At 33.9% G+C, this 72,089-nt stretch overlaps 1 protein-coding gene across 5 annotated transcripts; it reads right to left on the bottom strand.

Annotated features, from left to right (window-relative positions):
* Positions 1-35,157: 35,157 nt before the first annotated feature.
* Positions 35,158-62,450, bottom strand: Lyplal1 (lysophospholipase like 1). 5 transcript variants are annotated; one of them, XM_005335867.5, is made up of 5 exons: positions 62,292-62,450; positions 58,291-58,390; positions 44,011-44,180; positions 36,834-36,949; positions 35,158-36,010 (listed from the first exon to the last, which is right to left on the bottom strand). In XM_005335867.5, exons 1-5 carry the CDS (start codon positions 62,383-62,385, stop codon positions 35,771-35,773), a joined length of 720 nt encoding a protein of 239 aa, XP_005335924.1. In that variant the 5' UTR covers positions 62,386-62,450; the 3' UTR covers positions 35,158-35,770. The 5 variants fall into 5 exon arrangements, with proteins under 5 accessions (XP_005335924.1, XP_040133507.2, XP_040133506.1 ...); XM_040277573.2 differs by lacking the exon at positions 62,292-62,450 and adding an exon at positions 62,171-62,282; XM_040277572.2 differs by lacking the exon at positions 62,292-62,450 and adding an exon at positions 61,960-62,156.
* Positions 62,451-72,089: the final 9,639 nt, after the last annotated feature.

Genomic DNA, 72,089 nt, shown 5'->3' with positions numbered 1-72,089 from the left:
TCCTCACTTTAGTCAACACCCTTTTGAAAGATAGCCAGTCTACTGACTTTATAGCTAGAGAGCAGTTTCCAAATTTTGTTTCAGAAAATCTGTCAATTCCTGAAGTTCATCTTTCCTCAAGATCTGCTCTCTGTTTACCCATAGATTATCTTACAAGTACAGCTCTTCTTTCTTAGTGAGTAATAAATTCAGATTTGTGTTTGTTTCATATAGTGAGTGATAGTGTCTTTCACTGATAGCTTTCAGTCACTTTATTAAGTGGAGAAGTCCATTGGACCAAATGCCTGGGAAGTTGTGGGTTTATAATTCTAGAAGGCAAGAATTTCTAACCATCCAGCCTTGTTTCTTCAAATTTGAGGTTCAACATCTAGTTTAATGTTATATTATTTACATTTTGGTTTCACCATAGATTCCTCATGATACTATCTTTCCTATAGGTAATTAAAAACAGCTATTTTACATAGCCATATCCCAAATAAAATGGATATATGATAAAATTTTATTTCTGATTCATGTCATTGCCTTTTGTAGGTCAGATGGCTTTGATTTGTGCCATCTCCTCCACATGGTAACTCACATTCAGGATCCTTCTAGCTAGTAATATCTCCTCTTTTAGCCTTGTCAATGGGGGAAACATTATGGAAGAACTCATTCAGGATTTCAAGGACCAAATGTACAAGTGACATACATCATTTGTAACTACATTCCATTAAGAAAAATAATGTGATCTTTCTGTATACATAAGGATAGGCAAAGGAAGTGGAAAATATTTAGGCAGGCTCAAGCATACCAGACTACTACTCAATTTTCTAAATTCCTAGTAGTCAACTCAGAGTGTTCTCTTTGTATGTAATAAATACTTCTTGAATTAATTGAAAACAATTTCACAGAAAAACAACGAAACGTGAGAATTTACCTCTGAAACACTCAGTTTGAGGAAATTGGATTTCATCAGTTGAGATTAAAGCAAAAAGTTATTTTCACTTACATTTTTCTCTTGATATAACAATTCTGATTACATTTTCACAATGTTTTCAAATAATTCTACAGGGAAAGACATAATTAGCCTATATATCAGTAGACCTAAGGGTCTACACAGGTCCCAATTTAGAGATTTAGACATTTGTGGCCCATAACTGTGCCATCATGCAGTGCAATTTTACCTCAATGCTGTTTGCATAAGATCTTGTAAAATTGTTTTTAGGAGTATTTCACAGAGTCAGGTCAGTTTAACTTCAAAGGTAAACTCTTGAGAAGTACAAGCATTTTCCCAGGATTGGTTAAAAGTGTATTCAATAGGCAGGTACTTGGGGCTGGAGCATTAGCTCAGTGGCAGAGCGCTTGCCTAGCATGTGTGAGGCACTGGGTTCGATCCTTAGCACCATATAAGAATAAACAAGTAAAGGCATTCTGTCCATCTACAACTACAAAAAAAATTAAAAATAAAGATACTTGTAAATTATATTCTAGTCAACTATTTATATGGCAAAACTCACTAATTTACTTATATTGCCATTATTAGATGAGAAAGATGTTCAAGGGAAAAATTGATTTTGAAATGTTCCAATAGTTGTTCTTTCCCAACTTCAGTATAAAAATTACACAGACACACAACTGTAGCATAGTATGCTACGAAATCAATTAATATTTCTTTGTATGTCTTATAAACAGTACCTCAAGATTTGAGACTGCATTTACCATTTGGAATCATTATTCTACAAGGATTAATGGTAATGGAAATATGACCCTTAATTGGCCCCCGAAGCTCAAACTATTTCATCTTAATAAAATTTTTCATATCTATTGATAACTGTTCTAACAAACAGGGAAAAGTCCAGTGATCACATAAAAAGGAACAACTGAACAGAGTTACTGGATCAAATGCCTAGAGGGAAAATGCTCTAATTTAACTTTATTTCAGGCCTAAGTAGGGAGAGAGTTAAAATGTTGTGATGTATTCTGGTAGCAGACTTGAGGGCCTGCCAAGGTTTCCATTATAATCCTTATTTGTCAGGAGTTTATATTCTGTCGCATTTACTTTGGATATGAATTGGAAAATAATATCTAAATCTCACTTTGAAGATTAGACTTTATTACATTTAAACTATTATGTATGCCAACACAAAACACACACACACACACAATCAAAAACACACTTCTATGATAAAATCCTTTCCCTGTGGATATTTCCTTCACAAAAGGAATTTCATTGTCATTTTGTCCAGATCATGAACTGTCTTCACATTTCTGGCCTCCCCCATTTAATTCTGAAATCCTATTTGTTCATTTCATCTGTTTATTAACTCAACAAGTATAAATCAAGCATCTACTATGTGCCAGGAAAAATTTGGATGCTAGATATACAATAAGAGATAGCAGGTAGCAAAGTTCAACTACATACTTGAGATTGGCTCAGAGAGCCTAGATTCAAATTCCAGCCCTCCCATTTGTTTCATAATTCCCTAATCTGTGCATTGGAAATAATAATGTGTTTGAATCATCGAAAACTCTAAATGAGTTAGATATTATTATGTGATAGTCTCCCTGGCTGGGTCAAACCAAAGTGGTTAAAACAGATAAAAAATAATAATTAAAATAATTTATCTTGATTGTTCTTGATTATTTATCTTTGGCAAATCTCATCCATGGATATTTCACACATTTTTTAATATTTTCTCAAGGTCATTCATTGTATATTCAATGTCTGCTGTATTTTTCTCTCAAAATCTTCTTTAATTAATTTTTGGCTGAATTTACATAGCCAAAATATATTAATCTAAATAATAGCAATCAGATTATACTTTCCTTTTTATACTCCACGGGTCTTATTTTATTTAAGCTTAGTTTTAAAAATAGCTAATAATAATTTTAAATCAAATAAGGATTATATTATATATTGTTATTTCTCTGTGTAGTCACAGATGAAACAGGGCCCTACTTTAATTTATTGTTTAACATTTGATTTTCTCTGATAGTCTGTTCAAAATCTGTCAAAGCTTAGGACATAGCCTCAGACGCTAAATAAATGTTCTACATCTCATTATTAGCTACCAATTTGCTTATGGAAGCCAATTCTCCCTTAACATGGCATACGAAATTAAAACAATAACAACAACAACAACAACAACAAAAACATTCTTTAGGCAAAGGAAATACCTTTTTTCTTTTGGTACTAAGGATTAACCCCAGGGGTGCTTAACCACCAAGCCACATCCTTAGCTCTTTTGTATATTTAATTTAGAGACAGAATCTCACTAAGTTGCTGAGGGCCTCACTAATTTGCTGAGGCTTGTTTTGAATGCTTCCTTTCTCAGCCTCTGGAGCTGCTGGGATTATAGGAGTGTGCTACCATGCCCAGCAGAAAGAGCACTCTTGAAGGAAATACTGCCCTGAAGAATTTATCACAAAACATTGGAAATTTAGGTTTGTAAAGTTTTTAGAAATCATCTTGCCCATATCTGTCATTTTGAGATTGAGGAAGTGATTTGCCAAAAGCTATGCAATTAATAACAACCTTATCTATAGATTTCCCATTTATTCACTCATAATTTTATTGATTCAGTAAGTATAGTAGGCAGCTTGTATGTTTTGGGGGTTGGGATAGGTGCTGGGGAAAGTGGCAGATGATACAGTTCTGCCCTAATGGAACATAAATCAGGAGGTGGCATCTGGGCAAGTGGAGAAAATATTAAACAAAGACTTGTAATATAGGTTCTGCCAAAGAGGAGACCTTAGGTTCTATGAAAAAATTAATTCATAGGGAATCATTCCAAGAAAGCTTCTAAAATGAAATCTAACCTAAATAAAATCTGGGGGCGGGCAGGGGGTGGTGGTGGGGGTGGGTGGAGAACAGGCTTAGGGAGGAAGATAGGAACAGTAGAAACTTCATGATGAAAACTGGATCCAGCCATGAGATAAATAATGTAACTCTTTATACAAAACAGAGTCATCATTACTATGCTGAGATCATACCATATGCTATAATTACTAATACCACCTGTGTCATGAGTCTTCGTAGCACTTTATCCAATAAAATGTGTTGACAAAATTGTTCATAACTGTTGAAAAGTCTCCTCACCACTTATTTCTCCCACACATAGGGTCTGAATCTTAGTTAAAAGCCTCAGAGCTTGGTAAATATGTCGTTTAAAAAAAAAAGATATTTTTTTTTCTGTGATAGTAAAAAGAAAACAAAATACTTAAATAATGAAATTCAAAACTTGTAGTATTCTGTCTTATGTTCAGATGGTGATTTATTTAGCAAAATAATTCAGAATTTTCTCAACCTTCAAAGGGAATTTGCAAGGAGTATGAATGTTTGTGCTGACCTGCCTTTTTATGTTGTCTTACCCATTAATTGCCTATGATTATAATATTCACTTGAAAATGACTGGTTAATAACATTACATCCTATTGAGCATTTTCTAAGGACCTGTGCAGTTTTAGGGGATAAAACCAGAACACCAAAAAAAAAAAAAAAATGATTTCCCTTCTATTCACTGATTTTGAAATTCATGAATGTTTCAAGTACATTGTTCAGGTATATTCAGTGCAGTATTTTGGAACTTTACATCTCTTGTAGAAGACTATTGGCATCTTGAGATATGTGAAAAATGTTGTCAGTAGGATAATATGAAGGAATAGACTGTTTTGGTGAAAGGAGATAAAATGATTCTCTTATTTATTAACAGGATGTCTTGTTCCTGGGTGTTCAATATAGGTCTTGAATAAATGAATGTCTGAAATTCACATGAGGTCATGCAAAATTTTATACAAAATGAAGGCTTCCTTACTTGCATGGAGGTAATAGTGAATGGTATAATTACCAGTACCATGACATGGAGCTTAGTTATCACACTATCCAATAAAATGTCTTGAACAAAATTCTGACAACTGTTGAAAATTTTGTCTCACCCTTTCCTCCACCACACAGGAAACCACATCTTCTCACATCTAACACCCCTAGATAGTAAGAGCAGTCCCCTGCCTGAAAAAATCCTGTGCTCCTAAAATGGATAGAATCCAGATACACGTGTTAGTGGATGACTTCAATCATCCCACATGGGATCCATATAATGCACATTTTCCTTTTTTATTTTTAATGTCCACATGTTTGTTTGGCTCAAAATCAAGTTTCATTACTTGTTCCTGTTATTCCACTGTATAACAATTTTATTTATAGGGCATTCATATAAGGACTAATTTCTTTGATAGAATGGCTGCTAATGCTTATTTAAGCTCACTCTAATGAAAACAATATTGTTGGAACGCCAAACAAATGTTAGAGCTCTGCATTTGGTCCCTTCCCCAGTAATGTAACTTCACAATGTCAACCTATTCTCTTGGCTTCTTTCACAAGTGTGCTGAAGCTAGAGAGGAACTTTATTAAATGCTGGGAATTCATATATAAAGAAAACATGGTGCACTTAATCTCTATATTGGCATTGAGAAGTCGTCCTGATGCCAAGACTGTACTTGAATTCAGGGGCTCACATAAGTAATGAATGTGTCTTAGAAAACCATGTAGGAAGTAAGCAATTTTCTTTTTGAATACACTATATTTGTATACCATATAGTAATGGAAATCTTGATTTCTTTATATTTTTTAAGTCATGGTACACACTCCAAGACTGAACATAAAATAGATTGTCTGAAATATTGAAAGCACATTGATGTCAAGTCAGATCTGGACTATTTTCCCACACCAATCCATAGGTAATTAGATTATGTTCTGTAAACAAAGGCTTGGTTTGACAACCTCACTTTCGCATTTAGTAGGGTCTGGTAGCAATCAAAGATGCCTCAGTATTAACATTAGAAAGTTTATGTTCCAAGTGAAAAAAAGTTTTCTGTTTCAATAATGTCACCTTTATGTTTCAGATGTTTACATTTTTGCTTATAGATGTAGTCATGAGCAGATACATCGATTAGTGTGAGACTTAATGGTATGGCTATTTCAGCCTCTGCAAAGTGTCTTGTCAACCATAAAAAACCATATGTTCTGCAGTCAAGCACCCATAATATTTTAATTAACTTAATATTTTCTTCAGAACATCTTAGTTGATGTGAATTATGATGTACATGAGTGAGAGATTTTGTTACAGTATGTAACATATGCTGAAAGAAAGTGTGAGAAATTAACTTTAAATCATTTTAAGGGACTGTGATTTTTGTTACATTAATATATTCATAAAATGTAAGGGTAAGGAGATGAGTAATCTTAAACATTTAAAGATAAAACTCAATTTACCTCCAAAGTAGAGAATTCATATGCATTATCTATTGTCCACAATAATCACTTGTCTTAGAGACTGCTCAATGTGTCCTCAGTAAATGTTCCTAAATGATAAAAAATACTAGTTCAGTCATTAAATGTATGTTTTACAAAGAAGTGAAATAAAAGATATTTCAGAAATTAGAATTCTATAGGAAGGAGACCACCAATGCTTCAAGTGTTTCATAGCAAACAAAAGTTGGTGGAGTTTTGGAAAATTACTAACATGGAGCAATAACTATTCCAGTTTGACTTGCAAAACTTCATTATTATTGTATATCACATTCAACACTTTTTCTCTAAAAACATAATTGATAATACTTCTGATTAGCATTAGATTATCCTTTGTGCATAAGCAAATGTGGAAAACTCTTTACATAGAATTCTATGACTATTTTTTATTTACTTGGGGGAAAGACTATTATTTTTTGCAGAGACAAACGTATTCCTTTTTAGACAAATTTACTGATTCAGTAGCTTCTGCACAAAAATTATATCTATTAAATAACATCCGCAACAAATGTTGCTTTGTTTTTCAGAGTTTAAACAATTAAGAGCACATTTTATTTGAAGAAAGATAATAATTACAGTATTAATAATGACATATGAGTATATTCTTTATTTCAGGCTATGTGTCAGATACTTACCAAACAGACATATATTAATTCATCTTCAAAACAATCTCACAGGTTTATAGTATAGCCTCCACTTAACATGGAGAACTGAGGCAACCGAACATTTAGTAAACTTCCTCCAATGTGGCAAGATTGGGATGCTTCAGGTTCTACAGCAAGTGACCCAAGAGGCCATTTTCTTTCAACTATTCATTAGTTCCCAACCCACCATCTCTCTTTCAGGATGCCCATCCTGGCCTGTGTTCTCCTGAGAATGGCAGGACTTACATAGGCAGAGATCATTACTCCCTTGGAAGGCATATTTCTCCATTATTGATATCTGACTGCATCTTGCTACCTTGTTTTTTCTTAATTATGATAAAATACATGCAATATAAAATTTACCATCTTAACCACTTTGGAATTTACAGTACAGTATTGTAAAAAATATGTACCTCAGTGTTCAACCAATCTTAAGAACTTTTTCATGCTGCAAAATTGAAACTCCAGGCCCATTAAATAACTCCCAATTACCCATTTTCTTATCTCTGGGCACCTATAATTCTATTTTCTGTTACTATGTTTGACTATTCTAGAATCTCAGTTAAGTGATTATCCTTTTTGTGACTGGTTTATTTCACATTGTATAATATCCTCAAATTTCATGCATTTTGTTGCATGTTTCAGAATTTTATTCCTTTTGGAGGCTAAATAATATTTTTCTATGAATATAGCCTTTTGCTTGCTTAATTAATCTATAGATGGACATTTTGGTTGATTCGCCTTCTAGCTATTATGAATACTGCTGTTATGAAGTTGGATATACAGACATCTCTTTGAGACCTTGTTTTTGATTTTTTCATAGATACCTGAAGGAACTGTGACAGTTTTCCATAATAGCTGAATTATTGTACATCCTCACCAATGGAATTAAAAGATTCCAATTTCTCCACATCCTCATAAACACTGGTTATTTTTATTTCTTTTTTTTCTTCTTCCTTTCCTTTTTAAAAACAGTACTCCCTCCTAACGAGTGTGCAGATATCTTATGGTTTTGTTATACATCTCCCCAAAGACCAATAACACTGAACATCTTTTCATATGTGTGGTGACCATTTATATGTCTTCTTTGAAGATATATCTATTCCAATTGTTTGCCATTTTTAAGTTGGGCTATTTAGTTGTTGTTGAATTGTAGGAATTCTTAATATATTCCATATTTCAACCTCTCGTCAGGTAAATCAACTGCAAATATTTTCTCCCATTCTATAGGTTGCCTTTCCACTTGGTCATGGTGTTCTTTGATTCAATTTTTTTTTTTTTACTTTTGATGTTGTCCAATGTATCTTTTTTATTTTGCTGCCTGTGCTTTTTTTGTGTCACATCTAAGAAATCATTGCCAAATCCAATGTCATGAAACTTTCCCACTGTATTTTCTTTCAACGGCTTTTGACTTAGCTCTTCTGCTTAGGTGTCTTATCCATCTCAGGTTAATTTTTGTACATGGTTTAAGGTAAGAGACTAACTACACATTATAGTTTTTAAAATGTAGGTATGTTTGTATGCATGTGCGTGTATTTGTGTGTTATTTTAAAATGAGCTGTAATAAGGTTATCTGAGCTTGGATATTACTGTTAACTTGTAGAAGAGCTAACATGTCTGAGGTAAAGATTACCATTGTGACTATCTCAAATCTGTGTAATAAGTGCCTCCATAAAAACTCACGGACTTTAGGTGATGTAGGTAGCACAAGCACTCTTTCTGAAATATGTATGACAACTAAGAAATTAAAGCATATAATTTCAAGAGAAGACTTGTCTCCTAAAATCTGACACCTAGTTTTATAGGAACAACTGGCAGAAGCATACATAATTTCAAATATAGACCCATAAAAAACATTCTATACTGTCATGAAACATCAGGATATTCTCAAGGTAGGTGTCACAGAGAACATAGAAAAAATAAGAAATGATCCTTACGTCTAAAGTATCTTAGAATGTAGTAAACATCAAATGTGTGGTATATTGACATAGAAAATGATTACATACACATATTGGTAGTTGTTTGACATAGCCTTTACCCTTGCGAGAACACATACTTAGTTGCCTATCAAAATTGATGTCCATCGTTTAAGGAAAGCACGCCAAGCTTGTTAAGGGATGGTGGATGGTCCACAAGGAAATTGGTTCAGACAAAACATCAGTCTGGCTGGACGTCCCCAGAGAGAGCTGTTGCCATATGTTTAAAAACTGATGATCCTTTTTATTTCTATATTTTCTAATTTTGAGATTGTTGTTAAGAAAATTAGAAAATAAAACCTTAATGAGCATTTTCTATAATTAACTGATGACATTTGTCCTCTTCAAAACATATCTGTGTATAAACACACAGATATGTACATATGCAGTGTGTGTAATATATAGCATTTATTAATGTGCATGTTTGTATGAATATATATTCCAGCTAACTCTTGATAGAGAATAAAAATGTATTTAATCCAGAGAAAGATTAAATGAACATACCCTGAGTTTTGACATCTTCATATTCTTATATGGTTTTAGAACTTAGGATAGTTATTTGTATTGCTTACAACCACAGTGTTTGATGTTTTCAATGTTCTCCTCTAACATGTTTCAAATGATTTTTTCTTCATTCTTGTCATCTGGATCTCATCTCCAAGTATGCAATATACTCACCCACATGGCTTCCCATCTGTACAAAATTGGTAAGGGGTCTTAAGGATGATTGACTTAAAATTCCAAGCATTTCACTATACCGCAAGAGGGATTAACTTAACAGTAGAATTATATTTCCTTAAAAATGGCTTATACAAGTTAGTTATCATTGTTAGTAGTTTTATTAGCTGTTTTCAAATATTTATATAATTACATTTTAATAACTAATTTTTAAAAGGGCCTCTAAAAATCATATATGCATCAGAGCCTTGTCCATTTGAGTGGGTAGCCAGATGGGATTCTGTGAGTCAAGCTTTAGGTTAAAAATGGCATGGTTCTTCTAGAGAATTCAGCTCAACTAGAACTTCAGATAGTGAAAACACTTTTCCACTACCACCCTAAAAAGCTTCTTTGCACCAATGCATGTGGATTTAAACAGAACAACAGTGCATCTCAAGTGAGCACTTAGCTAACATTTTAGGCATTAAGAACAAACTGAGGTCACTTAACTGGGTTAAAGTACACACAAATTGAGGCAGATTATTATATTTGGGGATTGGAGGTTGTCTAATTTTAATCACAATTATAATTTTAATGACAGGTGATTAGTTTCTTACATATTTTACTCGTGGCTTGCTTTTAGACACCATGGGAAACATTATGAGTCAGAAGAATACAAGCCTAGATAAACTAAATTTCTTTTGACCAAGGAATTGGCTTTGCTAACTCAATCAAATAGCAATGTAAATATCCTATGTAGTTATAAAGTGGTTGAATAGTGAAAGTAATGTGGGTTCTTTATTCTTAATACAAAAGGGTCTTCATAGAGGAGATTCCTTGGAAAGCTGGGAATGGAACCACCATTTGACCCCGCTATTCCTCTTCTCTGACTATACCCAAAAGACCTAAAAATAGCATACTACAGGGACACAGCCACATTACTGTTTACAGCAGCACAATTTACAATAGCTAGACAGTGGAACCAACCTAGATGTCCTTCAATGAGGAATGGATAAAAAAAAAAAATGTGGCATATATACACGATGGAATATTAGTTAGCACTAAAAAATAACAAGATCATGGCATTTTCAGGGAAATGGATGGCATTAGAGCATATTATGCTAAGTGAAGTTAGCCAATTCCAAAAAAACAAATGCCGAATGTCTTTTCTGATATAAGGGAGGTGACTCAAAATGGGGTAGGAAGGAAGAGCATGAGAAGAAGATTACCACTAAATAGGGAAGAGAGGTGGGAGGGAATGGGAAGGAGAAGGGGAATTGCATGGAAGATGGAAGGAGACCCTCATTGTTATACAGAATACATGTATGATTATGTGAGGGGGAAGAAAAAAAGAAGAAGTGGGTCACATTAGTTTGGATAGAGAGAAGTGATGGGAGGGGAGGGGAGGGGATAGGGGGAAAGGAAGGACAGCAGAATAAAATAGACTTTATTATTGCTGTGTGTATATATGTGACTGCATGACCAATGTGATTCTGCAACCTTTACACTCAGAAAAATGAGAAATTATACCCCATCTGATTCAAATATATGATATGTCAAGATCATTGTACTGTCATGTGTAACTAATTAAAACAAATTTAAAAAATCAAAAAAAATAAGTCAAGGAGTATTTGCATACAATCTATAATTTTTTCAGTGATTTCAACTTTGATTATGTAAATTCTAGTTGCTGCTGAGCTATCTGATATATTCTATGGTACATTTCCTCCCCTGTATAACTCATATTCTCTGTAGTTAGTGAATACCTTATTTACTTTATTGAAATCATATTATACGTACTCATCAATAGTACAAACCTTCATGTCTCCCTAACTTGTGCACATCTTTTCTCAATATATTGAGTGTATATTGGGAAAAAAATGTTCCTTTGTTTAGAATGTGTGGTTTCTTATTGCATCTTCCTAGAATTAGAATTTCTGGAAAAAAAAGCCTCGATAACAGGAAAGCCTCACTGAATGTATTGTTAACATTTACTGGATTGTTTATTTTGTATCTCCCACTAGGCTGTGAGCTCTATGAGGGCAAAACCATGTCTTGGTTTTTCAGTTCTGTATCCCCTGGACCTGATGTGGTCCTGGGTCCAGAGGATTCAATCAACAAATATTTATGGCAGGAGATGAAATAAATACATAGTTGTTATGGTCCGGATGTGAGGTGTCCCCCAAAAACTCATGTGTGAGACAATGCAACAAGATTCAGAGGAGAAATGATTGGGTTATAAGAGTCTTAACCCAATCAGTGAATTATTTCCTTAACTGAGTAGCAACTGAAGTGATAGGATATGGCTAGAGGGATGGAAATTGGGGTATGGCTTTGGAGTATATATGTGTATCTGACTAGTGGAGACCTCTCTCTCTGCTTCTTGATCATGATGTAAGCTGCTTCCCTCTACCACACTCTTTCACCATGATATTCTGCCTCACCCTGAGCCCCGAGGAATGGAACCAGCCTTCTATGGACTAAAACCTCTGAAACAGTAAACCCTAAGTAAACCTTTTCCTCCTCCAGAATTGTTCTGGTCAGATCCTTTAGTTAACAGCTGCTAAAAAGCTGCTGCTGCTGCTGCTGCTAATAATAATAATAATAATAATAATAATATCATTCCTTAAAGCAATACGCCACTATTTCAGACAATTTTTTCAATTTTTACTTCCATGGCTAAAAGGCCATTTGTGTGGCCTTTACTCTGAAGATAAATTTAAGTCTTACTCTTTTAAATGACAAGTAATAGTTTCAATCTTTGAAAAAAAAATGTTATCCTCTTCAAAAATCTCAGTTTGCATAGTTAGAGGGTTCTGATACTATTTGTGTTGGGGAAAGGGGTTTAAGCCTTATGTGGATAGCTCTGTTTTCTCTTATTCTAAATGGCTAAACGTACATTTATTAGCTGGGAGGCCTAGCGCAAATTACTTAGCCTTTTGTGTTCATTTTACTCCAATATAAAATGGAAATATTAATAATATCTATCTCAAATGATTGTTGTGAATATTAAAAGAATCATGTTTTCATCAGCTTTTTCATCACTGTGACCAGAACAACATTTCAGAGGAGGAAAACTTTACTTGGCTCACATTTTCAGAGATCTCAGTCCATAGAACACCAACTCCATTGTTCTGGGTCCAAAATGAGGCAGAATATCAAGATGGAAGGGTTTGGAGGAAAGCAACTCAGGACATGGCTTTAAGGAAGCAGAGAGAGCTAGCTCTAGAACAAAATATACGCTCCAAAGGCACGCCCCCAGTGACCTAGTACCCCCAGCACACCCACTTAATCCATTCCAGGAGATTAATGCACTGATAATACATTGTCTCACACTTGAGCTTTTGGGGGACACCTCAGATCTAAACCATAACAAGTTACTATTGGTAAACTGCTTATTCTACATACTTGAAGAAAATTTAGTACCAGATAACTAGTTAACATAGAGAAACATTGAACCAGTAGTTATGTGTCCTATTCTTGGGATGCTAGGGAATATACAAGTAGCTGTAGTAAACAAAATATAAATTAAATTTTGTTATGTGGAAAAAGAAATCATATTTTCTTAGGTAATAAAAGTCAGTGATATTCCTTAAGAAGGAAGCATTCTAATGTTGGAGATTGTTGCAGGAATTCTGGTTGCCTACTTCACATCCCTTGCTTTTCAACTTCTTTCCTAGCAGAATCCAATTTGTCCAGGTACCTTTACTCCACAAAGGCACGTGCTTCATGAGAAGGTGATCCTATTTCCAACATATCACAATGGTTTCATTTTGCTTCTCTTAGTAGTGATGAATTTAGAAGGGGACTTATGAGCTGGTTGTGATCAGTAACTTGTGAGAGTGAGTCTCATGGAAACCTTCAGGGAAGGTATCTTACTCCTAAGAAAGAACCAGGAAAAAAAAAAAAGATGTTTTCTCTTCTTCCTCTAGATAGTATTGCATCTGAATGTGATATCTGGAACTCCTGAGGCCATCACTCTATAACAGAGTCATTCTGAGAGCAAAACCAGCCCAACTAAGATGGCAGTGATATGGGAGGGAATAAACTTTGGTTTCCTGGCATGTTTGGGTTATAATCCAAAATGATGCAATTCCAGACTCTATAAATTTGAATGCTGAAAATCCTGAAAGATCAAAATCTATAAACTCTAAAAATCTCAAAACACCAAAATCGTGAAAATATAATTCTGGAAAAAATAATTAAAAATTTTTTAGAGATATTTATTTATATTAAAAAATTCTCTCAGAAACATAAAAAATATGAAAGAATATTTCATAGATCACTTTATACAATAAAATATGCAAAAATGCTATGCATATTTTTGCAAGTACAAACATCTCAGTATTCTAACCATAGTCACCCAGGTGTAACAGTTATGACTAGATGAGTAGATAAGCTATATCCATTTAAAAAGAGGTTTAGGGCTGGGGATGTGACTCAAGCGGTAGCCCGCTCACCTGGCATGCATAGGGTGCTGGGTTGGATCTTCAGCACCACATAAAAATAAAATAAATTTGTTGTGTCCACTGAAAACTAAATAATAAATATTAAAAAATTCTCTCTCTCTCTCTCTCTCTCTCTCTCTCTCTCTTTAAAAAATAAAAAAAAATTAAAAAGGTTTTAAAGCAAAATATACACATGCATATTATCCTGGTGATTGTGTGTACTCAAGTTTATATCTGTGGTCATCTGAAATACTGTGATGAACAATGAAAGTCTTTTATGAGATCAATCAAAAAAACACTGTGGATCACTAACATATTTATAGTCAAAGAGCTGAGATCTTGAGAAATTTTTATCCTTCACAGATGCAGATGTTCAAAAAAGATATCTCTTTCATTTATTGAGGAAGCTTTAGTGTTTTGAGTACACATACAATGTTTTCACACAAGGCACTATTATGAGATAAAATTTGAAAAAAAATATGTAAAACACAATTTGAGTCTCTAAAAGTTTACACACAAAGATATGAAAAATTATGCTCTATATGTGTAATAAGAATTGTAATGCATCCCGCTGTCATGTATTTAAAAAAATAAAATCAATTTATAAAAAGAAAATTATTCAATGATGAAGTACATATCATAGTAAATTGTAAAAATAGTGCTGATAATTTAAAATAATGGAAATAAATTTGATAAAACAAAATGTAAAAACTAAAAACAAAGTAGCATATGAAAGAGTGTTACAGAGAGAGACTATGGGCAATTACATGGAGGTAGTCTCTAATTGATGGTTGCCTTTCACGATCATTGATCATATTTTGAAATCTTACATCATAATAAATAGCTACTTTTTTTCATTTGGGCCATTCATGAGTAGGTTTAGGAAGATAAGAGCAAGCAGTAAATAAAAGATGAGTCATGACTCTTTGTGGGACTAGGAGTAAAACTGCACTCTCAGCTGTAATAGGATGAACATTAAGAATAGAAATAGGATGAGTGGAAAAGATATTTAACACTGGGATATTTGTAAGGGATTAATATTTAAAGGAATGTTTACATATTTATGGAATGAACTGGTGAGAAGACATATCCAGCCGTTATTGAAAATGTTGATTTGGTGTTCAGAAGCAGGATGAGTCTTTGGGTTGTACTCCTGTGTGTCAGGCGTTAGGAGGGAAGTATTTGATGATTTTCATGGTGTAGAGAATTTCACCATGGCCAGTTTAAAACTGCCAATACTTGGATAAGTGTTTAGGTTAATTTGTCTGTAAGAGACAAATTAACCTAAACACTTGCAAAATTCATGAAAATATTATATTTGGGAGCTGGTAAAAGTTGGCTCCAAAACAACTTCAGGAAAGAATAATTATTATGGTTAGAATTGCAAATAACTTTGTGAACTCATCTATATGGATATACATGTATTTGTAAATATGTAAATGCATTTATATTATATGGATTCATGTTTATGTATAAATTTATATATTTATAAATGTGCTGTAAATATATATTTGTAAATATCTGTGTGTATGCACCTATACAGATACTCCCTGGTTCTTTACATTGACTGGGCCTGGTAACACAATATCCCCATAAGATGAGTCTACTTTTTGTCCAGATGTTGGTTTCCTAATTCCACATTACACTAAAAGGAATGAGCAGTTCTCTGGCTGATGTTTGATTCAGGAGTTTGGGCCAGAAAAATGTACAAGATGACTCTGGTACTTTTTTGAGCCATAAAATAAAGCCATGTCTACAGGATAAAGGGGATATGTGAAAAAGCCCCCGAAGCCAACTAAAAGAGGCTCAGATTAGTCAGTTCTGGGATGATTTCAGCATCCCCTGAAATGACAGTAGCCATATTAGAACCCATTGAATAAAATAGGGAAGTATGAGTTGATTCTGATAGAAATAAATAAATGAGAAGAGGGAGATGTTACCATAGTTTTCAAAACAAAGTATTTATTAAGTGCAAATAGCAAAAAGCTAACCTCACTGTAAATGATCTTAAAAGTAAGATCATAATTGATAAAATGGTGGGAATGAGCATCTCTAGTAGTGGTGGAAATTGAAAACATGAACCACGTGGTAGGATATGATGAGAAGCACCCTGCCACTCCATAATATTTCTGTAAGAGACAAATTTACCCAAACACAATTATAAGGCAGTGTCAAGAAAACCCGACTTACCTGTGGAACAAAATTGGCCAAACTAGATTGTTACATCGTGTGTATGCACTAATATGTAACAACAAATCCCACCATTATCTACACTATAATGAGCCAATAAAAATGTTGAAAAAAAAAAAGAAAGTAAACCCAATTTACAAAATTAACTGGCTTGAAAGTTTCATGAATGCAAAGGTCATAAAAGTCAGTGAAAACTGACAAATTTCTTCAGACCAAAGTCAATTAATGAGACATAATTAGTAAATGTAATGTGTGATTTTAGTTTGGATTCTTTTGCTATAAAGGACATCATGAAACAGTTGGTAAAAATTGGATGAGATCTGATGATTAGACAGTCAGTAGTGATGTCTTCGTTTGAATCTCTTGATTATTATGAATGTTTTTATACTTTTAGACTGTAGTTTTTTTGTTGTAAATATACACAAAAGTATCTGGAGATAATGGAGCATTCTGTTAGCATTCTCTCAAGCAGTTCAGGAAAAGAGTGTTTTTGCAACTGTATTTCTTTTCTTATACATTGGAAATTATTTTAAAATACTAATTGGTACTTTATACATCTAGTTTTTATAATACAATCATAAAATACTAAATTAGCTTTACAAGTTAACTACTTTATTGCACATAACACTTTAAATTAATGATATTATTCTTTACATATTATTTTAAATTTTTCCTAATTAATTTGCTTTCCTCACTATAGTTATTCATACACCATCCATCAAAAGTAGAATGTAAATCAACTCACCATCCCTGAATAGCTAAAATTGGTCAAAAACGGTTTAGAAATGAACATTCAATATATATATATATATATACATATATATATGTATATATATATATAATTAACTGTTAACATATAATTAACTGTTCAATATCTATTGGACAGAGATATAACATAAAGCACCATACCATGCATCTCAGAGTTGTGAGCATCAATACTGAACAAGAATTTGAGGCCATCCAATATTCATCTTTTGTTCTGACTACTTGTTATCACAAACAGGTTCCACATCAGCTACCAACTGCATTCAGTCGTCAGTGACTGCCCAGGAGTGCTTCCTTAGTAGGGATAAAGAGCCTGGGCATTTTTCTTGGGGAAAAATGCCTTATCTGATAATCCAAAACTGTGAGAGGCTGGATGGAAGCAAAATATCTGCATTTTGACTACAAAATGTTACTTTCTTAAAAATTAAATCTAACCTCAAGTGAAACTAAGGCAAAAGACAGAGTAAGGACCACATCCCTGGATTCCTACGAAATCAATTCAAAAGGACAGCCAAATAAATCTAGCACTTAAAGAAGCTTGTAAGAAATATAATATCACCCTCTATTATTGCATGTTTATTGTCTTCCAATCACAATATTAGGCACCAAGTAGGAAAATATTCCTATAACCCTTGCCCATTAATTCACAATGTAGAAGTGAACCCAGGAGCCATATGCAAGAGATGGATAAACCATACAGAGAGTAGAACATGGACACTTCTTGTCAAAGACAATTGGACAGGCCATCAGTCATTCAACCTGTTTCTGAAATGTTGAATTTGTCATTTGAAGGGGAAGACAACATCTGAAATAGAGGAAATCATATACTATAGGCAAAGTCATGAAAAGATCTAGCATGTGGGAATTGTTGGTATGTCAGAGCAGTGTGTGTGTGTGAGAGAGAGAGAGAGAGAAAGAGAGAGAGAGAGAGAGAGAGAGAGAGAGAGAGAGAGAAAGAGAGAGAGAGAGAGGCAGAGAGAGAGAGAGAATGGAGAGTGTATGCAATGACTCTGACATGGGAAAAAAAAGAGGCAAGAAGTTAAAATAGGTATGGACGAGAATGTGAAGGGATTTACTGCCAAGTTAAAATTTTTAAAATGTTATTCCAAAGATAGAATAACATGGGAGCCCACAGGTTTATTAGGTGCTAGAAAAGGTCAGTATCTTGATGTACACTGAAGAATGGCTAGATAGAAGAGAGGAGAGACCAGAAGTAGGGCTGTCTATTCAGTGCACAAGGAGGCCAGAACCAAGACATGTTTAGAGGTTTAGAAGATAGTTAGAGGCCTCAATGAGGTTTCATTGAACATCAGAATTATGTGTTAACTGACATGATAAAAACATAAGAGAAGAGGAAGAGTAGAGAATGACACAAAGACATTATCATCTAGAGGGAAAGTAATTTAAAATGGGTCACAAAAAGGATAAACATCTTAAGGGATGATCCAGAAAAGCAATAACTCTCAAGTAGTATGCTAGGCTCTTTAAATTCAATCTCAGTTCAATCTCATTATAAACCCATTTGACACCCGAGGGAACTGAAACTTGGGAGAGTTGAGTTCCCCTTTCTTAAAATCATAAATTGGGTAAGTGTGAATATTTTTCAATGTTTTGAACATATTAAATGCATGATGGCTATTAGGCAAGCAGGTGGGGAAACCTAAAAGGAAGTTAGAAATGTGGATCTGAAGCTAGAATGAGAGCTTGGGGTTAGAGATATAGGTAAGGAGTCCCCAGTTTGAAGCCATAGAAGTGGGAGATCACCCAAAGAGAGAATTAAAAAAAAAAAAAGAACTCACATTATGGGGACCAACAATGAAAAAGTCTTTGAAAGAAACAGAATAGCTTAGAGAGAAAAAAAAAATCAGATTGGAAGGTCCAAATTCTAGAATCAGGGGTTAAACAAAGAGTCAAATGCTAGAAAAATATGGAATGAAACAGGGATTCTGGAATTTGGAGATTAGAACCCTGAGAGAATTGGTGAATAATTTTTAAAAACTCATAAATATACACATCCATACCATGACTATAAAAACGTTGAGGCAGAAGGAGAAACCAATCCAACACATGCCTTTAACAAAACAGTCAAAATGGAGCCCAAACACCATGACTATAAAATGTCTACAAAGGAACAGCAATAGCTCTGAATCTAGAACATTCAAATTTTATGGGAAGATTCAGCTCTACTTTCTGAACACTACCACTGTGGTGGTGTGGTACGGGAATAATAGCATCAGGAAGAACTACATTTCAGTCTTGAGCTTTAGGTTGATGAATATATCAGAGCACCTCTTTGTTTTTCAGTTTTCACTTGTGTAAGATGATAATCTCTGAATTCCTTTCCAACAATAAAAAGTTTTGATTCCATTACAGAAGTAAGATAATGTTAATCAGCTGCCCTAAAGAACAGTTGATATTTCACAGGATAATTAGGAAGCCTGGAAAAAAAATGTCTTTTAGCTACTATTTTAAATTAATATAGTTTTCATTTGCCAATTCAAAGACTCTTTTTGACTTACCTACAGATTTATTGCTCTTGAAGTGAATTTTTTAAAGAGAATCCTTTGCTTCTGCCACCTAGTTTTATGCTGGAAACTTCCATTTTGAACATTTCTCTCTTTCTCCTTATATGATAGAGAAACTGGCTTAATACCTAATGCCCCAAGGGAAAGGCTTCTACCTTTCATGGACATCTCCACTCGATCTTTCAGTTTCAATAATTTCATTGGCAAAAGAAATCATACTAGAAGCTGCCAAAATTAACATGTAACTAATATGTCAAGCCTATCTTTAGTTTCTATTGGACAAGACAATATCTGTGTAGAAAAAAATTGGGATGAGGAATATAGAGGAAGGCAGAAAATGAAAATGGTGAATTTTAAACTAAAATAATACCATGCCCTTAAGAGTACACAATAAAACAACCAACAAAACACTAATTGTAAATTAGCCATAATAAAAAAAGAGTAACAAACTATTTTGAAATGATCCTTAAAACATTTAAAATAAAATGCAAAAGCATCAAATTTTCTCACAACTTCTTAAATGAAAAAAAAAAGCCCCAGAGGCTCTGAACTAAAATTATTGGCAAAAACATAAGTCTCTTATGGGCATTTTGCCCAAACTATGACTTCTTCAAAACAGGATGTCCACTACGCTTCATAGAACTATTAATTCTATTCCCAGTATAGACATCACATATGGTTTCACAATCAATCCAAAACAAAAGGTCTAAATAATAACACAAGGTAATGCACATAACTAGAGGACAGTGCAAAGAAGAAAAATATTTTAATACTTTACATTTTTAAAAAGTCCACTCCATGTTTCAAATGAAATTTCTCAGCTATGTTCTAAGACACTGAGAAATCAGAAAGGAAAGGATAAAGGCTTCATAGGGAAATTAATAGGATTTGCAGAAAAATGGTAGTGAGCATGTTGACCAAATTATATAGTGTTGGGGCCATAAATGGTTTTTCACCTTATTTCTTCTTAATGAGGAAGAATTAGGAAAGTGATTTTAGGTTGGGGAAAGAGGTCAAACAATTATCCAACTGGTCCAGTTTTTTTGCTAGTTCTCTTCTAGGAGGGAGGAGCTTGGTCTGCCTCAATCTTAGTCTCCCTCTCATCACTAGTATTAACACTCTCTGGGTGGGCAGCATGTGATGATTATTACTATGGTCTGAGTGTGCATGTGTCCCTCCAAAATTCCTATGTTGGAATTTAAATCCTGAGGTGATGGTATGAAGAGATGCACCCTTCTGGAAAATAATTGTTATGAGGGCTCTGTTGACCAAAAAGAGGTTGAGACAAGTCTCCTGGTGACTTTTGCCCTCCTTCTTCAAGCATATGAGATGGAACAACAAGGCATGACCTTGAAGCAAAGAGAAAACCTTCAGCAGATAATGAATCTGCTGGTGCCTTGATCTTGGACCTCCAGGTCTCCAGAGGTGTGGGAAGTGAATTTCTGTTTTTTTTTTTTTTTTGGTTTTTTTTTTTTTTTTTATTCTATCTGGTCTATGGTGTTTGCTACTGCAGCAGAAATGGACTAAGACAACTGCACATGTATTTTCACTGAGTGTAAAAGAAAGGAAATGCACAATTCCTATTATCAGAGAAGAGGTAAATCATTAGAGGTTTGGCTGGTTGGCTGGGAAGATCAGAGAGGAAGTGTGCGTTGTACCACTTAGGGAAGAAAAGCAGCAGCTGGGCCCTCCTGTAGTATATCATGCCAGCATAAAGCCATTGGAAGATGGCAGTCAAAGGCCTCAAAGCTTTATTTTGCTTTGTGATGTTTTCTTTACAGTGTGTCCTGCCTGCTTTCAGGGAGATTTCATCCTTTCTCAGGGGATCTCCCCGAACAATTTCCCATGGGAAACTATGGAAAGAACATTGACTTTGATTCAGGCTTATATTGTCCTAGATTGAGTTTTCAATGCTGATGAGGCTGATCTTCTGAAGAGCAAGGAACTGATCCTCCAAAATCTGAACTAATTCTTGTAAGAAGCTGCCATGAAGCTCAAGATGGAAACGTGTGTTTCACTGCATGGAGGTCCCCCCTCCCCAGAGTCCATGATGCTGATTCATCTCTCTCTCTTTCATGGATATTAACTGGATTAATGAGAACGATGATGACTAAGGATCAGGTGACATCTTTCTCCTCCCATGGGGGAATAAAGGTCATACATCTCTCAAATATTTTGAGAAATGTTGGGAAGGGAAGGAATTCCATCTTTCGTGGCTCTGGTGCATACTGGAACCTGAATTACCATCCAACTGTGTCCCAAGGGATAAGAGTATGCTCAAATTTTACTGATGGGGTTTGGGCAGAGTTCACGGGGGTAAGGGAATGGGGGTTGTACCCTCTGTGCTGATTCAATGTTTTGTTGTTTTGACTTCCACTGCTAAAAGCATAAATGGTATTGATGTTTGACATTCCTATACTGTGAATGCTTATAAATATGTGGGAAGAGCCAGATGTAGACAGGCACTAATACAGCTGGGGCCCTACTTCTTCAGTGATTCCTTTGAGTTACAAATCTCTATGACTGATAAGATAAACCATGGAAGACTTTTGCAAAGGGAGGTGGTTTCCATTTGGAGGTGCTCCTCAAGATTGGATTCTGCCTCTTTGCCTCAATTACACTTCTTTTAAAAAATAATTGTTCATTTACGGTTGGATTTTTGCTGAAGCTGCGCACCTTGCCCCAGAGGAACTGTGACTTTCTAGACTGTTGATCCCATTTTGAAGGGATCAATTCAGATTCAATGGCTAATGGTATGTTCAAAGGGTCCAAAGTTTCTCAGTATTCAAATGCAAATAGTAAATTCAAGAATACAGCCAGCCTTGCTTCAGGGGCATCTTGGTGCCCCATGACAAAATGGCAACTTGACCATGCATACAAAAGCTGGTCCCATAATGCATGAGCCTGACTCATCGATGATTTGGCTAAATTGAAATCTTGATGGTATGCCCTGAGTGGCTCAGAACCAACAATTTAGGGCTGAAAATGAACATAGTCACTCCACTGAGTGGACAGAACTAAGGCCATTTTGTAGTTATGTCAAATAATACCCTTGATAAATCTTACTATATTTTTATTAATGTTTGAGTTGTGGCCATGACCTGATTTTTTGTACTGTCACATGAAAAACTATAGACTGGCAGATTTAACAACATTCCTCTTTAGCATTGCAAACCAAATAAACACATAATTAACTGTGAATTGAGCCATTTGGGTCACTCATACAGATAAAACTGATTGGAATCAAGTGCTGACAGAGATTGCACATCCCACATTACCACCACTGCTCACCTGAACTACCAGAGATGGTGACTCATTGACCATCATATTGGACAAAAAATAAAAGACTGTGTTTTTGATGCATAGGCTACTACCACTGCATGCCAGATATTTGACTCCTACTAAAAGTTGACTTTTTTTTTGCAGTAAGGGCAGCCACAAGACATGGAGCATTTCCTGTACCTGTTCCTGACACATTAATCATTGCCTCTGTTCTTTGACTTATAAGGATTATAAAATTGGCCTCATACTAGCAAGGTACATATTGCTATTCCAGACTGATAACCTTATTTTAACCACTGTTGTTTTCCATGAAGCTAATATGTTGTATTTTTTACTTTCTGAGCCACTTAGAGTCTAACAACAGTATATCCCCAAAACACCTCAATAATGAGCTCATATTCAGGTATTCCATAGGCCATTCATGTACCCTGTAACTCACAGGTATCTAGTATTGTTGAGCCCTGGCACATTCCCCTCAAAAATTGATTCAAAAAATGTCTGGCTCTACCTGCCTCACTTCTGGATTATGTACCTTAGTAAGGCAGATTGGCTAATGAAAGCAGCTGTCCCCAGAAAGGAATCATCTCCTTTTAGCTATTATTTGGGTAAAGATCAGAATGAAAGTATTGGGAGATTGTATACAGCTATTTGGAAAATTTAGTATTCCACCTGACTATTCCTGGGAATGATCCCTTTTCTTTCCTCAATGCCAATCCCAGGCTGATCTAGTTGACATAGCTTCTGGAAGCCTGCTGAGCCAAAAGGAGGAAGGTTATTCAAACTTAAGCCTGGTTTACCCATATAAATTTACTTGTTGCAATGACATGGTCATAGATCAAGATGATAATGGCCAACTGATTGAATACATTGCTTGTCATATGTCCCTACAGTGGTCCATGTGGGCCAAGGTGGGGTGGCATAATGGGTCTCTAGATTTTATAAAAATTACCTTGCCCCTTTTGTACCAAATCCTTCTGGATGAAAGGTCTAGATTGGTATGCGAATTAATACCTTAAATTTAAGCCAAAGCACTTTAAATTTGACTGCTGGGTCTGCCAAACCTCAGCAGATGATTAAATATTTGGTCACCATTCTCTTTAACCTGTTTGAGAAGCCTATAGGATATACAGCAAAGGATAGCTCTATCTTCTGTGCCCTCCTTCCCCACATCTATTCCCATAGACATCACTTATTCACACTTACTCATTCTTGGTATGGATAAATGCAATCTAGTTGGTGTGCCTGGGCTGACTTCCTCTGGGTTTCTCTGCAAAAATGAAGGACTAGACTTCATCATCTGACCTAAACTTGGAAATCTGAGGCTATCAGCTGGCTAGGAGGTAAATATATTGTCACCTGTTCCCTTGACTGACATAAGGCTACTTGAGGGGACTAGCAAGTATAATGTATATGAGACCTTTATATGAGTCTGCTGTTTTGGGAAATACCACAAGTAGCTCATGTAGACTTTAGGCAACTGCAGGGAATCTCTCACTAATAAGGCTTCCTTTGGTTACTCAGGAAGGCTTTCTGGAGAAATACATCTAAATAACCCAAGATCTCTACAATAAAAATCATTTAATTAAAAAGTTTGTTTGAAGTCTGTGCCTATCTTTGGTTAAAATGATCAATGATAACATCTTGGCTCCAGAAGCATTCAGCTCCATTTTAATTTACTTGTCCTAGGTGTTATGGATGAAACATTGTCTTAGACTCACTTCATATGAGCCAAGGTGGAGTCTGTAATTGTTCATAGATGGTGGGATGCCTAGATCAATGTTTTGGATTAGGAAGGAAGGTCAATACAGAAACTTTTGGAGAAAGGCAGCTGGCCTTCTAAGGTACATCCTTAATGGTCTGTGGGATTTATTCTGTTGAGGGGGATCAATACTTTGGGGGACAAAGTTGAAGTCAGTGCTATAGGTTGGCCTCATTCTGGTATTTGAAGACCTGTTTGTAGTATTCTTAATTTAATGCTACATGAAGCAAATTGATTTTATTTCAGCTACATGGCAGAATTTAGAAATAAGAGAATCATCACATGCATGGGCCTGCATATTACCCTTATAATAGGGCTACATTAAGGCTATACATCTGCTTTGGAAGAGTTTACATGTGTAGAAGCACATAAACACCTTTCTAAAGGGTACATTAGAAAGTATAATCAAAATATAGATAACAGCATATTTATTCTCTGTTAAAATTACTCAGTCTGTTGAACTGTAGTTTTATTGTTCATATAATCTGAATTTTCTTGAAATATTTATATGCTTGAAAATAAAATGTGTGTGTGTGCCTTGGTAATTCGGTTCTCTTATCATATATAAAGACATTATTTTTCTAGAACATAGACTTAATGTTTAAATATAATATCTGGACATTTTCTTTTACATATCAAAGAACTGAATGTTCTCAATTATAACAAACCTGCTTCACAATTTGTTCTAATTTATTTTGCTATACTTCAATTGAAATACTCAATTGCCTACAGAGAATACAGTTAATGTTTTTTTTTAATCAGTTATGAGCATCTTCTATTCTAAGAAAACAGTGTATAAACATATTGTCTTTAAGAATTACAAAAGTAACAAAGCTTGTTATAAAAATTCAAACATAATAAATGTAGAGCAAAGAGTGAAAGTCTCCTGCCATTCACATCTGAGCCTTGTTTCTTTTTGCAAATTACAGTTACCATAGCATATAAACATAAAAAATTTATGGTGATATTGACTGATGTTTTCTTATTACAATATTTCCTCATCTATGTAGGAACATATCATGGCTATTTCAACTTTCTTGCCTTAGCAATTTTTTATGGCAAAGCAACATAAAAGGATTAGAGTGGGACATGAGGAGAATGACTGAGTGTTCCAAGCCTTAGCAAAGATTTTTCAGGCTTATATACCTGGTTTGAGAAGAAACACATATGGACGATAGGCATCTCAAGATGAATGGATGAGTACTAGATGCTGGAAGATCTCTACTGAATATATTTCCCTCTGAAAAGGGCCCATACCTTGCAGAATTTAGAATGAGGAAAAAAAGCTCCCATTATTGAGACTGGATATCCTATTACCAAAATGAAAAGGGGACTGGAATTAAGAATAGCTATATAAAATATTTTGGTATATCTTCCTTGCATTACTCAGTCAGTGAACAAAGATTTATAACCATTACATTACAAACACATCTCTACTTCTGGCAAACAATACTAATAATACCTTGAATTTGTTTAACTTAACATTTTTTAAAGGCTTTTATATACTATATATGTAAACTATGTAACTTGATCCTTACACAGCAATTTCACAAGTGTACTATGTCAGATGTTAAGGTTTATGCCAAAATACATGAGTTTTAATTGACAGATGAGCATTCATAAAGATTTTAAAAACCTAGTTTTCCCTTAAATTCTACTGTACTGGGTGTATGTGCCTTGAACACTTCATAGGCCTAATACCCTTACCTATGAAACATATTTGTGTTACTCTTATGATAAAAGGAAGCATAAGAATTTTAAACATGAGGGATAGGGTGCACATTCCAGCCAAAACATTTAGTTTCAAGAAGCAAAGTCATTAAAAGCTAAAGATAATTAAAACACTGCATGAACTATATCTTCTCTGATTCCGGATTTAATTTTTTTTGTCTTTCTTTCCAATTGAAAGTTTATAACTATAAGTAAAAGAGGAATGATGGGACTTATCCTTTTGACCAAGATGAGTAAGTCAGAATAACAGTGGCTAGAGTCATTCTTTAATCCAAAGAACAAGAGAGCAGGACCAAATATGTTTTCAGATATTGGACACTACAGCAGATGATCATACCTTAAGAAGAGAAAAAGATGAGGTGAGCACCAAAGAATGTCTAGCTTATTGTCTGAAGAATTTTCAACTGAATATGGGGATAGAGACTTAGCTGGAAGCCAGTGAGGAAAGCAAGCTGGGAATCCATAGAATTTGAGAGTATACAGTTCCTAAAGTAGGCTATGCTGCACAAAGTGTCCTAGAAATCTGCACAGAGTTCCCCTCAACTCCTCAGTAGAGTTCTAATATCAGATGTGGGTAAGGAAACCATTAACCTGGGAGGAGACATAGGTGATCACATGGGGATGGTGAAAGTTTTGTGTTCCCACCAGCTAGACTAATCCTTATAACCTGAGGGTATCAGATACAGAACTCTAAAAATGCATTGCTTGAATAATGGTACAAAATTAGTCCTGCAGTAAACACTGCTCTGTTAGCATCTAAAAAAATCTTTCAAAGAAGACTGATTTTTCAAGTACTTATAATTAATTTAATCACATTCCATGACAAATTTGTGAATATATATAGACATGCAAATATATCCAGCTTACCTAACAAAATAGAACACACTGTCTGCTAACTAATCAGAAGTCACTAGGCATGAAGAAGAAGAAAGAAAACATTACCCTTAAAGAGAAGAAAAAATAATCAATATATAAAACTAAAAAATAACAAGAGATGATATATTAAGAGAATAGGGTATTAAAAGTTGCTATTATAACCCAATCAACAAATGTGCCAAGGACCTGAACAGACACTTCTCAGAGGAGGATATACAAACAATCAACAAATACACGAAAAAATGCTCACCATCTCTAGCAATCAGAGAAGTGCAAATTAAAACTACTCTAAGATACCATCTCACTCCAGTAAGAATGGCAGCCATTATGAAATCAAAACAGTGCTGGTGTAATGGTAGTTATGAGAGTTATGAGAGTATGGTACACTCATACATTGCTGATGGGACTGCAAATTGGTGTAGCCAATTTGGAAAGCAGTATGGAGATTCCTTCGAAAGCTTGGAATGAAACCACCATTTGATCCAGCTATTCCTTTTCTCGGACTATACTCAAAAGACCTAAAAACAGCATACTACAGCAACACAGCCACATCAATGTTTATAGCAGCACAATTCACTATAGCTAGACTGTGGAACCAACCTTGATGCCCTTCATTAGATGAACGGATAAAAAAATGTGGCATTTATACACAATGGAATATTACTCAGCACTAAAAAATAACAAGATCATGGCATTTGCAGGCAAATGGATGGCATTAGAGCAGATTATGCTAAGTGAAGTCAGCCAATCCCTAAAAAACAAATGACAAATGTCTTTTCTGATATAATGGGGGTGACTCAAAATGGAATAGGGAGGAAGAGCATGAGAAGAAGATTACCATTAAATAGGGAAGAGAGGTGGGAGGGAAAGGGAGGGAGAAGGGGAATTGCACAGAAGATGGAAGGAGACCCTCATGGTTATACAAAATACATGTATGATGATGTGAGGGGGCAAAAAGAAGTGTGTCACATTAGATTGGGTAGAGAGAAGTGATGGGAGGGAAAGGGTGGGGAAGGAGGATAGGAAGGGCAGCAGAATAAAATAGACACTAGTATTGCTGTATTTATACACGTGACGTCATGACCAATGTGATTCTGCAACCTGTACACTCAGAAAAATGAGAAATTATACCCCATTTGATTCAAATGTATAATATGTCAAGATCGTTGTACTGTCATGTATAACTAATAAAAAAATTTTAAAAAATAAATAAAAGTTGCTATTATAACCACATTTCATAAATCCAAGAAGGTAGAGAAAAGATTTAGTAAATAAAAGTATAAAAAATAAAAAGAACTACTAAAGGTGCACACTGTCAAATATGAAATAGATGGGATTAATAATAAACACTGCCAAAGAAAAGATTAATGAACCTGACAACACTATAAAAAAATCTAAAATGAAATGCAGGGTGAAAAAGAATAAAAAGGAAAAGAAAAAACAAAACAAAACTAAGCACCAGTATGCTATAAGACAACTTCAAACAGTATCACAAGAAAGGGAAGGAGAGAAGTAAATACTTGTAAATATAATAGCCAAATGCCTCCACATTTCATGAAAACTTATAAATGCACAGATGCAAAAAGCAGAAGCTCAATAAATTCCAAGAATAAGGAGAGTGGAGAAAATCACCCCAAAGCACATCATCATCAAATTGCTTAAATATAATAATAAAGACATTGTAAAAACAGCCAAAGGAAGAGAGACAATGAGATAAAATTTTTAAGGTGCTGATAGAAAAAAAAAAGTCAATTTAGAATTCCATATATCTTTTAAGAGTAAAGGCATAATAAGATTTTTTTCAGACATAGAAAAGTTGATAGATTTATTAGTGGTAGACCTGTGCTATCATAAATGTGAAAGTATTTCAGGTAGAAGGGAAATGACATCAGATAGAAATTTGGAACTATATTAAGGAATGAAGACCATTGAAAAATATAAGGGTTAATATGCATCTTTAAATTGAAAAAAAAAATCTTTAAAAGACAATTTGTTAGCTTTAAACCATATATGAGAGACTATATTACATAAAAAAACAATAAAGAAAGGGCACAATATTAGAAACAATACTTTATTTTTTGGAAGCATTTGACACTAAGCAATGAAAGACGGTGATTTCTGAGAGACAGGAAACAAATAAGATGAGCTTTATGACTATAACCACCCCAGCTTATTGCCTTGGAATTCCCCAGTCCATGGCACAGGAAGGGAAAATCATGCAATGTCTGGTGGACTCCCCGAGTTAAGAAGCAAGGCCAAGAGTCTGGTTTGAGTAAATCAAGTTGGCCAGAGTTTATAGGGTAGAGTACAAGAGTGTGAGGCACAAGGAAAAACCTCCAAAGATCTTGGAATGCTGAACCCTCAAGAAGTCAGCAGAGTGCTGAAAACTACACATATGAGTAAACTCTCTGAAGCTGGGGAGAAGAATCACCCCAAAATGCTAGAAGGACCCTGGTATAATATGGATATGGAATATTCCCCAAAGATCCATATGCTAAAGGCTTAGTCCTCAGCTTGGCTCTATTGGGAAGTGATGGAACTTTTAGGAAGAGGGGTCTACTGGGATATCTTTAGGTCAATAAGGGGCATAAACAAGAGGGTATGGAAGGACCCCAGGCCCCTTTATTCTTCTGCTTTCTAGACACAAGGTGGGATACTCCCTCCATGATGTACTATCTTGCCACAGGCCTCAGAGCAATGAGGCCAACCAGTCATGGATTGGAAACTCAAAAATGAGCAAAATAAATGCTTTGTCTTTAAAAGTTGCTTATGTCGGGTGTTTGTTATATGTTGGGTGTTTGTTATATAGTCAGGGAAAGCAGATTAACAAAGGACCTCAAGTACGAAAACCATGAAACTCTATATTAGGATACATCAAAATCAAATTGCTCAAAATTAGTAATACACATAAAATGAGCAAGAGTAAAAGGAAGCAATAGACAAAAAAGACCAAAGATAAAAATGACAGAAGACTTATTGTCTTAAAAATTTGAGCAAGAAGATGGTAAAACATGTTTACGGTGTTGGAAGGAAAAAAGTGTTCAGAATTCTACACTCAGAGTGCATGACCAATGTGATTCTAAACATGTACACTCAGAAAAATGAGAAGTTACATCTCGTCTATGGATACCAAAGTACATAAATGCATTCTACTGGCATGTAGAACTAATTAAAATAAATTTTAAAATTTTAAAAATTAAAAAAAAGAATCCTCCTCAGTGAAACATACCTTTCAAAAACAAATGCAAACTACAGACTTTATCAGTCATGCAAAACCTAAAATTCATCAACAGCAGATTTGCAACTATAGGAAATGTTGAAGACTGACCTTCAGCAGAATGAAAATGAAACCAGGAATTTGGAAAAAATGTTGCACAAAATGCCACACAAAACATTTGAGTAACAACAGAAGTTAACTACATGAATAGATATGTAAGTTTTTTTTTAATTTAAAAATTTTAAAGGAAATGTATAAGATGATACCACATGCTTATGTTTATAAATAAAATGACAAAAATAGCATAAAGGCCTAGAAAGAAAAAAGAGTTTCTTATACTAAAACTGAAGTAGCATGTTTGAAAGTTCATTGTGATAAAATAAAAAGGTAAACTATAAAGAAATTTATTTTTCACTGAAAAATCTAGCCAAACATTCAAAGAACAGCTAATACTAATACTACCAATTCATTTTATAAATCCACTATTATCCTAATACAAAATCTATGCAGGTTGTATAAAAAATAAGGAAAATATCCTTTATGAATATAGATGAAAATATTCATAACAAAATGTTAGTGAATACAGTTCAGCACTATACAAAAAGAACTATACAGTGTGACCTAGGGAGTTCATCTTAGGAATGCAAAACTAGTTCAATATTCCCAAACTGATCCACATAGTAACTGGCTAAAGAAGAAAAATCTCATGATTATATCACTTGTTGTAGAAAAATCATTTGATAGAATTCAACCAGTGTAAATGATAAAAATTCTCAGAAACTAGAAACAGAAAAAAACTTCATCAACTTGATAAAGGACACCTGTAAAAGAAAAAACTGCTGTTAAATCATATTTAATGATGAAAGATTGAATGCTTCCCTCGATACTGGGGACTAGGCAAAGATGTTTGCTTTCACCACTAGTATGTAGTTCAGGACTAGATGTTCCAGCTAGTGTAAGGAGCACAGCAAAGCCAAGGCATACATCTGGAAAAATAAATAAATAAAGGTGTTCCAGTTGGCAGAGGGCATGAGAGTCTTTCTAGAAAATCCTAAGGAGCCTACCAAAACTCTCCTAAAATTAATAAATGAGCTCAGTAGGATCTTGACCAATATATAATATAATGTTTCATTATGCTAGCAATTAACACTGAAAACTAAATATAACAGAATAAATCACTCATAAAATGAAACTATAAATCTAACAAAACACAGATTTTGTACGTTGAAAGCTACAAAACATTGGTTTAAAAAATCAAAGATCTAAAAAGCTGAAGCAACATTGGTTAATTGTTAGTGAGTTGAAAACCTCAAAATAATAAAAATATCAATTTCCCTTATACAAACAACACAATTCCTATCATAATCGCAGCAAACTTTTTTTCTTCCTTTTTCTCTTTGTGGGGCGAGGTGTGTGGATGCTAAACAAAAATAGATAAAACAATTTTGAAAAAGAATACATTGGAAGGACTCTACCTAGCTTCAAGACTTATATAACTATGGAAATTAAGTCTGTGGTATTGGTTGAAGGACTGACACACTGATGAATGGAACAGAATAGAGAACCCAGGAAGCGACTCACACAAGTAAGAGTTTGCTGATTTTTGATAAAGGTATAAAAATAATCCTGTGTAGGAAGGAGTTTCTTACCAAACAATGCTGGGGTAGTATTAATAGCATGTAAAAAATTGATTAACATCATTGTGGATTAAGAGAATGAAAATTAAATCATAATTTAATTTCAACACCATAACATTCTGCCCCTGACCCCCAAAAGGTCATGTCTAACTCACAGTGAAAAATGTATTTAGTTAATCTCTAAGAATCCCATATCCTTAACAATTTCAGCATTGCCCCAAAGTTAAAGTCCAAAGTCTCTTCTGAGATTGGAGTCAAACTCTTGGCTTCTATGAGTCCCTGTAAAATATCAAGAGCAAGTTACATATATCCAATGTACAGTGACATAAGCATTCCCATTCCAAAATGAGGCATAGGGGCATTAGGAAGAAGGAATGAAGCTAAAGCAAGACCAAAACCCAGCTGGGAAAATAGGTCCTGTAACTACTTGTACAGCACCTATGACACTTAGATATGTGGATGTCTCCAAAGAGCTTAGGCAACGCCGTCCTTTTGAAATTGTCAGTTGTAGCACATATGGCCTTTTGGTCTGGTTTCCTCTGTGACCAGCAGCTTTACTTAGTAGACAGACCATATTATTGGCATCTTTTAATTCTTGTAGTCTCCCCCAGCTTCAGCTTCAGTATCACCTTCAGCATTTCATGCATCACCCTCTCAGAGGCAGCACCTAAGGTTTCCCAGGATTTTCTTTGAACTCTTGGTGGAAGCCAGCATGACCCCTTAACTAGAGAATGCTGCATTCACGTAGAAGTGGGATCATGTGAATGATGCCTAGGTCTGCTGCCTGCTCATGCAGTAGCTGAGCTCCCTGGGATCACAGCTGCAGTTTCCTCTGAGTGCCTGAGTATTGTGAAACAAGTTTATAGGCCCCACTGTGCAACCAAAAAACGCCCATGAGCTTTTCTCAGTTTTTCCTTTTACATACTGGAGTCTGCAATGGGTGTGGTCATGAAAATTCCTGAGATGCCTTAGAGTCATCTTTCCTACTGTCTCTGTTCAAAGTACTTACCATTTCTTTAGGGACTGTAATCTCTTCAATAAGACTTCTTGGCCCCAGCTATACATGCACTTTTCTGACCAAATTGCAACTTTGTAAATTGCTTAAGTTCTGTTTTCTACTCCTGACTCTCATGGTAAATCTAGCTAAAAGCTGCCAGAAATATACATGCCACTGACTGAATGCTGTGCTACCTTGAAATTTCCTCTGCTAGATTAATTAGTCTATCACTTCTGAATTCAGCCTCAGTTTCAAGACATGGGCAAAATGTCAATGATGTTTCTTTTTTTTCCAGACTGTAACATTAATGGTCAATAGTCCAATTTCCAACTGAGTCATTTCTTTCTGAAACCTCATGAGCTTGGTCTTTAACTGTCTGCATTCTGGTCTCTGAGCTCCTACCAGAATTGCCCATTAAGCTCCACTTACAAAATTCTAAAGCTTTTCCACTTGTGTCTCCAGGCTTCCTATCTCCAAAGTCTTCTGAACCACATGGTCAGGTTAATCACAGCAATGATCCCACTCTTGGTACCAATTTTTATTTTAGTTGTTTCTTTGCTGTGACCCAAATACCCAAAATCAACTCAGAGAAGGAAAGATTTATTTGTGGCTCATGGCTTCAGAGTTCTCAGTCCACAGATGCAAATTCCAGTGTTTTGGGCCCAAGTGAGGAAGCACATCATGGGGAAAGGTTGTGGTGGAGAGATGTACCCCTCATGGCAGCAACAAAGCAGGAGTGTGAGGAAAGGGGCCACAAGGAAGATGCACACTTCCAGGGCACACATAAGTGACCCACCCCTCCAGCTGTACACCACCTACCTACAGTTCCATCAATTACTCCATTCAAAGTAGGATGGACTGATTAGGTTACAGCTCTCACAAGTCAACCTTTTCACCTCTGAATATTCCTCATATCAAAAACCAGACTAGTGCTGGTAAAGAACTGAAGTGATTATAACTGTCATGCACTGGTGACTGGAATGTGAAATGGCAAAACTGCTTTGGGAAAGAGCTGGGCAGTTTCTGGTAAAATTATACATATACCTACAATAATCCAACCATTCCACATCTACTTATTTACCAAAGAAAAATGATACATCTAGACTTTTACATAATATTTATAGCAGGCTTGTAATAGCTCACTACTGTAAACAAATTATCAATGGTGAGTGAATAAGCAAATTGTGGTATATTCGTACAATGGAGATATGCAGCAATAAAATAAATGAACTATTGATACATAGAACATGGATGACTCTCAAAATAATTTTGTTGAATGAAAGCTGGCAGATCCCATGTGTTTCCATTTATAAAAATGGGGTTGATATATCATTTTGCCAAACTTAAAATGTTGTTGTAAGAATCAAAAAAGAAAATATTAGATAATGTATGCATGAGATTTTATTGATGTAAATTGCTATTGAGAGCATTTTCAATAAAATAATATAATTTCATTTTCGGTCAATATCTGACAAAGTATTCTTGACCATCCTTTTATCTAATATTCACTGAGTGCTTATTACATGCTGTTTTTTTGCTATTTGTTTTACTTAAGCTTCAACAAAACTTTGTAGGATAGGTACTAATTTTAAACTGAGACCTAGAATAGAATGGCAAATTTGTCTAATGGAAAGAAAATTCCACTGAGAATTGGAAGCAATAGATTCTAGTCTTGCTGTTTAGGCTATGGAAGACTAAAATTTTGTTATGGTTTGGTCCCTAGGATGGTGATACTAGGAGCTGCTATGAATCTTAAGAAATGGGGCCAATGGAGAAGTTCTTAAGTCATTGGGAGCATGTTCTTGAAAGGAATTTTGAGACTCTGTTTTTTTATGCTTTTGTGCTAATAACATAAGCATATACTCTTGTTATACACTCCTGCCATGGTGTGCATCCTCACCACAGGTGCAGACCAGTGGCACTGCCCAATCTTGAACTTGAACCTCCAGAACCATGAGCCAAGGTAAAAGTTCCTGTGTAAGGAATTTCATGGTAGTTATACAAAGCTAATGCACATTTGTATCTCTGTTACCACATACCAATAATAAATATTTAGCCTATTTTACACAGCTTTTGTGCAGGTCAAGTGAGTAATGTGAAGCTTTATAAACTTGAAATATTAATGCTATTCTGTCAAAAGCTACATAAAAAATAATACACAAGTCAATAAATTATTAATACTTTATTTATAATTATAATTTAGCAATAAAAATCACTTTTTTCTTCTTCTGTGAAGTGTTTGTTTCATTCCTTAGCCCATTTATTGATTGGGTTATTGGTTTTTTTGATGTTAAGCTTTTTGAGTTTTTTTTTATATATCCTGGAGATTAGTGCTCTGAGGCGGATGTGATAAAGATTTTTTTCCCATTTTGTATGCTCTTTCATTGCATCATTGTCTCCTTTGCTGAGAAGCTTTTTAGTTTGAATCCATCCCATTTATTGATTCTTGATTTTTTAAAAAAATTATTTACTTATTCTAATTTGTCACACATGATAGCAGAATGCATTTCAATTCATAGTACACATATAGAGCACAATTTTTCATGTCTCTGGTTCTACACAAAGCAAAGTCACACCATTCGTGCATGCCTTCATACATATACTTAGGTAACACACTGTGTACAGCTAGAGGAATGGGAAGTTGTGCTCCATTTGTGTACAATGTGTCAAAATGCATTCTACTATCATGTATAACTAATTAGAAAATTAAAAAAATAAAAATTAAAAAAATCATTTTTCTCAAAAACATTATATATTTGTATTAACAAGTAAATTTTGATTCATTCATTTTGGCCTTCCACTTCTCTAGGTAGCTTGGTAAGAATCCATGATTTCAGTTTTTCTAACTCAGATTTGCTTAGCTCATGGAAAAGATTTGGAAAACTATAAAACTTTGTGTTCACTCCTAGAAATTTTAACATTGAATTTGTCTCTTCACCCCAAGAATGAAAAACTAATTCATCTGCAGTACCATGACACTGAAATAATTCAGGAAGTACACCATCACTTTTCTGAAGAGTCTAGGAAAAAAACACATAAAAATGGAAAAGTGTAAGAAATTCCATTTAAGAAGACCATTCTTAAAAATCAAAGATAGAGGAAAAACTTACGAAGTTCCTGTCACTAAAGGGAAAAGGAGTCAGAGGTACTATCTAGGTATCCACGTGGGGGCAGGCCTGAGAGCTTAGCCAGTGCTGGCACCACCAGCACTGTGTTGTTTGTGCCCTGCATTAACTCTATAGAGGATTCCCTCAAAAATGGCAAATGTGCTTCCTGAAGAAACTGAGTGACTTGGGAAGATAGATCTCTCACATAGAGTGAAAGAAGGAGAGGGCCAGAGCTAAAATAAAATCAAGGGAAAAATTATATTCTGCTTTACTTTGATATCTGCTTTATTAATCTACTTTTGGTAATGAAGATGCAACAATTAATGTATATTATTCATAAATTAGGATATTGCTATAATACATATCAGCTTTATAACTGATCTTTCATCTTGAGAATACTCTTGATATAATAAGCAAAGCTTGCTATAATCATCTATATTCTCAATATGTATAAAGGATACAAGTGTACTATATTACACATACACACACTCACTCTCTCTCTTCCTTAACACTCTGCTTAACAACATCCTTTTTACAGGGCACTTCCTGAACATTAATGATCAACTGGAACTAATCAATATGAATCATCTGGCCATGAATTCCTAGTAATGCTCAATTTATTTAATTGTACATCCATTTTTATTGCTTATCAACTTTATTTTAGTTTCCATATTTATGTTTCATGGTGATATATTTTTTTCCAGCTTAGCTTTCTTTTTTTAAATCTGGAATTTACCTGGTAAACAGCAGAGGCTTTATTCAAAAAACTAGACAGAACAAATACTCCTGCCAAATCTTGATGATTTCTATATGCTAAATGCATTGCCATGCATCCTCCCATAGAAAATCCTCCTGAAAGAAGCAAAAAATACACTTAAAGAGCAGAATATATACAGCAATCCAGAATAAAGTATATCTATGCTAACATTTCAAAAGTATTTTTAAAAATATTCAGAAGCCTACAGAGCTAAAAATAAATGTAGTCTACTTTGGGTCTCATACAAGACCTGCTTAAGAAATAACAATGTACCACCTATGTCATCACAGGTAAAGAGATGCATGGAATAAAAGGAGCTAGAAATAAACAAAGAACTCATGTTCATCAAGTAAAAAATGTTTATCATAATTCAAAATACGAGCCATAGTATAATCATTACTTATTTAAACTTCTTTAAATATATCTGGTTTGTATTTATAGGAATCCTTACATTGTAACTACAATTAATACCATGTACATTTTTGTTTTGTTTGCCAAACTGTGAGCTCCATGAAAAGTTAAGTTTCTAGTGGAAATCATATAATAGGTGCTTAGTGATCTTTGAATTAGGAAAGATAGTCAAAAATTTGATGAGCTAGATAAAACATTTTTGTATTACACTATTACTTTGGAAATTGACTTACAAATAAAACACATTTATCTACATGGAAAATCATTTACCTAGGTGATACATTTTTATTGTTTTTTATGTGCCAAGTTCTGAGTCAGTTATTAGAAATATGCAGCTTAAAACATATGGACCCTTAGGAAACACATGTGTCACAGAGTATGGATGGGAGCATGGTATGACAGGAACAGAGAGGCTGGTGGATCCAAGCCTTCCCATAGACCAGACACTTGGTAAGATATTCCCAAACTTGAGTCAGAGCTAAAAGACAACTCATTTATATTTCATGAGAAAATAAATATGGAAAGTAAATCATGTAGTTACATACATATAGAAATACAAAAACATACCTTAGTGTATTTGGTGGATCTCCTAATTTCCAGTCTACTATTTTATTTCACTTACCAAAGTATAAAGCTAAGCCCTGAGAGACTGCAAATTTGAATTTATAATATCCTTCTTTTATACATAAAGGGAACTGAGGTTCATGGAAATTAGGTGATCTGCTTAAAGTATTACACCTAATTTTAGGTGTAAAAGTAGGACTTCCAGAATCCAGATCTCTTGTAACAGAGTTGAATGTACTTTCTATCATCATCTAATATTTATTAAAATAGGATCAATTTATTTGGGGCAGGCAGATATTACTATTTTGAATCCAAGACAAAAATATATGAAAGAGGACTATTAGTTCACCAAGTTTAGATTGTTTTAAAAAGGTATAATATATAAATAATAACCAGGCACAGTAAGTAATCAATCTGTATTTTTTAACATTCCAGAAAGAAATAATTAAAGTCTTATCAGTAGCAGTAGTCAATATGGATGGACCTGAAAGTCTCTTTTGAAATAACATCCTCAACATCCCCAGCTCCAATACATCTGATAAAGGTTAAAAAATAAGCTTGGTTGGGGAAGAAGGAAAAAAAAAGAAATATTAAAACTGTATGTATCATATGCATTTGTGCATCAGATTTCCCAAACGGTTAGAAACCATGGGGCTATACTATCCATGATAAATCTTTGATACATCCCATTGGGAGTTGAAGCACAATAAATAGCCAATATTAGTGTTTTTGGTATTTAAACATTCATCATAACTATGCAAAAAGAATTCTGAGCTTTATTGTTTTTTGCCACTAGTTATAGACTTCTTTTTTGCTTCTGAAGATCTTCTATGTAATAACATTATTTTGGTTATAAAGTAAACACATTCTGAAATTCCTTTAAAAATCATAAATTTCAATTGTTAGGATTAGCTGAACAAAGTGTCTCTGCCTCTTGGGACTCATGTGCTTATGAGCAGACTTTATCTTTATATTCTTGGTGGTACCTGGCACATAGTGACAACCCAATAAATACCTGTTCAACTGAATTTTTAGAATGACATATTATAGGATGAAAATAATAAAAATGTATAAATATCACTGAAACATTATAAAATCACAGGAAGCATTTTCTAACAAAATTTGGTAGAAAGAGGAGGATTAGGCTGAAAATAAGGGATCCTAACTTCTAGTTCTGCCAGTGATACTCCTTAGCTGAATGTGTTGACATAACATTTCATTTTCTAGTATATAGATTGCTAGAGTAGATAATCTCTATGATTTCCATCAAGCTTTTAAATACAAATGCTTAAAAATCTGCTATAAAATTGAAACTGCAAAGGCTTTCAAAATTTACATAATTTTTATAAATACAGAAATCCAGTTTGTAAATAAAGAAATATATATTATATAGAGAGAAATATAGAAATATGTTTATATAGTTTATAAATATAGAAATTCAGTTTAGGAGTAAAAATCCTCTAAGAATACAATTCTAGCTTTCCTAAAAGTCTCCAGAATTGATCTTAACAAATGCTCACTTCTTCTCTTCCAATTTCCCTTCTGTTCCTTATAATCCATTTACTTAAAAAGCGAATTCTGTGTGCTTATTAAAAACGAAAAACAAAAACAAAAAACTTGTTGGCAACAAAATCACATCTTTAAAAATAGGGTGAAAATGGGAAGATATAAGGGAGAGATGGGATTTTGGGGAAAAGAGTGAGATCCAGAGTGGAAGAGAAAGAGTTTTTGCAGTGGTATCTTCAAAAGAAGGAAACATAACACACCATACTAGAAACTGGTCCTAGCACTGAATTCCTTGATGAAATTTATTAAGTATACTTTTAAAAAATATAAAACTGAAAGTCAGACATTCTACATTCTACATCAGCCTCTTCTCCAACTGACTCTTTCATAAAAGTCCAGGACATGAACACTTAACATCCACTAGAAAATAAAGGTCCCCCTATGCCTCTGAACAGTGTCTGGCACACAGAAGGAGTTTATATGATAAATATTCATTCAATAAATGAACTTAAATAAATTAAAGTTTAATAAAGATATTTCTGTAAGGAGAGAAATTTGTCATTGGGAAATGTCATTTTGGGTGATTTGATATAAAAGTAAAGCTTAGAAAATCTAGAAATGAAAGATTAGCATGCTTCGGGCCAATCAGTCCTAAACTGACTTCTTAAAAATAAAGATTTTCAGACTCAATTCCAGAGTAACAAAATCTCACACATCAGTGTAAATTTTAAAAGCTTTTATGCCATAAATCAGATGCCCGAGAATCATAGATATGTAGCAAACAATTCAAAACAAAATATAATGGGTAAGAAAAAAAAGTGAAAATACGGTCAAGATTTAAAAGAAATCCATATGCTATAAATACCAAGGTGGCAGCAATGAAATTATTTTTCTGAGAGATTTAGGAGCTTCCATTACATTTTTGCAAAATGAAGCTCCTAACTATTTGCAATATAGTATGAGAAACTAAATTTTAAATTTTATTTAATTTTTAACAAGTTTAAATTTCAATTGAAAAAACCATGTGTAACTGGTGGCTTACCACATTGGTCAGTGAAATTCTAGCACATCTAAAATGTACCAGTAATTTAAAAGAGCATAAAAATTCATAAATGGAGCAAAAATAAAATCAATATTTCATAAAAAGATAATTCTTAGGCTAAGATAAAAATCATTAAAAGATGCAATGTAAAAATAAATTAGTAAGCAAAAATATATTAAAATGACTTTAAAAGCATACCTATAATAAAAAATTACAAATACTAAGTGCTTCTGAACACTTTTTATTTTTGTTGATCAGGGAACCTAATCACTTTATGTATTAATTTCATGTTCAATTTTCATAAATTACAATATCAGCTTTATAACTAATATTGTGACTGAAAAGTAGTGACTGAAATCTTTTTATTTACTGGTTCAATCCAAGTCTCTTACCCACTCATAATCTTCTGAGGTAATCTGCAATTTCTCACTGCTTTTGTCACATAATCACCTTTAGCATGGTACACTACTATGAAAAGGGACTTTGTATATTTTTCCTATAAAAAAATTTTACACAAAGGACTAGTCACTTGAATTCAATTTTCCATCTAAGATTCTAAGATCTAATATATAATACACTGTTCAATAAGTAAACAGCAAATAGTAAATTCATTGTAGGTAATGGTTATAATGGATATTTATAGCTGCTGGTGAAGTATTTAAAATGTTAAGAGTTAACATTTCAACATATACTTAAGATTAACAAGCTGAATAAAACATGTTAAAAATAATAAACTTGGCTTTATGAACTCTTTTTTATAAAATAAAACAGAAACAATCTATAAAATAACTATACTGGGAAAATTTAGAACCTCTATCTGAAAGCAAAAGCCTAAGGAAAAAAACAGCTTGCTATCACCTAAATAGGATTCTAAAAATGTGACAAATTCCACTATCATAGCAAACTTCAGTTCTTCCATTTATTTGCTACTGTAATTTCTTCGTATTGTGATGAAGTCTCAAAAGATTGAGAATATACAAATTGTGATTATATTTATTTATATATTTCAAATGCAAAATTTGTAGGATAAGCAAAATATTTTCCTGTTTGGAAAACTGTTAGAATGATAGTACCAAGCTTTTAATGTCCTGTTAATTGTTACTGAAGAAACATAAGTTGTTTAATAAACTGAAGTGCATATGTATTTAAAGAAAGGAAAATAAGGCTATCATTCTAAGTTTCTGCTCCTAGTAGAGCTTCAGAAGAAATTTCCATAGGTTCAGGTAAAGGTAGTCTGAAAATTTTGGTGTTAGGCTTTTATCATGGGAATTACACTATTCCTTCATTTTATATTTACTTTAAATATTATTATAAAATTAACATATTAATATTCACCTTCACTGTAAAGTGTTTCTACCACATGGATACAAACAAAAAAGAAAATGGGTCATCTAAAATCTTAATATTGATATATAATTTTGATATATTTAAAGAAATTCATTTTAGCAACTAAATTCACTTTTCATGTACAATTTTATACTTTGCTTTTTCTTTCGTGTAATACTAATTTGAAAGAATTTTCAGAGTCGCAAAAACTTTAAAAAACTGCAATTATTTTTTTAGTTGAACACATACTCATTGAGTGTCTTTCATGTGAGTATACATAGCATTTAAAAGCTACATAACAATTAAGTAAATGAATGGACCATAATGCCTTCAGCCATTCCCCTCAAGCTGAGTATTTAGATCACCCATGTAAATGAATCATATGGTTGTAGAAGTACTTGCTTCTCTCTGACTCAAAATTCTGATAATATTCCCAATATAATTCAAGTAATCTGTTCATGTCATTTGTCAGGTTCTATACATCCTAAATCAAAATTAAACCTAAATTATATTAATATTTTCTCTTAACAACAAATTATCACCACCTAGTGGTCACAAGTAAAATCTGATCATGGCATGAAGTTCTTAACTAAATCGAGGGACCTGGGTTCTAGTCCTATCTCTATTATTAGCCAGTAATCTTTTTGAATTTTAGTTTGTCCATCTCTGGAATGTGAATAATTATATCCCATTTATCCTGTTACAAGGCTCGATATAAAAACGACTTTATAATTTAAACACTATCTAAATCCAAAAAGTATGATATATAATGGCAACTTAAAAACTGTCAAGTATATTATAAATGTCAACTAATTTAAGAGTATTACCATCATATATACTTTTTAAGCACAATGGTACCCAAGGGATAAGTTATTTTTCTTTCTCCATTTTCATTTCTCACATTACGCAGAAAGTCACTAGAGGAAAATAAAGTTTCAAGGTAAACTTTAACAAGGAGAACATACTGACTAAGAAGAATGCTTACGTTCTGCACATTGGACACTTTCAGTGTTGACAAAGTCAGAAGAAGACTGGATAATCTAATACTATTGATAATTTTCTTATAATAGAAGGTTTAAATCCTAATTTGCCATTGTCTGCATTGCCAACTTTCAGAGAGCAATTTAAAAGTTACTATTTGATGTGTATGTTTCTCCTGAATTTTATCATGTTTCTCCTAAATTTCTCCTACAGAATCATAAGACATAAGTATACAAAAATTAACCAATGAATATTTTTCTTATATTCTTAATGTACAAAGTATAGGATTCATGTGTACCTCTAAGAAACAACCTTTCACTGAACATCTCCTGTATCTGATATGAGATGGGAAGAGAAGCTTCTGTGTAGTTCTTCCTATTTACAAAAGTTTATTCATTTTTTTCTATATATATCATTTGCAAAAACCCTAGAAAACATTTTTATAGCAAAACCCTTTAGTCAACTATAATTTGCTTAAGTATAATCTTACTCCTCTGTGTATTCTCAAAATCTTAAAATAGTATGTGTCAGTTTAGTCTTTCATCATTCTACTTTATCTATTGCATTTGCCTTCTTGCTGTTTTCCTGACTTAAATAGACTAGTCAGCCCCCACAGTGTTGTTGGCATCATCCTTTTGAAACGTACGTTCCATCACATCTTAAGTTTGTTTGAGGGTACATACCAAACTATTACTACCTGGGAGAAAACGAAGTGCTCTTGCTTTCTTCATGAATGTATTTCTCTTCTTATTTACCAGGGGAATTCTTATTCATTCTTTAAGGTTCAGCAGGAGGGTCCCCTCTAACTCCCAAAAAGATTTATGTATTCTCTTCTTACTGCTGCTCACATTATAACTTTTACATACTTTACAATAATATGTGCATTGCATTAGAACACTTGACTTCATTATCTATTTCATTAGACTGTATTTCTTCTGAGAATTTTTTTTGTGCTCCAGTGCCTAATTTTTATCAACAACTTGGAGATAAAATTTAGTATCATAAGTGTCATCTTAGAGGTGACTAAATAAGTCCAGACAATCTAGAAAAGATGGCAGACCATATGCAGTACACATATATATAAATATATAAAATTTCCAAAATAGAGCAAAATATGCTATGCTTCAAAAAAAAATCAATTCAAGTTTTAGGAGATGCTGTTTATTATTCTAGTATTTTTAAAAACCTCAATGTATAGTTTATCTAAAACTATGAATGGGACAAATGATTATAAAAATGCTTCCAAACAATTATGCAAGCAAAATTCAATGTATGGAATTAGACAAAAGTGAAAAAATATAAATAACCAACATTTAAAGTTCTTACCTACTAATATTCTGTTCTTCCTGATGCCACTTTTTACTTCTTCATCAATCAAGCCAGTAAGTACCTGACACATTGCATCAATTGATTCAAGGTGTTCTGGGCAGTCATTTGATATTTTAAATCTGTCAAACCACACATTGGAGATTCCTCCCTTCAAAGGAGTATATGGCCTGTTTAAAACAAACATACAGAAATACAATAGTTGCTTTAATTTTAAAAGATTAGTGATCTGAATAACTTATGCTAAAGAATTCATATTAAATTATCCCTAAGCACATTGCATTAACTTTGCTTTACTTAATATTGATTTTAACATTCACTAAAGCTAGTTCATCTTTATCTAACTATCCATATTTAAGAGGTAGCATAATTACAGTACTAATGAGTCTTAACCCATTCATTGCACATTAATGCTTTGGAATGTACTATTCTTTAAAAGAATATATTATATATACACACACACATATAAAACCAAGCATTTCAAATACTCTATTTTAACCAACTTTAAGGTAAAGGTAAATGAAAGGAGAACAAAACAATTCCAGAGATCCTTGTAGGCAAACACAGAGAGATACAAGGGAATATATTTGTTGAACACAGAGAACAAGGGTTTGTCAAAGATAAAGGACAGGAGAATTTGACAAAAAATGTTGCCTATCACTAGGCAAGCCTAATTTTCTCCTTACTACATGGATAATAACTGGGTAATTTTATATAGGATTGCTATAGAAAGCACAAAACATTAAAATAACACAGTAAAATAAAACATTAGAAAAACACAGTGACAAAGGACTCATCATAATTGAAAGAAATCTAAACTAATGACAAGTAACTTTTCCCTTTAATGACTAGAGATACAGAATTCCTAATATGCCAATATTTCTTCTACTTTGCCATCTCAGATTTAGCTGTATTCTCTTGCTCTCAAAAGACAGTGAAGTAAAAGCATGATATGTGAAGCTGAAAACAAAACAAAACTAAACTAAACTAAAGTGTAGGGCTAGAAGAACTGAACACATTCTCCTGCAAATTCTCTGGGGAAAAGCCCATGTTAAAGAGCAGCAAACCAACCCAGTCCATGGGGCTAGGAATAGGCGATTCTCATTGCCAAAATCCATAGGGCCAATGGGTGGTGATGAATGGACAGGACTACTCTAACATTCTTTACTGTATGCCACTTCAAAGTAAATGAGGGGCCTGAGTCAAGAGGACTGGATTTGGAAAGATTTCTCAGAGAAACTGAAAGAAACCTGGAATCAAGAAAGGTTCTCTGACACATGGGATCTTCTGCTTATTTATACAAACAGAATCATGGCATACGTATTATTTTGTAAAAAGTTTTAGAAAACTTTACATTTCTACATTTGAATGTTTATGATGAATATTCCTGTAAATCAGTAAAGTTTCCTTAACCTATGTAGCTCTAGAAAATTACAGAAATATGCGATATTTAAAAATTTTACCATGTTATTTTAATGTTTTTCATTTAAATTTCATTATTTTTTGCCAATCTTTCCATTCTCTCCTCACATATCTTATCCTCTAGACCAGGTAAATCTTGTTAATGATTGAAAAATATATCCTTCAATCAAGCAATATATGTATGCATGTATATATTTATTTTTGTAGTACTGGTGGTACCACAGAGACCCAGAACCAGGCACACTCTATCACTGAGTTACACTGAATTACAACACTTTTTATTTATTTTGAGACTGAGTCTTGTTAAATTGCCCAGGTTGGCTTCAAACTTTTGATCCTCCTACTTTAACCTCCCAAGTAATGGGGTTATAGGTGTGCCACTGAACTGACTCCTTAAATTTTGTTTTTAACATATACATTAAAACATACATTTAGGGTTGGGGTTGTGGCTTAGTGGTAGAATGCTTGCCTTGCACGTGTGAGGCACTGGGTTTGATCCTCAGCACCACATATAAATAAATAACTGTATTGTGTCCATCTACAACTAAAAAAAATTGAAAAATTTTAAAAAAACAAACATATATTTACAGGATTTTAGTATTGTTACTTTTCAAAAATGAAGCACTCCTAAGTGATTTTCTTATGTTCAATGTGTTCTTCTCCTTTAACAATACCTCATATAAATTCTTCCATCTGATACAGTTCTCACTCATCTTTTCAAACAATTATATTAAATTCTAAAATAAAAATGTTTTTCAATTTAATCAGTCAGTCTCCTACATTCATTTGGCATTCATTTGGTGCACAGGTTCCAACCACTAAGAATAATACTGTACTAAACGTCTGCATACATGTTTTTATGTACTAGGACTTTTATTCCCATGGAACAGAGACCAGAAAAGAGGACTGTTGGACTGAAAAGTTTGATTTTTATGTTAACAGAAGTTTCAAAGTTGATCACAAAGACTGCAGAGGCAAGAGAATATCCTTTTGTTCATGACACTAACAGCAATAGGTACTAACAAACTTTAAAATGTCATTTTAACCAACTTTAAGGTAAAGGTAAATGAAAGGAGAACAAAACAATTCCAGAGATCCTTGTAGGCAAACACAGAGAGATAAAAGGGAATATATTTGTTGAACACAAATATCAACTAAAAATCAAGAATATCAACTAAAATTTTAAAATCAACTTTAATATGTTGATTTTACGTGTTAATATACATATATACATACACACATTTTAAGAATATAATCCAAACACTTTTGACAACGCAACCATCATCTCTCCAATGATACAGAACATTCTCATGGCTCAGAAAATCCCACCATACCCCTTTGCAGGCAATTCCCATATACTTGCTAGGCTACCCTTGAGTGTTTCCATCAATATTGATTAGTTCTACCTATTCCAAAACTTCACAAAAATGCAAATCATGACTCATATTATTTACTATTTCTTCTACTGGACTTTTAATATTTTTGTTGTTAATTTAGAAGAGTACTTTGCCTATTATTAATAAATATCTGTCATCTGCTTTTATGTATTAATTTTCAAATCTATTTTTCCCATATTTTTTATTGGTGCATTACAGTTGGATATATACATCACAGTGGGATTTGTTGTTACACATTTTTACATGTATACAATATAACAATATAATATAGTTAATATCATGCCCCAGGTTTTCCCCTTTCTCTCCTCTATTCCCTCCCCCTGATCCCTTTCCTTTAGTGCTCTCCCTTTAAATCCAAATGGTTTTTGGAATATTGATATGCATTTAAGGTATCCTATTTATCTAATAAGAGATTTTGGCATTTGATATAATGTCTTGTTTAAAAATTAAATTTTTTTCCAGTCCACATATCTTTATAAACCGAATTCTAGATATTCTTCTAAGATTTTTGTTTGTATTTTTTAAGTCTTAAATTCTGAGAATTTTTTTTTACATGGAATGACTTAAAGGTTCATATTAATTTTCTCCTAGATGAATAGGCAACTGTGGTTGAGGAAGGAAGGAAGAAAGCCAGTTGGATGGCACTCACCCTTCTCACACAATGGTGATATTCCCCCATTGCCAAGCCTTATTCTAGGTTATCTAGTCTCTTTCAACATGGATCCTATGACAGAATTAATGCCTAAGGCCTAAGATCCTAATGCCTAAGGCATAGATGATATACACAATTACTTCTCTCCAATATATCTATAATTGTCCTACTTCTATACTACCTTTGAGAAAAATCAAGAAAATGGTTACTCAAATAATTTTGGGGTGTTCTGTGACTTAACGCAGAACTCTGAGAAAGGCTTTGTTCTGTTGCACTAATCTATTCATCAGTTAGGAATCATACTGGTCCCATTACAGTGGTCATGTGATGAGCCCCTCTCCTCCTACCATTCTGCTGGCCTGTTCACTTGTCCTGTCTATTGTCAGGCACTCATTTTCTTTGTTTATCCAAGAAATTAATCAAACTGTTTAGCAAACTCTAAAATATTTTCAAATAATTCTCCTCAAAAATTCTTTTGGAATTCTAATTAATGCTGCATTCCTGTCTGAGAATTAATATATTTGAGGGGGGGGGGAAGGGGTACCAGAGATTGAACTCAGGGACACTCAACCACTGAGCCTTTTTTGTATTTTACTTAGAGACAAGGTCTCACTGAGTAGCTTAATGCCTTTTGGTGAGGCTGGTTTTGAACTCACAACCCTCCTGCCTTAACCTCCCAAGCTGCTGGAATTGCAAGGAAAACTGAAATTTTTGACAAAAACTTGAGGGGAAGGCATCTTTTTGCAAGCTGAACTCCCAGGGCTTCTTCTGCACCGCTCTCCATTCAAGCTTTCATGTGGTATAAGAGGATAAAGGTCTGCACCAGCTCTTGATTTGGACTCCTACACAGCCTAAATTCTCCTTCATTCCTACAGGACTTTTGATCTCAGAAGCTATTTGATTCAAGAGAGGCAGATCAACTGAATTTAGGAAAACAAAGGCAGAAATGATTCAAGCCTTCCTTCTTCTGGAAATCTGAGGATTAACTCTCCAAAGATACTCAGAAAATGAAAGCAGGTGCTTCCTACATAGTCAAAATGAAATCTTAAATTGTATTCAAATTGCTACTAAAACCACAGTGAAGTTCTAAATCAGAATGCAAAATATAACACTCATCTAAAGTTCAAATTAGACTGTACCCTTTGAATTATTTATACTTCCATTTCCAGTTTTGCTATTTCTCTCAGTGTTTATTTGTCTGTCTAAGCACTTAAATAAGGATGATATCATAGGCTAAAATGTGAATCATTCTGGGAACTCAGCCATTAATGGAAAAAAATGACATTTACTTAACTTTCTTCCCTTTGACAATGCCTTAACTAATTAATAGATGCTCCATGGTGGTAGAAACCCAACCAAGTATTTTACTATCTGGTAGCTTTTCATTCTCTTATTTCTCAAAGAAAATTAAAGTTTTCTGTTCAAAGGAGATAATTAGGAAAACATAATAAGATTGAGACTAATTTAGAAATTTTGGGTAAGAAAATGTAATCAAGAATATATGTCTCCTAAGATGTAAGAATAATCTTTAAATAAAGTATGAAAGATTGTTTTTAAACAGCTAAAAAAAATACTGGCACATATGTTATACTCATTCACCTTCCTTCTCAAATAAATCATTTTATTAGCTGGTATAAAACAGCTCAGACATTACCACAATAAATAAATATGCTTGGCAAAGAACATCTGTGTGGCTCCTAAATCAATCAATCAATTAGCCCATTACACACTGGTAAAGCATTAAGCTAGAATAAAATGTTCAAGGTTACTTAAAAATAAAAAGACATTCAGCTTAAAACCAAGTTTTGTTTTGACGTGTGTTCCCCTAAAGTCATAAAATCAAAAGGTCATTCATAACCTTTATGATAACAATCTGGCTCCAGTCTTCCACTCTGCCCTCATTGCACACCACTTTCCTTAGCATTCACTAGGTTCCAGTCACACTGGCTTCCTTCTTTGCTCCCAAGAGGACCAGCTCCTTATTGGTCCAGGAGCTTTACATCTGATATCCTTCTACTGGGAATGCTCTATGTCAGCATTATCTATGGAGGGTTCCCCCTGGTCATTAAGGTCGCAACTCAAAAGTCACCTTCTCAGGGGAGCTCCTTTGACTCTCCACTTTAAGTATACCTCCCTCTGTCCTGTAACATACACAGAGTTTCTATCCTAGTATCTTACTTAACTGCATTAACATTCATCATTATTTGAAATTATAATATTTAGGTATCCTTTTATTTTCCATCTCCATGTGAGCTCCCTGAGAGCAAGGACTTTATCTTTTCCACAACCAAAAGCAAAGTCTGGTATTTGAAGATGCTACATAAGCAATTACTGAATGACAAATGTCAATAATCATTTGTATTACTTGAAAAAGATCTGTGTCAGCTAAAAACAACAAAATATCTAAACTATTTTTTATTTGGTGCTTTGAACATCATTTAACTTTAACACTTATAAAATTCACTTGTAATTTCTAGAAAAATGGTCAAAATTTTCTTTGACTTAAAAAAACTCCATATTTCTAAGTAACCAAGTTTTTATATGCCTATTGGCTTTTAAATTCACCATTTAAAAAACTTACCACAGAAGTGAACTATTTCTTCAAAATATCTATTTTTAGTAGAGTTCCTGACTAGAATGCCTGTTGTACAGACCTGCTGGTATCAGGATAGAGATCTCCTCACATGCTTCAGATCAGAATCCTAAGCAGTGAAGTAAAGACAAACCCATTGTTTACTATGCCTAAATAACATGTGCCAACATCTCTTTTATAATACATATTTAATGAAAAATATAAACATTCATTTTATGTGGAAAAATAGTGAATCAAAAAGTAGAGGAACTATACAAATATTTCAGAATTTTCAAAACACTGAGAAACTTTATCATCATAAAAAGTGTAAATGGCTTGTTAAAACATTATTTTTCTAAAAATGGAAATCCTAATTGTAAACCCAAACTAAGAAAACCTCCAGTTGTAAATATAGCTTAAACTTGTCAGGAATAAAAGTCTTTATTTGGTACTTCAATTAAAGAGCCCCCATTAACATAATAAAAAAATATAACTCTACTTTCCATTTTAATTAACACAGCAAACTGCTGGCTTCTAGTTAATAAGTCCTTACTTCACTGATTAAAAACATCTATTAAATATGGTTGAGAAAAAGGAATATTTATAACCAAATGCTAATTCTGAATTTAATCGAAACATAACAATATTCTGTAATAGAATATTCAGCTGTGACTGAGTAAACACAAGAGAGCATAATTCTCCTTTTCTGCTCTTTATGTATGACTATGATGAAAATGTGGCATTTTCAACATTTGTAGATGATATACATATGATAATTATAAATAGGGGAGGTAAAAGGGAACTTTGTAAGTTAAGGTTCTATAACTCAAAAGATAAAGGTTTGCTATGTATAGTCTATCTGGCACAATCAAGAATAAAAAATAGACAAGTTAAAATGAAGTATTAAAAGTTCAAATAATTCAGAAAAAGGGAAAAGTTGGATGCAGAGTAACAAAAAAAGCAGAAATAAATTCAAACATATTTGTTCAATGTTACATTAAATGTAAATGGATTAAACAATCACTTAAAAGCCAGAAATTGCTAAAAATCCAACTATATTATGTATATATAAAATGTATTTTAAATATAATCAATTCAGGTAGGTTAAAAGTAAAAGGATGAAAAAAGACCAATCATCTAACACTAACCAAAAGAAAGTAAAGAATGGAAAAAATATAAAGTATTCCTAAGAATGTTGATGTGTACTCTATGATTATTAAACAAGCTACACCTTAGGGTATCACTAGAAATTTTCCACATCTGACTAAAACAACAATTCCCATGCCCTTCTTACAATGTGACTCTAGTATTTCCTTAGGAGGGAGGGTCCATGTCCTCTCCTCTTGAGTGTGACTAGTCTTTTAACTAACAAAAATATAAAGCTATGTAACTGCTACTAGGTCTTTAAAGGTAATACAGCTTCCTTATGCTTTTCTGAGGACACCTGCTCGTAGAACCCAACCTCTATGCTAACCTGGAAGCCCAAGACTCCATAAGAGAAAGCCTCATACAGATGTTTCAATAATAGTAAGTATGAAGTAAGGTCCCATCAAATATCCAGCATTAACTGACAGATATCAAGGCTTCTGATGGTTCCAGTTGCCAGGAGTAAATTCATGAGTCACACCCAGCCTTCAAATTCTCCCAACAGAGGTCCCACATATGATAGTACAGGATCAAGTCATCATATACTTTCTGAACTTCTAACCCATGAAATTTGTGACCATGATAAAACTGTTGCTTTTGATGGTTTGTTACATAATACTGAGAACATGGGGGCAATGTAAATTTTCAATATGAATAACAAAAGCAAGTGAAAAAAATTAATGAGATGTAAAGTAGTGATTAGGGAGAAATTTACAACTTTAACATAAATCAGAGGAAGAAATGTATGAGTAGATATAAATGAAACAGAAAAAATAACAAAGACCAATCTAGTTCTATAAAAAATTAATAAACTAATAACACTTGGCAAAATGAACAAAGAAAAAAGAGGGAAGATAGAAAGTATTGCTATCAGAATTAAAATAAAATATATCAACATAAACCATAAAAGCACTAAAAGGAAATATCATGTAAAACACCATACTTAATGGTGAAATACAAAATACATCTCTTTCAAGAGTGAATGGGAAGCATGTTTTGCTTCTATTTAGCATTTCAAACAAGTGCAAGAAGACAAGACAATGAAAAAAATGGCATAGAGATTGGAAAGGAAATCATAACACTGCCTTTATTCACCGACAATATGACTGTTCACACAGAAATCATTAGGAACATATTAAACATAACTAGAAATGACATGTAAAAATATGAAGATGCAAGAATGAGTTACAGGGCTGGGGATGTGGCTCAAGCGCTCGCCTGGCATGTGTGTGGCCCGGGTTCGATTCTCAGCACCACATACAAATAAAGATGTTGTGTCCACCGAAAACTAAACAATAAATACTGACCTCATTGTTACACAAAATTACATATAAGAGTTTGTGAGGGGAAAGGGGAAAAAAAGGGAGAGAATTAAACAACAGCAGATGGGGTAGAGAGGGAAGATGAGAGGGAAGGGGAGGAGGGATAGTAGGGGATAGGAAAGGTAGCAGAATACAACAGTCATTAATATGGTATTATTAAAAATGTGGATGTGTAATCGATGTGATTCTGCAACTTGTATTTGGGGTAAAAAATGGGAGTACATAACCCACTTGAATCAAATGTATGGAAGATGATATGTCATGAGCTTTGTAATGTTTTGAACAACCAATAAAAAAAAATTAAATTAAATTAAAAAAATAAAAAATTCTCTCTCTCCCTCTCTCTCTCTCTCTTAAAAAAAAGAATGAGTTACAAAAACAACTTATTTCTATACACTAGCAACAAATAGTTGGAAAATTAAATATTTAAAAATCCCATTTAAATTAGCATGAAAAACTTTATGAAAAAACTCAGCAAAAGTCCTCTCCACTAAAAAATCCAAATCATTGTTGAACAAAATTAGTAAATACCTAAAAACAGCAAGATATACCATGTGCATTTATGGAAGACATCAATTTCTCTACATTAAACCGCAGATTTCATATAATTCTAAACATAATTCAAACAGGTATTTGTAAAATTGATAAGTAGATATTTAAATTTACCTGTAAATGGAAAGGATCTGGAATGATCAAAACTTGAACCACTTGCTTTCACAATTTCCTACAAGGCTACAATAATCAAAGGTCTTTTACTGGCAAACATTAAATAAACTAATGGAATAGAGTCTACATGAGGACTTATTAAAATGTATTCAAAAAACGACTTGTACAAGAGTATTTATAGCATCATTATTCATTTGATCCAAAAAGTAGAAATAATCCAAATGTCCGTCAACAGAAGAATGGAGAGAAATTGTGGTGATCATACAATATATTTACTCAGAATTTTAAAAGAAACTATTGATACACACACATGTATGAACCTTAAGAACTCTAGGTCTAAGAAAGAAGTCAGATAGAAAGATTAAATTATTCTATTTAAACAAATTTCAAGAACAGGCAAAACTGTATTATGGTGATAGAAATCAGAACCATAGTTGCTTTAGGAGTTTGCAATTGACAGGAAAAGAGGTACAAGAATACTTTCTGGGGTGAGAGGAACATTCTCTATCTAATTTTGGTAGACAGGTGCATAAGTGTATCAAATTCACTGAACTAGCAGGGCATGGTGGTGCATGCCTGTAATTCCTGCAGCTCAGGAGGTTAAGGCAGGAAGATCCCAAGTTCAAAGCCAGTCTCAGCAAAAGTGAGGTGCTAAGCAACTTAGTGAGACCTTGTATCTAAATAAAATATGAAATTGGGCTGGGGATGTGGCTCAGTGATTGAGTAACCCTGAGTTTAATACCTGGTATCTGAAAATAAATAAATAAATAAATAATTCGCTGAACTATATTCCTAAAATTTTTGTATTTCACTGTAAATGTTACTTTTAAAGAAATGTACTAATACTTATGCCCGTAATATATCATCAAGAAAGTGAAGATGCAAACCACAAGACAGAAAATATTTGGATTCATCTAATTAACAACTACCACAAAGTGTATGCAAAGAAATACAAAGCTCTGATGAAACAAAAGGAAAACCACAGAAAACCATGGGCAAACAATTAGAAAAGGCATTTCCTGTGAGGATATCCAAATGCTAAATAAACATGTGAAAGAGTGCTAATATCATTATTATTAGAGAAATGCAAATTTAAAGTGAGATACTACTACATATCCACAGGGTGGACTATAAATTAAAAACACTGGCAGTGAAAAGTATTCAAGTGGATGTGAAATAAACGCAAATCTCAAACAATGCTGGTGAGAGTGTAAATTATTATAACCTGTCTAGAAAAAAGCCTGACCTTATATACCTAAGCAAATAAAAAAACTTAACCTGCTTTTGTTTTGTATGTGCATTCATTTCCATAAGTATCTGGCTTGGTAAAATCTACATAATAGTAAGCATCTTTTCAAAGATGTGAGACTAGATATATTCTAGAACAAAACTGATTAGCAAATACAGGCCATTTAATCCTACATAACAACTAAGTAGAGTTGATGGAAAGATTTTATTAAAAAGATGATATTTTCACTATGCCCTGGTAGATATAGCAGAGTCATTGAAGCCCTTATAGTGTAGAAACACTCAAGGTTTCACAAGTGATAAAAGCAAAAAGAGGTGAGATACATAGTACTATAAATTTGGACAATGTCATAAAGTGTGCAGAAGAATGTCAATGGATGAAACCTCCTTGATGGGCTTTTTAAAAGGCTGTTAAAGTTCACTTTTTAAAAAAGTATTAATTACATTAAAAACAATGAATTAAAGAACTCATATATCTACCAAATGCCTCCTTTGAATGCCTTTTGAAAGACTGTGAACAAGGTAGCCCAAGTGAATCAATCAGCATCAAAAGAAACACTGTCAAAGCAGATGGAAAGAGTAGCTGTCTTTAAAGTCAAGTTAATAAAATCTATGCCCAAACTCCTTACCTAAACAGAATAAACAGTTATTTACAACATCAGCCAGCAGAGTTGAAACAGTAGAGTTTACTGTGAATGCCAGATTATTCTAATAAATACTATCAAATAGTATTGTACAGTTTGGAAACCATGTTAAAAGTTGGGCTTAACGATACAACCCACCTCCTGAATTGGAGGTTCCTCAGTTAAAAGTGGCCCAGCATGCTTTACATACTTCAACTTAAAAATTCTGTGCTCACTCTGGATTTATTGTCTTACTACTCAAGACCTAGAAAGAAAAGCTACAAATCCTTGGAAACTATAATTCTTATGTTATTTATCCACAACAATGTATACTTTAAAAAAACTGTTCATATCAGCATAAATCACTACACAGATAAAATATCAACATTATATACAAATATCCACAGTTTCATTCCTACTATATTATTGTAAATTGCAACAAATTCTACAAGATATTTATCCAATGTTCACTGAAGGTCTTCTATCTGTCAGCTTCTGGTGTTAAGCACTTATGCATAATGAAGTGCTTAGAAGGATACAATAAGAATTATGATCTAAGACTGTTCTAGAAATTAATCCAGTAGAAGGTAGTAAAATATAGCTAATTACAATATAGTATGCTAGGTATTCTCTCTTAACTAACCTCCACTTAATTGATTCAAAGGATTAACCAAAGCTCTCTATTCTCTTTTCTTATGCTCATGGCATGCTAAATGCTCCCAGTCAAGAGAAGTCATTTTGCTTCTATAAATTGAGTTTTTGCTTTTTATTCTTACCAAATTCAACGAAGTTCATTCACAGATTTGTTTATAAGAATTTTAGTTTTTATTGCAATAAAATAATTTATTATTACTTAAAATTAAATCTTGGAAACTTTTTGCGGTTTGCTAACTAGAAGTGAAAACTTGAGTAAATCAATATAACGAAAAATGATAATTTGACCTAGAACAGTGGCTATCAATATAGTCTCTAGGGGAACTCCTTTTGAAGATTTAAAACTTCATATCCAAAATGAGCCCCTTGCCATGTAAGAGAGAAAGAGCACTTAAAATGCAGCTAGAGCAACTGAGGACTAAATTTCTAATATTAATTTAAATTCAATTAATTTGAATACAAAATGAGATGTGCTGTATGTGTAAAACATACACTAGATTTCAAAGTTTTAGTATAAAAATAAGAATGTAAAATATCACTTTAATAATGTTTGTTTTGATTATATGCTAAAATAATATTCTGAATATACTGTTAAATAAAAAATGTTAATAACATGAATTTTACTTGTTTCTTCTTCCTTTTCTTAATCTGATGCCATGAAAATTTATGTTTATATATAATATCTGTTGTGCTTCATTTATATCAATCAGTATGGTCTAAAATGTTTGATGATCTGTGTAAATACTACTGATTATAAAAACAACAAAAAGTTACTAGGAATTCAATGAATCATTTCAATGATTTTTTACTAAATCACAATAGTATCCACAAACAATACTTACTGCATATATTTGAACTCTGAAATGTTTGAACTCTAAAATTTGAGAAACACTGATCTAGAATTCATATCACAATCAGTGACAAAACAAGAAATTCAAAAGATAAAACTTATTAATCCCTAGAATTATCTTCCCAATGCTTTTCCTTGTGATTTATCAATTACATTTATATATAGAATGAAATGCACTTATCTTTCCCACTCTTCTAAAAATACAAATATTTTTTTCCCTCTCAACTTCACATAACCTAAAACCTAATAACAAATAAAGAGCACTTATGATATTTTCAAAGACATTCAATTTACAGGACAAAAACAGCCCACTGGTCAGCAGGTTTCTTATTTGTACTACCACACTTCTAAACTCTTAATTATATTAAAATTGTACTTTTTTGAAACTTCAATCCTATATTGTCATTTTTGTTCCACCTCTTTCAATACTATCAACTAGATAAGCAAATTCTTACTGGTGAACATAAAGAGATCCTTGAAGTCCTGGTTCTTTTTCTGCTTAGTAAATACTAAGTTAATGGAAAAATGAAGGAAAACATTTGCATAAGTACATAGTATATTTAATAAAAATAAATCAAGAACAGATAATGAAAAATCAGGTTGGGTTGCATAGCTCAGCACATTGTTTTGCTTACACAATAAATACTTTCAAACCTCAGTTTAAAGCATATGTTCAGAATTAAACAGTACAGATGCTAATGTATAGTTAATATTTTAGATAAGCAGTTTTTGACTTTAAAACTGTACTAGTCTTATCACTGTGAATTAAACACACCTACAAGTTATATAATCTAAATACTTATTAAAACAACACCATATTTCTCTTATGGTTTACTTGTTCAAAAAGTGTAACATTATTTCTAAAGAATCTTTTGAAATTTGGAAAGAATGTCATGAAATCCCTTCCACAGAAACTCTGGCTAAACTAAATTATTAGAAAGATTAAGTTATATTTGCCAAAGTTATTAAATTACCTCTAAGAGTGAAAGGGGGGAAGAAGAAAGTGTGAAAGATGAGCAATTTGCAAGACCAGAGGAAGGAGAGTCTGACTGGTCATGCTAAGTAGACAGTTTAATTCAGAGTTGTAGGGAATGCTTTACAGAGAGAAAATTACCTGATGTTATGGTTTGGATATGAGGTGTCCTCCAAAAGCTCATGTGTGAGACAGTGCAAGAAGACTCAGAGGAGAAATGATTGGGTTATAAGAGTATTAACCTCATCAGTGAATTAATCAATCGATGATGGGATTAACTGAGTGCTAACTGGGGGCAGGTAGGGTGTGGCTAGAGGAAGTGGTTCACTGGGGGCATGGCTAAGAGATATTTATATATTTTTTCTCTCTCTCTCTCTCTCCCCCTCTGTCCTTCCTGATAACCATGATGTGAGCTGCTTCCCTTTGCTGCTTCCTCTGCCATGATGTTCTGCCTCACCTGGAGCCCAGAGGAATGGAGCCAGCCTTCCTCCGAAACAATGAGCCCTCAAATAAACCTTTCTCCCACAGTTGTTCTGGTAGAGGCTTTTAGTCACAGCAGGGAGAAAGCTGATTAAAACACCTGGCAAAACCTGGCCCAAGCGTCTAACAACAAAATAAAGAATACATTCTAGAAAAAGGCATCCTAATTTAAAATATCTTAAATACAGAATCAAGCATAAAAAACATCTAGCTGGCACATGTCTATATTTTATGCCACAAAGTTAGACAGAGAAGTGGAACACATTACTGCATACCTGGAAGGAGCTGTTGGATAAATAATTTTTACATGTTGGAATGCTAAATCTTGATTTAAAACCTGCTTGATCCACATCCTGAGTCCTTGTCCAGAATCACCTGATGAATCACAAAATCTAGAGTAAGATGAACATTTTAATACAGTGCATTTAAAAGCAGTCTATAACTTTCATGTCAAACAATGCTGGAATAGATTTTAAAACTCTCCATATACAAAAATAACTGTCTAAAAAATGATTCCGCAATGTGATGTAGTAGGCATCAATAGTAGTAATAATTTTGATTATTATACTTCAGGCTTCATCACTGATCTATCTCTTTGAAGACCTTTAAGCTTAAATTCTGTTTTCCTCATTTGTTTAATGGATATAATAGAAATAAATAAAATAAAATGACTTTTCTAAAAGGAAATTCTCTATATCTGAATTTTAATACCATCATTTCTTATCTTACTCTTAAAAATAATAAATTCCTAAAGTGAGTGTTAAGCCTAATTGTATTTAGGTTGGAGCAACCTAATACAATTTTCTTGGTTAAGACAATAGCAAGTCTTTAAAAGGGTATTCAATGCACCTTTATTTTAACTTGAAGAAATCAGAATTTAATTTTGATAAAGTTTAAATGACCTAAAATCATTGACTATATACTCTAAAGGTGAAAAACTACCCAAACTCATGTAAGAATATGTGTGTATTTGCACACAGAAAAAAAGGTAGTGAATATAGGTTCATCATGTATAGTCCTGAAAAGGAAAATCTCAAAATCAGAACTTTAATTATAATCAATCAAATCATTAAAACACAATTTAAATATTATCTATTGAGTACCTACTAATGTGCCAGGAACAGTATTTACTACTAGAGTGGCATTGTTGGGGATATTATTTTATTATTATAAATAGGCATTGGTCAAATAAAATAAATGTGTAAAACAAATGTAACTACTACAAAGATAAGGAACTTGGTGCTATGAGGTTTACTACACTCAGAACTGATCTGTTAATGAGTTCCAGGCCAACTTCATGAAAACATAAGCTCCACAGGATGAGTCTTATTTTATTTTATCCTCTGAGTTGTTTGTTAATCTAATTCCTAGAACAGCAACAAACAGAACATAGTTGTTGAAAAGGTTAAGTTAAAATCTGCAGGATGGTGAGCAGTAAAATGCAGAAGGGAAGAACAGCTGAGGTAAAGGAAAAAAGTATCTTCTCGCATGTCTTCTCCTACTCTTCTCACTCCAGGCACGCTAGCCTCACTGCTGTTCCTTGAATGTATTAGGGAAACTACTTCAGAACCTCTGTCTAATCTTTTTCATTGTCTGGAACAGTGTGACCAAACATCTGCATGATTCACTCACCTAAATGTGGCTGCTGAAGCACCATCTTCACAGTGAGGCCTACCCTGACCACCTTATTTAACATTGTAAGGACCCTCATATCATCCAACCTCCCCATACTGCCATTCCCCCCACCCACATTAGAACTCACTATCTTACACTGTGTTATTTATTTCCTACACTAGAATGTGAGCTCTAGGAGAGCAGGGTTTTTCGTTGGTATGTTCATTGCTATATATTCAGAGCCTAGAACAGTGACTTGAACATAGTGCTATGTGATATATTTCTTGAAAGAATGGACTGATGAGTGAATATATTAAGACACTTAGGTAAACATGTCTAGAGCTCCAAGTAGGTCCAAAATGAAGACATACATATGTATCACCAGTATGTAGACAGAAATAGAATCTATGAGCTTCTAAGAAGTTTACTTAGGGGAGAAAAATGTTGAGTGAGAAAAAGACCCAAGACCAGATTTTGAGGAACCTTATCATTCATGGCCAGGTTCAGGAGGATAAGAAACAAAAGAAACCAGAAATAACAAACAATGGATAGAAAAACAGTTCAAATATGAAGACTGAAAAGTGACAAATATATTTAGGACAGAGAAGTTACTGATAACTTTGGAAAGACCCTACTTAGTTAACTCATGGAACTTGTCAGATGGGAAGAAAACCATAAACAAGACACATATGATTTGGGCTTTCGTGAACCTTTCATTTTAGTGTAGAAGACCAACATTAAATTAGGTAATTACAAGTATGATAAGTACCACTGAAAGGAGAACTATAGTATCTTAAGAGCAAATAAGAGTGAATTCACTTAATCTAGGAGACCGAACAAAGCTTACAAATTTATCTTGTATTTTTTATCCGAAAAGAAGGTATTTCTTTAGTATTTTAGAAGTGGAAAGGGCTCAAATTAAATTAGCAATATATAACAGACATTCCCATGTGGTGTTCTACAGCTGCTATATTCGAAAAGAAAATCAAGTTTTTAAGATTTTTTAAAACTATCTATAAAAACACATTTTTAGCCTTGGAAAAAATTAATATACATCCATTAAAGTCATCTTATTCCAAAAATATAGTAGAACTGTTATAGTTAGTTTGTACATGTTTGGGTTAGCCAGAAGTCAAACACCTCCTATAACACAATCATATATATTAAAGTCTAATATAATATCTTTAGCTTCTAAACTGGATGATAAAAGCCTATCCACAATCTGAGCTTTATGTGGTTCAATGGATATTTAAATATTTAAGAATTACATTATTATTATACTTACACAATCAGCAGAATTAATTAAATTCTTTATCCAAAGTATAAAGGGAATACACACACACACACACACACATATATATATATATATATATATATATATATATATACACACACACACACACACACATACACACCCACACACTTAACTCACCAGAATACTAAGTTTGGAGTAAAAGATTTGGGCTCAAATTCCAATTTCACCACTATTCACCTAATAGCCAAGTGACTTATGGACAACAGTGGAATCCATCTGGCCTCATTTTCAAAATGAAGAGAATATCTCTCATTACTGCTCACAGCTAGTTCTCCATGTTGTATCTTTCCAATCATCATCCCCCTTAAGACTACACATCTCAATTCAAAGACTACTTACTAGAAAAAAAATATCGGACAAGCTCTTCATCCTCCAAATGGCTTAATAATGCTTAACCACATTTTTTTTTCTTCCTTTCTAGTCTCTTGGCAGTAAATCATGCACCATCTTGTGATCTCCCATGCATACTGACTCAAACTAATGAACTGTTTTTGTTTTTAAATTTAGGTAGGCCCCCTGAGGATGCTGGCTGCATCTCATTTCTTAAAAGAAAGCCAAGCACTGTGAATGCAATAATTAAAACAAGGGTCCTTACTTTGGAGGTGCTCACAATCCATTGGAGAAGAAAGACATAAAAGATTACAGAGGAGCATAAGAAATGCTATACAGAATGAAGGGCAGGCAGGGGAAGAAAATACCTACCCTTGGGCCTCAGAATTAACTTTGTACTTTATCTTGGAGGCTTAAAGACAGAGGAAGAAAGGGGAAAGGGAGAATGGAGAGTAGGAAAAAGGAAAAGGGGAAAAGCATTCCATTTCTGCAGTGCCATATAAAAAGGAATTACTCTGTAAATACCATCTGAGTTAACTGTGAGTCTCACTTGTCTACATTCCTATGGAAGACTGGAGAAAGAAAGCAATGGCAAATAATCCATCCCGGTGGAACAAGGCAAAATCACTAGTAGCTGACCCTGAAAAGTATGAAATAATGGATGTGACTCTAGCACAAGATTTACCTAACCTGCTGTTTAAATGTGCGGAGAGGAACGGGAGGTGGTCAAGGGTTGAGCTTGAGAGAATGTTGTGGACGGGAGGACTGCACAGTGGACTGCAGGGCACAAGGCTCAGAAGAGAAGATCGTGGGCCAGCGCGCAAGACAAAACAGTAAGACCAAGAGGTGACAGTGACCATGCGTCCACAGTCACGGGCCAGCAAGGGAAGAACCACCTTTTCCGAACCCACACGGCTCCTTTGCGACCCAGCGCCTCCTCCACTGGGAAACACTGAGGGAATCAAAGGGAAGATGTTTCCAAATTGCAGATAAACGGGACATAAAGCTGCAATCCACCTGAGCCGTGCAGGAAGATCAGTGAGGCGCTGTGCCTCCCAGCCGGCGATACCACACAACGCCGCAAGCGAGCCGAACTCGACGCAGCAGCCATCACGGAAGCCCGAACAGGTCGTCCAACCCCGCCCTTCCGCCACAGCGGGGACGCGCACGTACGCGCGCAGACGCCGTGCGGGAGCGCGCCTAACTGCGCGCAGGCGCAACGGGAGCTGTCCTGCCTCTGAATCCTTTTCGGTGTTTGGGTTCCTGTCTATGACACTTGTAGCAGTATTAAGCGTTTGGTTTTGCTAAGCATGGGACTTCACAGGTGTCAGTCTGCACTGGACTATTGTAGTAACTAGTGAATATACTTATACCCTAAGCATCTGCTGTAGGATTTTAGACTGCAATTCTAAAATGCGGTATTACCATCTTCTTTTACTTTTTAAAATTTAACAGATATAACCACTTTGGGACTTGCACCAAATGTTTGCAGCTTTTTACATACAAGCGAGCGGAAGTCATGCAATAGTTTCTCTTTGAGTTTTATAAAAGCAGATCTTATTTATTTATTTTAAATATTTATTTTTTAGTTTTAGGTGGCCACAATATTTTATTTTTATGTGGTGCTGAGAATCGAACCCAGTGCCTCACGCGTGCTAGGCAAACGCGCTACCACTTGAGCCACATCCCCAGCCCCCTAATTTATTTTTTTAATATTTATTTTTTAGTTGTAGTTGGACACAATATCTTTATTTTATTTTTATGTGGTGCTGAGGATGGAACCCAGGGCCTCGCACGTGCTAGGTGAGCGCTCTACCACTGAGCCACAATCCCAACCCCCAAATCTGATCTAATTTAATGAGACAGAACTTCATACCCATTAGGACAGCTAATAATACCAAAAAATTGGAAAATAAATACTGGTGAAGAAATGTAGAAACTGGAGCCCTTGTGCATTGTTGATGGGGATGTACAACGATGTGGCAGCTGTGGAAACAGTTTGGGGGTTCTTCAAAAAGTTACACATGGAATTATCATATGATCCAGCAATTCTTCTATCGCTCAATATATCCTCAAAGAAATGAAAGCAAGAACTCAGATACTTATACAGCAGTGTTCATAGTCTCATTATTCACAATAAGCAAAAGATGGAAACAATACAAATGTCTATCTCCAGGTAAATGGATAAACATAATATTTGGTATGTATGTACAATGGAATATTATTCAACCTTAAAATGGAATGAAATTCTGAATGATGCTACAGCAAAGATCAACCTTGGAAACATTATGCTAAGTGGAATTACCCAGACAGAAAAGGGCAACTATTTTCTGATTCCCTTCATGTACACTGGCCTACAAATATAACGCAAGGGAATATCCAAAGTATTTTTTTTAATTCCCTTCTGTAATTTGAACCATAGTTCTTTAGAGTCTCTATCTCTTAGGATTTCTGTGTTTCTTAAACTTTTACCAAGTCTTTGGTGTTAATTCCTAGTCTGATTCTCCATCTGAATGAGCACCTGTCTAAACAGGTAAATAAACTAGAGTAGATGCCTCCAGTTTGGAATCTGGATTTTTCTACTAGAACTTGACCTCTGTCAGATTTTATGTCACTATTAGAATGAACCAGGTTCTTCCAAACCTAATCAAAGTATACTTTTCTTTCCAGTAATTTAAGTGCTTAGATATTGTTACTATTCATTTTATTTTTATTTATTTATAGAACAAACAGTTTTCAGATTATTATATTTGGCGATGTCTTCTTCTGATAGGCAAACTATTGAGCACAAATGTTTTTGTTCTTTTCATAATGTTATACTAGTTTGAAATGTAATTAAGTTTTGGGGTGACTGCTTCTTTCATGCCCTATTGAGTTTGGGGGCAAATTATTGCTGGATGATTTTTAGTCCTATGTGCTTTTACTCTTTGTGGATCTTCTTTTTTTAAACTGCTATTTATTTGCTTTCAGCTAATCTGGGTATCCATTAGTGGTTCATCCCTTTTTGGTTAACTTCACTTCTAAACTGTAAAAAGCAAGTAAACCAAACAAAATCAAAAGGGTTTTCAATATATATCGGGATCTAAAGATACAAATGAGGAAGTTAGACTTTAGTTTGTTGTTCCGCTATGTGTTTAGAAATTCCATAGAGTACATTTGTTGGCTTACCAAAAAAAAAAAAAAACTTGGAAGTTTAGCCTTTTAGAATGAAATATTTGGTACTTTCAAATGATAACACTTAAATGAAATTGAATTAATCATACAGACATTAGAGTTTTCATCGCTCTTTTCCTCACTCTGGAGCATCAAATCATATTAGTTAGTTTTTGTCTATGGCATTATTCAAAGGGAAAGAGAAACATACCCAATGAATATGTGTATATCATATAAAATGTCTTGTTTAAGTAACTTTAAAAATTTTATAAAATAATAAAGGAAATTCCTTTATATATTCCCTTTTCCCATTTATTAAAGAAAAAACACAAACAACAACAAAATAATTTAAAAGTCCTTAATTCTTATAAAATAGTACAACTAAACATTTTAGATATGACGTTATAAACTTCAATGTAACTATTGCCTCAGTGACAAGGACATTGTACTTTTTCAGTTCAGGTCTTATAAATACAGATGTGAGAAGTTCCTCTATTCCACCCACTACACCTACTAGATGTGGTCCCATTTCCTTCTTAGAGCAGATGGGCCACTAGGGCATTGTGACATAGCCAAGGCAGCATTGGCAATGGGACTATGGAATAGAGTTACTCAAGCATAGATCCAACACAGTCCTGGAGCACTGATAGTTATTACTTTGCTGGGCTGTTAATGGTCAAAATGATCTATACCAAAGAAGTATGCCAGCTGTCGAGAAGGATGATGGACATTCCTTTCTTCATTGCAGACTGAGTGACCAGTGTTTATACCTGGGTGACTAAACAGTACTCCTTTGCTACATGTCTCTACTATTCCCTAGGAAGAAGATCTTCTCCCTTTTGAGTACCTTCTATTGTCAGTTCTCAAATTCCCAACTTCTGGAAATACTTCTTGAATAAGAAGTCTTTGTATCAGTCTCTAGAATTGCTCCATTGATCTTATTTGCCTAAGTATTCTAGAACTTACTATTTTGTTTTTCAATAATATATATTTATCGCTTCCCAAGTCCAAAGAAAGAATTAATAATAACTTCTAAACATGTCCTGTTCCCTGGAGTGTAGAGAAGGCTCAATATTCAAATTGTCCTCTGAAATGGGAGAAAGTCACTGCACTCTATATATCCAATAGAAAGAAGGGAAAGAAAAACAGAGAGTACTTTCCCTATCAAGGCAGTCTGCCATATTTATATTCAATATGAATGCCATATTCATTTAAGAGAAGCTTGTGAATGTGTGTTTGCAAATAATACAATGATGGTAAGGATTTCTATTTCACTTCAGAGATGATAAGCTACGTGCCATTACACAGGCCATTTTGTCTCATTGGACAAATTTCTCCAGATGTGAAATAGGGGAGTACAGCTTGCAAACCTCTGAAGTTCATGATTCTAGGGTCACAAAAAATTTTAAGTATGCAACTATTTCTACTCTTTCCATGGTGGCTTCTAAATGAAAACAGAAAAACAGAAAAATAGTTAAAAAAAAAAACCTTCTTAAAAGATAATCAGAAAATGTAAAGTCAAACTTTGCTATTAAAAAAGAAGAAAATGCAATTTATTCTGAAATGGACTATTTTCAGTATGTATGTGTACATATCTGTGTGTGCGTATGAGTGTGGGTGTGTGTGCATTTGTGTGTGTTAGTACTGACTCATGAATAATATTTTATATAAAGATATGACAATGGGTTTCTATTATAACTATAAACTTAAAGAATATACTTTCTTATAACTTGATGGCAAAAATGTCAATATTCAAGAACAGATATTCTTTGTGTAGTGAAGAATGAACACAAATGTAAATATTCAAAAGAATAGAGAGAAAATTCTCAAAGAGATGTTTGTACATTGATACTTATGGCAGCACTATTCACAATAACCAAGCAGTGGAAGCAACTTTCAATGAATGTCCATCAACAAATGGATATCTAAAAAAGAACAATGATGGAACATTTCTTAGCCTTAAAAAGGAAGAAAATGCTATCACATGCTATGATGTGAATGAATCTTGAAGACATTTGCTAAGTGAAATACTCCAGTCACAGAAAAGACAAATACTATATGATTCTACTTCAGTAACAGATCTAAAGTAGTAAAAGTCATGGAAATGACTTTTTTGTGTGTGATCCTAGAATGGCAGTTTCCAGGATGATTTTGCAAGTTTAAGCATGGAAGCAACAAGCATATGAGGTCATTTTTATAGGTCTGCCTGGTTTTAAGAATGTATAATTTATATCCCAAAGGCTAAATTTACAATATAAATTAGACAGAGTATAATTTATATTTCAATGAGTTTCTATTTCTGTGACCTTCTTACAGGCAAACTGGATTTTTTTCATCTTCATATTACTAATGCCTAGATTATGAAAAAATATTTTTGCAGAGTTGCTTTTTAAAAACTCTGTCTTTACATTGACTCATATAATATAAGGATTGACACCAGTTCTCTGAAAATTCTTCAGGAACACATCTCTATTAACATTCACTGTTTTAAAATTCTTCAGGAACACATCTCTATTAACATTCCCTGTTTTATTTCTAGAGACATCCATTCTAACCTTCTGACCATGTTGCATATCAAGAATTCTCCAGATGTGCTGTGCTGCCTTCTACCTTCTCCTTTGTCCATTCTAGCCTTAGTCAGGTGTACCTCTCTCTAGTGCCTCCTTTTCCTGCATATTTATTTTTTCAGAGTTCAGGTCTATCTTTTTTTTCTTTGATTAATTGTAGTCTGCCTACTTCCAAAACAAATGTGGCTACTATTTACATACTATTTGCATATTTGACTGATGTTCTATCATACCTTCCTTGTGCCTGACAATCATCAACAAAAACACTTTCCACGTAGTATTGGAACTGTGTTAAGTCCTTCACAGCCATTTTCTCACTTGAAGGTAGGTGCAGGTGTGTGTGTGCGTGTGTGTGTAGAAAGAATTTTTGCTTATTTTTTGTCTTACATTCTCCATTAGTTTATCATTATGGTCATGCATCATCTAACAAAAGGGATGTTCTGAGAAATTAGGTGGTAGGCAATTTTGCCTTTGTGTGAAAATCATAGCAGTATATTTGCACAAACTAAGAGAGCTACAACCTTCTTCACTAGATGATCTAATCTTAGGGAACTGTAGTAGGTAGTAGACCAAAATGTTACCCATGACTATATGTGGTCATTATAAATTATATAAGATACAAAGGACATTGAAAAATATCATTAACTACAGCTGTTTTGACAACAGAAGTAAAAAGAGACCAGAAATCTACTCAATAATTTAAATTATTTAAAAAACACACTAAACATCAACTTTTTGGAATTTTAGCTGACCACTTCAACTCCTTGCTTCAATTTATACCAATGACAGTCTCTGAAAATTTTTATACAGGTATTTTATTTCTTTCTAACAGTTTTTATATTCTCCTTACTAGTATTGAAATCTAAGTGAAAAAAAACATTGATAATATTTTGTTTATGAATACAAGTGGGTTGACTCTAATAAAAATATTCATTCATGCTTTGCTTCTCAGTGAGAAATGCCACCCCTAAAATATGCTGGCACTTGTTACTAATAATAACATAATTTTAAGAAATACAGGAAAACAATATACCTTCACTCACAAGAGTGTGAATTATTTATTTTTCTTAATAGAAAATGTAAAGTGCATCAATGTTCAGTTCTTGTGGAAAGCACTTTAATAGCATATTTTTTATGTAAAAATATCAAAAGTGCTTGTCATAAGAGACTGCAGGAATGAGTCTCCCTTTCTATAGATCATAGACAAAACTTTAATGTCTTTAAACAAATAAAGCAGTAAAAGATACATTATGATCAGCTTTCATTAATTTAGCTATTTCTTCTTTTTTAAAAAAGGGTTACATACCGCAGGTGTGGTGGTGCATGCTTGTAAACCCAGCGCTCAGGAGTCTGAAATAGGAGGATCATGCGTTCAAAGACAGCCTCTGCAATTGTGATGCACTAAGCAACTCAGTAGGACTCTATCTCTAAATAAAATACAAAATAGGGCTGGGGATGTGGTTCAGTGGTCAAGTGTCCCTGAATTCAATCCCTGATACCAAAAAGAAAAAGAAAAAAAAAAAGATTATGTTCACATATTGCTATAAGCAGTTAAATCTTGCTCTTCCCCACAGGAAAGCATCCTATCTAGGAAGGCTGTTTACATCATATAAGTGTACGTGAGAAACAAAAATAAGTATATTTCGTGGCCATTAAAGTCATAAATATATACTAAGAAGTTTTCTCTCTTGACCCTTTGGTCAGGAAATACTTCTGTTCACCACATGTTTAACATCTGGAAGTCACTCAAGATAATAACCACCATCAATTCATTGCTTATTCAGAGGAGACAGAATACAATGGAAGTAAGAAGGTAAATTCCGTATCTCCTTTGATGCTCATAGACTTAAATCTTATCGTGGCCTTTAAGCCAGTAAAAGGATTGAACTATCAATGAGTATGCTCTTTGTCTTAAAATAGTCTTCCCCGAAACATAAAAATACATGGCAAATGAAGTCTCTTGATTATTTCAGTTCACACAGGACATGAGTTTCTTTTTGACCCATGGCCTGGCCATAAACACAGGATGCATGTACTATTTATTCCTACAATTTGTGCTTTGTGTAAAGCACAAAGTTTCTCTCATAACGTCATTAACAGCCCCGTTCATTTCTAAGTACAGATGAAAAGAAAAAAAATAGAACATGATATAAAAGTTCAGCCATACTCTGTACTCAACAACCACCATTTCTTAACTGTGTTCCACAGATCTCTAAGGCATTTCCAAAGGGGTAAATCCAAAACTCTTCTCCAGCGGTTTCTTTCAAACAGAGTTTGGTAATAGTAACATGTTTGCTTCTATGAGTATTCTATAGATTCTATTGCATTTTAAATATTCATAGGAAAGAGGAAAAAAGATAAAAAAGGAACATGAATACTTTATAGAACCAAATGCTTTCTTTTAAAAAAAGTAGTCTATATCAGAAAACAAATTACTGGTTTAACAGGCAAAGATTATGCTAATCATGGCAATTATTTGGTGGATATGTAGTTTAGAATGAAATCCTTTGAAGGCAGAGCTTTCATGGGGTTCTGGCTGTTTTTCTCAGGGGCTGACATGGGTTTTAAGTATTGTCTTTTCTGACCTTTCCTCAAAAGATGTCACCACATTCCACATTACTACATTCCTAGCTATTCTGCTGGTGTTCCTTTCCTTCCTGCCACATTATTTGAGGAAGTGCTTATTGGGTATTTTCTGCCTAGTTTGGTGAAGTTATATTGTGATAAACATAATCCGATTTGAAATACAGAAAAATCTCAGTTTAAGTGCTATAAATTTTATCACACACTCAGATATCTCATGTTAATGAAGAATTGTCTAGTATGGACCCCTTGCCAAATGTGAAGTGTCCAAGTATTAAAAACTTAATTGGTCTTCCCTTCCAGAGTAAAATCAGGAATCAATGTTAGCTCCTTGATTTGCTGTGACAATAAGGTAAATTGACCTTCACTTTTTTAGTTAGTCACCGCCAAAGGTAAAGTGCATGTCAAAAATTTGGTGATTACCACCTAAGTATTGATGACTATCTGAGGACCAGGAATAGAAACGTTTTATTAAACTTGAGGGAAGTTAGTTAAAATGTGAATAGTGCTAGTAGATTGCCAGTTATGGCCTTAGCATTATAACATATAACAAAAGATAAAACTGATGGCAGGGTAGGTTGTACTCTTAAAAAATTTTATCCTCTTTTTCTTCACTTGAAAGTAGTGTAGCAGCTGGGTGTGGTAGTGAATGCCTGTAATCCCATCATCTCAGGAGGCTGAGGCAGGAGGATCAGAGTTCAAAGCCAGCCTCAGCATATTTTAACAAGTCACTAAGCACTCAGTGAGACCCTGTCTCTAAATAAAATACAAAATAGGGCCGAGGATGTGGCTCAGTGGTTGAGTGCCCCTGAGTTCAATCTCCAGTAACCCCCACCCTCCTGCCTAAAAAAAAAAGTAGAGTACCAGGGTGATGAGAAAAAGATACATTTTTAAAGTTAAAGTTACATGCTTGGTATATGGAACCTATTATAACTAACCAAAAATGTTCTTTTTTAAAAAAATATTTTCATAATACTTAACATTGTTAACATTTAAAAAAGTATAATAATGATAGTAGGATGGATTTGTTCCTGGGAATTGACTGAAACTTGCATTTGTGAGGGAGATAGTTCAGTGATACATTTGATTACATTATGGAATATAAAAGTGATGCTCTTATGCAACTCTTATAATTATAGTCTTCATTTATGTCCTGTAAAACATATTCAGATGCCTTTGGGAATTTAGAAACATTCTCTTTTCTGTGGCTTCTTCATGTAATTCCACATTTTAAAAGCTGTAACTAGAATTCTCTTATTTATCCCATTATTTACTAATCTGTACATGTTTTAAACCATTCAACTGGTATTTCTCTCAAATATTAGTCATGCTTTTTGGTTTTCTCATTTAGTTCTTATGTCTTTTTTTCATATTTATCACTATAATAAGCATTAGTTTATATGGTAGATAGAGTATTTAATTATATATTGCTGAAAACTAAGTTCTGGGTAAATTTTTTTTTACAAGTTCAGATGGGAGAAAACATTCTTCTAATTACAGAAAAATCTGGAAAGTCATATGTAGAATAGATACAGTTTTTTTATATATTGTAATAGAAAACTTCAGACATTGCAAGCTAGCAGCACTTACAAGCACTAGTGTAGCAACTAGAGGCCATCCTCTGTTTTCTGAAAGTCAGTGATCCCTATCAATAAGGGAGTACTAACACACTCCTCTGCCTCTCTTTTCTGGCTTGCTATATTCTGGTTCCATCTCATTTATTTCAAGCCCGGGAGTAAAGGCATTTCTTCTGTGATAAATTTTGGATCTCTTGCTATAATGGTACAGTTCTCTGGGATTTATTAAGTGCATGGAACTTGGATATGGTAAACTTGCTATTTTTGTTTGCTGATTTAATATTGAATGAGTGACTAGTGAGTGGGTGAGAAAGTGAGTGAGTGAGTGACCATCAGCTAAGAAACAAAGCAGCTCAAGAGAAGCAGCTGGGTCTTGATGATGTTATTTCATGTAACTTGCACAAGAGCTCTTAGCATCATTCTTTGAATCCAGTTATAAGTTCTTCGATAAATATTTGTTGAACATGATGTTCCTCAAAAGACTCAAGTTGTACACTCATGCTACAGTATTTATATTGTGAGGGAAAGCTCAGTCTCCTTGTAAAAGGGATAATCCTGTTTCACTACTGGATAAATAGATCATTATGCAGTGTTTCCAACAGCTTTTCTAGAAATGACCCCTTTGAGGTTCAAAAAGGAACCAAAAGTGATTAGATTTTACAAATGTTATGCCACTTCTTATTACATGTAGTATTCAATAAAAAGAAAATCCCATGAGACCATTCTGTTTACCCCATGGGTCTGATACCATAAAGTCTCATTCTTACGGCATCTACATTTTGGCATTTGTTTGTCAAAAGTGGGGTGGAGTTAAAAGTATTCTTTTTGCCAGTTTATGTGATGCCATAAAGCAGCATTTTTCATTTTTCAACACTTATTAGCTCAGCTCCCCAGCTGTGTAGCACCACGCCCTGGTGTGAAATTGAGAGGGAGAA

Source organism: Ictidomys tridecemlineatus, chromosome 10 (genome assembly GCF_052094955.1).
Source record: "Ictidomys tridecemlineatus isolate mIctTri1 chromosome 10, mIctTri1.hap1, whole genome shotgun sequence".
Classification (NCBI taxonomy): domain Eukaryota; kingdom Metazoa; phylum Chordata; class Mammalia; order Rodentia; family Sciuridae; genus Ictidomys; species Ictidomys tridecemlineatus.
The sequence above is the reverse complement of the archived record's forward strand: the minus strand, read 5'-3'. Positions and strand labels throughout refer to the sequence as shown.

Bases quoted from the DNA above. Each gene is read 5' to 3' on its own strand.
- Lyplal1 (XM_040277572.2), bottom strand. From the start codon at position 62,134: ATGGTCACTGTCACCTCTTGGTCTTACTGTTTTGTCTTGCGCGCTGGC. The intron at 58,391-61,959 runs GTAAATCTTGTG...GTGATTCATCAG, and splicing joins ACATTTAAACAGCAGGTTAG to GTGATTCTGGACAAGGACTC. The intron at 36,011-36,833 runs GTAAATTCCAGA...TTTTTTTCCTAG, and splicing joins AAGCCTCTGCTGTTTACCAG to ACTCTTCAGAAAAGTGATGG.